This window comes from Primulina eburnea, chromosome 7, assembly GCF_022965805.1.
Source record: "Primulina eburnea isolate SZY01 chromosome 7, ASM2296580v1, whole genome shotgun sequence".
Lineage (NCBI taxonomy): Eukaryota > Viridiplantae > Streptophyta > Magnoliopsida > Lamiales > Gesneriaceae > Primulina > Primulina eburnea.
In genome coordinates, this window is record NC_133107.1 from 26,555,219 (window position 1) to 26,627,307 (window position 72,089).

The following is a 72,089-nucleotide window of genomic DNA, read 5'->3' on the forward strand; positions in this document are numbered from 1 at the left end:
TATACGTACTGCATAGACGCACTAAGTGAAAAGTAACGGCACGGACCCCGTGCTCAGGTCCGTGTCCGGGTCCGTGTGGCCACTGTACGTCGAAACCTGCGAGAAATCTTATACACTGTCTACACACCCAAGTTGACACTTGAATATAATGGTTCAACACTTTAAGACCCTTCTTAGGACACTATAACATTGCATCAAACTTATACAAACACCTCAAAAATACGACGCCCACTATACAACACAATGCAACACCAATTATGCAATTGACATCAATCGATTTCCTACGACTTTAAACCGATTCAAACGCCTAACGACGTCCAACGAAAACCATGAAAAATACAACAAACCTCAATACTAACATACTTATACGCAGCAACGATCGCCCGTCGATTTCCAACGAAGCCTGCAACATAAAACTTCAAAAATACAATGATACCAAACTTTTCTTAAAATTACAGTTTGAGCAGTCACACGAAAAATATCATAACTCTCTCATTTTTCGTCCAAAAATCTCGTACTTTATATCAAATCGAAGGTATCGAAAAGTTCTACGTTTTTGCCGTTGAAAGTTTTCCCAAAATATGAACAGAAAATTCGCAGTATTTGAAAAGACAGCAAAAACGAGTTTTAGATCTAAAATTTTACCCTCGAAATTGATCCGATCTATAATCCGCTCAAACTACTAACATGATACATAACTTTTACGCATAAAAATCAACGCAACACATAATATGACTTGATCGATACAGCAAGAACAGAATATACGTGCCTTATGATATCAAACGTTACCGAAACGGCGTCACCGAAGCGGAGATAGAGAGGGGCTTGATCCGGGACGAACGTGGCACCGTTTTCTTGCAATAATATTGACCGAAATCTGCTGGAATTTGAGGGGGAAGGGGGCGGCTGCTCTAGGCTAAGAACCCTAGGTTTTCTTTCTCTCAAAATAATGAAACTTGAGTTGAGACTTGTGTGTGTGTTTTGTGCGCTACAGGTGTGTGTAAAAGTGTGTAATTTGTGTGTGTAGCGTGTGTTTTAAAATATTAGGAGACTAACTTTTGTTTAATTAAAATAATAGTCTACTAATCCAAAACACTAACTCACACTTAACTTTTAAATAAAGCTCTTTAGTTAAAATTTCACACACCATACTAGACTTTAAAAGTTTAAAAATCACTAATTAAATGTTTAGGCTCAAAATACTAAAACTCACTAAATTATTTAAAATACCCCCAAACTCAACTAAAAATAAAATACCACTTTTAAAATTGCCAAAAATCGTCCCCGGGTCTTTTCCTCAATCCCGCCTCGAATAATCGCCTGAAACATGAAACTCGAAAAATATATTTTAACGTGCATTGCATAAACGTAATTAAATTAAAAATAATGCATTTAAATAATATGCATGACTAAACTTCTTTAAAATTAATTAAATGCTTTAATAATTTAAATAAATGCATGGGTTATACGTGTACTGAAATCGGGTTCTACACACACACACACCACACATTTTCAAGGGAAAATTACGTGAATTTGAAGGGAATTCAGCAAGGTCCTCCCTATATGAATAGATTGAGATATGGCTTACAGGCAGGGTGGATAGCTACCGAGTGTGCTTTACGTCAAAGAGTACTACACCACGAGCTAACAAAGCACGCTCAGTCACTAATCTAGAACTTTCAAGTGATCTTGATTCATAAGGATAGGTTAACTCATAGCTACCTTTAACTCCATTACCTCATAGCTCATAAAGAAGACACTGTACTCTTCACTTCGTCGACGTTCTTCGCATATCAACTCTTTTTTTGTGCGTAATAAACGCAAAGGCACGTCTTAATCTTCTTTCAAACATCTTTCACACCATGTTATGTATATTTGATTAACCTTGCATGAAAAATATGATGCAGAAGTTTTATTTTCGTTTTTATGGTCATGCCTACAACTTGTGATTTTATGACCCCAAACTCTAAGGATACCTAGAGGGGCTGCCATGCTAGGGACACCAAAGAGCTGAATTTCATAGGGTCTAGAAGGATTGAGTGAGGCTGCACAAGGGCTGGATGTGAGGGGTTAAGGGTTGCACGACAATAAGAATCCTTGTGGCTAGGGTTTTCGGCCAGGATTCCTTGAAGGCCACGGCTTCCAGCAGCCGTTAGTGCATGACCAGGAGGCATAAGGGGATGTTTGATGGTCCTAGGGTGGCTGAGCGATGGTTTATCCGATGGCTAGGGTGATCGTGAGAGCTTGGGTTCGTGCATGGCTTTGGGGGTTGCGGTTTTGGAGGCTGGGCATGTTAGGGCTGCTAGGTTTGAGCCACTGGATTGCTATGGGCACGGTCATGGTCCTAAGAGGGTGGTCCATGGTCTGTCATTGAGGAGATGGGCTAGGGTTGAAGGTGGCAAGGGTAGAAGGCTAGGGTTTTTGAAAATTGGAGCAAAGGTTCAGTAGATGATCTAAGCTGGTTCGAAGGTCTTAATGGGCTTGAATTGGGTTGTATATAGTTTAGTTATGTGTTATTCGGCTTTGGTTAAGTTTTGAAATTACAATACTTTTTAACTTTAAATTCTATAAAAAAAAATTAGCCATTAATTCAAAAACCCACAAACATTTCCATAAATCAAAATAATTTAACAATTTAAATCTTAAGTGCATAAAATTCCTAAAATCGTCAATTACCAAAATTCAACTTCTACCTTTAACATGATCAAAGTTAACTTCAAAATAAAGCATAAAATATCTAATAAAATCATTAACAAAAATCTTCAAACTTTTCCTATCAATCTAGAGCAGAAATAAATGTCTCTCGAGAGTGTACTGCGGTACTCAATCCACTCAAGCGTCAGTGTCTCTCTCAATATCATCATCACCTGCAGCATTCAAACCTAGTGAGTCTAATGAATCAGCACGTCCTAAACTTGAGTAACAAATAATACGTACACAAGCACATGCATTAAATCATACTTTTATTTAAAATAATTTTAAGCATAAATAAATCATGAATCGTAAAATCATTGTAGTAGCCCGAATTCCAAATTGGGTAATTAACGGATTAATGGTGATTAAGAAGGTTTAATGTGTAATTTTGACCGTGGTCATGATCGGACGGACCGAAGATGGTTCGGTAGCACCGAAGAGTTCGGACGATCCGAAGTGGGTTCGGTGGATCCGATCATGAGGTGTCAAGAGTTGATCGACACGTCAGTTTACATGCAAGTTCGGATGCTCCGAAGTGTAGGTTCGGTGGATCCGATCATGAGGTGTCAAGAGCCGATGGACACGTAGGAGTTCGGACGTTCCGAAGTGGGTTCGGTGGATCCGAACATAGCCTATAAATAGTGCTCGGATTTCCTCATTTTGCATTGCAAATTCTTGAGTTGTGTCTCATATTTGAGAGGTTTGGAAGGTTTCTAGGGTTAGTTGTCGGTCGAGCGATAGCCAAGAGCTGCCAGGATTGGGAGCGTAGCGACGCCTGAGTTACGAGGCAATCGACATCAAAGGGCTGTCGACGGACGAAGGTAAACCCTAAACCTTTGGTAGTACTGGTTTTGCTAGTCGAGCATGGTAGTATTGTTCATTGGGTATGCTTTTGATGCGTAGGCTTGTTCTAGACCTGATTAGCGGTGTTGCGTAAGGCTAGGCTTGCTGTGATAGAGGTACGAAAGTACTATCCGAGATATCCTGGTCGAGTATACATCCTTATATGTGTTGCATGATTATGTGGTGCATTGATATATGTCATATGATGCATGCTATTATGTCACGTTTTATGATGCATGTTGCATTTCATGTTGAGCCGTATCTCCTTCGAGATAGCCTTTACTGTTAAGCTGTATCTCTTTCGAGATAAGCTATATCTTGTGGGGCCGCTCAGCCCTGTCTTGTCTTGTGGACGCATGGACACCGAGAGTACACAGTGGCCGACGGGTCCGGAGGGCTTCGGTGATCCGGGACATTTTAGGTCCACGTCTGTTCTTGTAGTGGATGCAGTGACCCAGAGGAGTACCGCGCGGCACTATCCACTTGGCGCCTCTAGACTGAGCATTTTGAGATCCTTTGTTACTCCTGTTTCTTGACTACCCTGGTATCATATCATAGCATGTGCATTTCATATAAGCTTGTATACTCATGCTTTTGTACTGGGCGTTCTTATCGCTCACGTCCTCGGTTTTGTTTATCTTGGACACCCCATTCCCACGGGGCAGGCCTCAGGTTGGATGGCTCAGGTAGAGCAGGAGGAGGACAGTGAGTAGCTGGTTGGTTTAGTTTTCAGTACTATTCTATTCGATATGGTTGTACCGAATATATTTTGAGTTGTTCTGATTTCGATTGGGTTGTATAACTATTGTCGTTGGCCATATTTCCGCTGTTATCTCTGATTATTATTAATTAAGTTAATTGCATGCTTAGTTCTTGATTAGTAGGTGATTCTGGAACGGGTCACTACAATCATTTAATCATAAAGCTTTGCATCTTTTAACATTTTGGGTGAATTTTGATCCTTGGAAGTGACTAGCCTTTTATCCTCTGATCGACTGATCAGTATTAGCTCACCATTGCGCATGGGGACGGGCACTAGGCACCGCCGTAAAATATGGAAATAGGATCGTCGGGCTCCCTCTAGGGCCTTGTTGTTAGAGTAGGTGCACGTCGAGCCAAGTGTTGTCCGAGTGTTCACAATGAAACTCTATGTATAAACAAACTTTATTTCAATAATATTTGAATTTATCATTTTTGCATTTCTTTATCTGTATACCCATACTAGTTGCATAGATAAAGCCCTTGAATATACAAATAGTAGAAAGAATATGAGATGATCATATGATGAGTATCATAAAACTTATATTTATAATACTCTATATTCTAAACGGTTCCTAGTCGATTCATCCGCCACTAAGAAGGATATAGGCCGCTCGAGTTCGAGACTAGTATCTGCGATGTGAGTACCATGTTTCATTGGTAGGGGACATTGTGATGTCCGAGCATGCAGATAGGTTCTCCTGGTAGGACTTTCCAAGTGGTTCTCACTTATCGAGTGGAAAAGTCCTAGTTTATGGTTGTACACCATTAGTCCTTATGACCTGGGACAACATTGAGATTCTATGTGCTAGAATTACACTTTGACTTGTTTACCGACTCTCATGGGGTCATCAGGTGGCAAGGTTAGGTGTTTTGTCGAAACATATAGGAGTCGATGCATTGTAGTCGGGGATTCACTGCTTACCTTCGGGTATGGATATCCTATATGTTCTCATGTGTATGTAGGTTGAAATCTCTGATCGGAGTATTGTGGTAATTATGAAAGGGGTTTCATAGATTACACCATCGATGCAACTACGACATGACACATAGTATCGATTCATTGACAACTCTCGATAAACCAATGGTTGTCGAATCGGTAGGGATATATGAGTTGAAGGGACCGTACTGTACGCTAACCGTAATTGAATGGTTCTTGCAGGCACTATCATTTGATACCTAGGGAATCATGTAAGTGATGCTGCTAGGCGTTTAACATGATTGGTTGAGTACTATCAGACTTGAGTTCTGACATTCTTGTAATCAAGAAGTTGATAAGTAAGAATGGAGCAATTGGGGTATGCTCATATAAGGACATGTTTAGTCCGAATCACATGGAGATGTGAACCCATGGCTAGTTGTATCAATGAACCATTGAGGGTCACACAAGTGCTAACTTTCTAGATCCCGTTGAGAAGTTAAAATAGTTCAATGTGTTGAACGGCTTATAAATGAGTTTATATGCGTAAGAAAAAATAGAAGTATGACTTCTATGAATGAAATGTAACTTTTAATTTATAAATATGCTCCTAAATTAAAAAGAGGCCAAGTGAATAATGTATTTGAAAATCGTGATTTTCATAAACATTATTATGGACTAAATTAAATTAATTCAAGTGTTGAATTAATTAAACACTAGTGGGCCTAGTAGAGTTCAAATAATTAAATTAATTTAAGTGTTGAATTAATTAAATAACATTGAACCTTGTAGGGCCCAATTGAAAATAATTATTTAACTAGTGGGCTTGAGTAAAATCAAGTAAAGTTTAATTGGGCTCAAATATGTTTGAGACAATTAAATTAAAAATTCCATGGGCCCTTTGTAAATGTTACAAGCCCACTAGGTTTTGCATGCTTGGGAGGTGAAGAGTTGTCGATTACTTTTTGATTAAAAAATTGCATGGCATGCAAAAAGGTGTATCTAATTTTCCCACAACCTAGACAACTCATCACTCTTCCACTCCATCCTAGCTTGCCCGAAAATTTTGAAAAGTTTCTCTCTCCATTTTTTCTTCATTTTGGTTGAGGAAATCTTGCACTTCTCTTTGAAAAATCCTCATATTTTTCTAGTGCAAAATATGAGGGAATCTACCTAGTCGGTGGTGGACTTTATTTTAGAGCAAAGAGTGCTCTTTGGAAGCTTGTAGATTAACTCATCCATTCAAGAGCTAAGGTGTTTACACCTTATTTGGTGTAAGGCCCGAGAATTTGATACTGTAATCTGATATTAATCTGCAATAATTATGGATTAGTTGATGTGATTACAGACAGAAGGGATTAGACCAGAAAAGATGGGAAATGACGCAAAACACATGTGCGAGGGTGTGCATTTGCGCACATGCGCGAAGTAGGCAGAATCTTTCGCGCACATGCGCGGCGTGTAAGCGCGCACATGCGCGGAATGTCCAGAACCTTGGGCGCATATGCACAGAGATGGGCGCGCATATGCGCGAGAGGGTGTGTGCACGAGACAGTAAGTCTCGTGCATATGCGCGACGTTGGGGCGCGCATATGCGCGAGCACTCCAATAGAAAATTCCGGATAAAGATTCCGGCGCATATGCGCGGGCCTTGGGAGCTCATATGCGCGCGGCATGCAGAACGAAATATCAGCACTTGTCATGCCATGCGTATGTGATATATATATATATATATATATATATATATATATATATATATACATGCAAATTTCTTCAGAAGAAAGAAAAAGGAAACGAAGGAATCGAGAAAAGTTTTAGTAAGGTTGTAGATCACATGTACGTACGTATGTCCAAGTTATTATGCAAGTTCAAGCTTCAAGTTATGTATGTCTTATTTTAAAGTGCATGCGATTTTATTACGTTGTATTCGTTATTCCAGTTTTTACGTGTTGAGTCTTTAGACTCACTAGACTTGATCGATGCCGGTGAGTATGTTGATGAGGAGACAGGAGGTGGCGACCAAGAGGCAGGCTTGGACTGAGCGAGAGGATAACCCGAGGACCGCAATGTTTATGTTTTTATGAAAAAATTAATTTACTCTGATTTTATGTTTTGAGGGAAACAATTTGAGCAAATCTTTTGTGAGCAATTTTATTGTGGTTATTTTGAACAACCATGCCTTATGGGGGACTTGGTTGAGATATTTTATGACAACCTTGAATGTTATTGTATGTTTAAGAAAATTTTTAAAATTTTTCCGCAAATTTTGAGTATGAAAATTACGGTACGTTACAACTTGTCATGCCATGCGTATGTGATATATATATATATATATATATATATATATATATGTATATATATATATATATGTATATATATATATATATATATATAAACATGCAAATTTCTTCAGAAGAAAGAAAAAGGAAACGAAGGAATCGAGAAAAGTTTTATCAGTATTGAGCTCTTATCAACGCAGGCTACAATTGGACGTAAGTTTTGTTACTTTTAGATACGATTTGAAATTATGATATTGTCAGAATCGAATATGAATCATATATGGTGTTTCTGATACAGTAGATATCGTATATTTGAAGTCAGATTGAAGAACAGACTGTTTATGTAATTATTATGATTTTTGAAGTTGGTTTGACTGGGATACGATATCAGATTTGTATTGTGAATGAGATTATTAATTGTACTGATACTTATTATGAGTTCTGGTATTATATCTGTGATGTTGAGATTGACGGGGTTATCAAGACTGTATTGTTATGACCGTCGAAACATCCGTAAATTGATATTGATCAGATTATGTTTCGACTTGAGTATTGATCAGAACAGGTTCTGAATTGAGTTATATATTGATAATGTGTCTGTTCGGTATTGTTATTACCAGATTGAGAATGGACAGAGTTGAATCCAGGACTTCGTCTTCGTCAGAGCGAGAAGATAAAAGTATAAATTAATGTTGAGTTGGGATTGCACAACTCGAGTGAGGTTTGACTCGAGTTTCCCTAAATCACATACTTTATTTTATTGCATTGTTATTTGCAATTGAATACGATTGATATTTTTGGTCTATGGATTTATAGACAATGTATGTCTTGAGTCATAGGCGGATATGCTTAGTCGTAGACATTTGATCTTGTGATAGAAGGGCCGGATAGTGAGGACTCGTCACTGGCCCATTGCACTCTGTCACAGGACAGGATATTGGTGATAGGACCACAGTCCATGATGGTTAGGTCAGAACACTGGATGTTTGGTTATATCGACGTGGATAGAACTGAAGTCTTTTCTATTACTGTTGGTCGATATAGGAATACCACATCTGGAAACCGGGATCCCTAGGCTAGGATTGAGTCTAGTCTAAAATGTGGAGTCACGAGTCTAATTGACAGTTTATATTGATATATTTTTGATATGTTCCTGAATATGGTACATGACGATTTATGTTCCTGATGATGGTACATGTTTAGAATAGGAATTATTCTTGATATGAATTTATGTTCTGATTTGAATACAGGTTATGAATGTTTGTTATATACGTTTATATTGATTATATGATTGCATGTATATATTGTTTATATTGAGAATGTAATTCTCACCGGAGTTATCCGGCTGTTGTCTTGTTTGTATGTGTGCATGGCAACAGGTGGGATAGGATCAGGGTCAAGAAGAGAACGAGGCTGGACTAGATAGCGTGGAGATCCGGGCTTCAAAGCAACTTAGGATTCAGCACCGATATATATAGTTGAACCTAGTTGAATTCTTGTAGATAACACAAGATTTGTATGTTTATGTTCAGTATGTAATTTGAAGTAAATTACATTACGTTTCCGCTTTGTATTTAAAAAAAAAAATTTAGACCCTGTTTATTATAATTGATTAATTAGTCCCAATTAGGATTATAAAAATATGATTAGCGTCCGGGTCCCCACAACAGGTGGTATCAGAGCATTAGGTTCTAGAACTGTAGGTTCTTGGACTGAAATAGAAGCTAGTGAGCGGGGTAAAAGGAGTTTCTTTCCTTGCATGTGATCGCTAGCATGTGATTTATTATAATGTGAAATTACATTGTGTATGCTAGCATGACGTTATGTTTTATTGCCTGAAGTTACATGGCATATGATGGAATATAATGTTGAAATTACATTGTATATGCTATTGTTTAGAAAGTTACATATTACCTGAATATCTGAGTTGATTTGGTAATATTATTATTTGAAACGGGATCAGAACCAATTCTTGATCAGAGGTAAGCTTATCCGGATTGGGATTGAGACGGATTTGTCTCCTGTTGCTACTAATGCTTGTGATTATCAGATATTCCTCCTAGAAGAATTCCAGAACGAGGTAGTACTTCGACTGATCCGATGGATGTATCAGAAACTTTGATGGAAAAATAGTTGATGACATTTCAGTCATTTCAACCGCCGGTTCTGAGGGGTATTGAGGCGCCAGACGATTGTGAGAATTGGCTGGAGGATTTAGAAATGTTATTTGAATTTCTTGGTTTTACAGATGATTGTAGAGTTAAACTGGTTGGAAATCAACTACGTGAAGTCGCTAGGAGTTGGTGGTTGGTAACCAGGGAAGCCATAGCACAGCGTGGCTCAATGATTACATGGACAATTTTTAAAGTTGAATCTTATCAAAGATTTGTACCTCTATCATACCGAGAGGATAAAAGTGCAGAGTTTACCAATCTAAGATAGGGTCAGTTGAATGTCGATGAGTATTTGGCCCAGTTTTTCACCTTGTTACATTTTGCTCCTCAAGTGGCTAGAAATGATACAGCTGTATCTGATCAGTTTATCCAGGGATTGAATCCGGAGATACGCACATTGGTGAATGTGAAACAACCTAGTAATTTTGCTGATACTCTGAATCGAGCCAGAAGAGCAGAAACCGTTTTGATGAGACAAAAGGAAGCTTCATATGTTCTTCCAACACCGTTACCACAACAATTGCCTTCTAGAATCGAGATTGGCAGCAGTAGTGGTGGGAAGAAAGAGCAGTTGAAAGTTCAAAAGAAGCAGTTCAAGAAGTTAGGAAGCGGTTCATCTAGCTCCAGCGGTTCTAGTTCGAGTTATACGGGAATTTATTGCAGAACTTGCGGAGGGAGACATCTCACGGAGCAATGTCATGGAGTGACTAGTAGATGCAATTTCTGTAAACAGCAAGGACATTTTGCTAGAACTTGTCCACAGAAAGGCTCCCGGAGATCTCATGGAGCTGAATCATCGGGGTGTAAGGACCAAGAGACACACCCAGGACACAGGCGATGACATAGTGGCAGGTACTGTTCTTTTATGATTATATACATATGCAATACTAATGCATTACCTATGATTATTTTCGACTGAGTTGCCTTGATATATGTTATACCTGTTGAGTCTGTATTACTGTAGTATAGATCTTTTTACCTTTTGGGGAAAGGAATTGATATCAGTGAATTCTGTGATATATTGTGTACTACAGTAAAAAGGGAATGAGATTGAATTAGATTGTGTTGTACTTTTATGGTCTGATTCTGACTACATTACTGAGATTGATATGCTAACAAGTACAGAACTATTATAGATTCTTTGCATGAGATGGTGAGATTCGGATCTGAAATGATCGAAGAATGAACGATGCACGGTAATGATTCTCGATTTTGAATTCTTTGATATCCGTATTATTTATGACTCGATGATTATCGAAAAGAATGGAGTAATTCCTTATATATTCAGTGATTGCTGAAGTTGAGCTTACCATAGACTGATTTATTAGTAGTAGGAGAGTTGCTATAGTTTTTCAGATGAGATTTCAGGCTTGTCTTATATCAGGGGGGTGATTTCAGCCTTGATTCGATACCAGGTACTGGTTTCATTTTAAAATTCTGTATAGAATGATATTGATTGAATTGAAAGAACTGAATGTCAGTCAGAAGATTTACTGCCCGAGAGTTAGAGTTACATCGGATTATGTGTTTCTCTGGGAAATACTTCAGTTCTGTGCATAATCTTGTATTCAAAAGTGTGCTAATGACTTTATGCTCGTTGTATCTATGATTTTTGATATATTCGCAGCGTATGATTGAATTGAATCAAACAGTTGAAATTTGTATTGAATATTCTGGGAACTGAGATTTTTGTATACAATATGGTTCGGATATGAATCTTGATTGCAACAGATTGTATTCAGAGTCTGTTATATCTGAAGATAGTATACTGATTGATTGTAGCACAGTTGAGACCGTGATCAGTGGCTGAAAATGACATTGAAAATGGCAGGACTTCAGAAATGTCAGAAAGTGCGTTTTATGAGTTTACTAAATCAGTATAAATGATTGGTGTTTTGAATCCGATCCGATATTGCTGTTATTCTGAATCCGTAATTGATACCGATTGTTATGAACCGTTGAGATTATATACAGTTCAAGCCGACTCAGAGCTGATTTCGAAAATTACAGCAGTTCAGAAGTTTGATCAGACTGTTCAGAACTTGATTTCAATAGTCAGAACAGTGTGTTGATCAGAATACAGGTAGGTAATGCTTTATTTTATATAATTAGCTGAGTTGTTTGTGCCAGATATTTCGAATTTGAAATGACAGGTATTGTCAGATGCACACAGTAGTAGATTCAGTATTATTCTGGTAACAGGAAATGTGTGATAATTCGAATGGATAGTTTTGATGTAAACAAATGAAATCAATTATGTCAGAATTTGTATTGAAATGTCTAAATTGTTGACAGATGAAGACAGGAAGACAGAAACCAGGAGATTGGTTATATAGACTATCGATTCTTGAATAGAAATGGGAGTACATTTCTATGAATTGTGTGATGACACTACTGAAATCTAGATACGAATGTGCTAAGATGTAATTATGATTGACAGATTGCTTGAATCTGCCTATATGTTATATTGTACAGGATGATGTACAAATATGACCAGGCAACTGAGATATATGTCAGAAAAGGGGGTCAGATTGTATTGAATGCCAGAGTTGATTATATCATACCGTGATTTCTGGTTGATTTTTGTACATGTGGCAGAATGTATAGCATGATTTTCATCTATGGTTTATAGATTGAAGGATAGTTGGAGTGAACTATCTAGATACTGTAGGATATCCAGGAATTGTAGTGCTGGATTTTAGCACTAGTGACTTGATGTCTTGTCACTTTACGAATTATTGTACAATAATAGCTATTAGATGAGTATCGAAATAGCTTTAGTCAAGGAATTGTACAGTAGAACTGCGGATTTCCTTCGTAAGAGGATAATACTGCGGTGATGCTTGAGATTGAATTCGATAGGATCAGAGATCTGATAAAGAAAATGAACTGATTTAGAAGCAAATGAAGATAGCTCTAGAATTAATATTAAATATGCCAACGTCGGACGATGACTGTTGATATTTGAGGCCGAGATTGAGTTGTTAGGAGCTATTGATTGGTATATACGGATGTGGTATGGCCAGTATTTGCAATTGATTTGATCATTGCAATTTATTTTAACAGAATAATCTTAAATAGTATGATGACATTATACTTCTTGAATTCTTCTTTAGATTGAAATCAGGGATGCGTGAAAGAATGAAAAATTCAGAATGAAGACTATTTTACTGTTGAAAATACAGTAAAGTTGGCAAGGCATTAAAAGAAGCTACCTAAGAGACAGAATCTGATATGAGATTGATATTTCAGAAGTGCTACATTGCAATGAGTTTTCTGAATAACCTCTATCATACATTTCTTTCTTTATCTAATATGATTGCCTATGATTTCGAGGACGAAATCGAATTTTAGGGGGGTGGAAATGTAAGGCCAGAGAATTTGATACTGTAATATGAGATTAATCTGCGATAAGTATGGATTAATTGATGTGATTATAGACGGAAGGGATTAGACCAGAAAAGATGGGAAATGATGCGAAACACATGTGCGAGGGTGTGCATTCGCGCAGATGCGCGACGTGGACGGGCGCAGATGCGCGAAGTAGGCAGAATCTTTCGCGCACATGCGCGGCGTGTAAGCGCGCACATGCGCGGAATGTCCAGAACCTTGGGCGCATATGCGCCGAGATGGGCGCGCATATGCGCGAGTGGGTGTGTGCACGAGACAGTAAGTCTCGCGCATATGCGTGACGATGGGGCGCGCATATGAGCGAGCACTCCAGTAGCAATTTCCGGATAAAGCTTCCGGCGCATATGCGTGGGCCTTGGGCGCGCATTTGCGCGCGGCATGCAGAACAAAATATCAGCACTTGTGTAGTGCCCAAATTCAGTACACGTGTAACCCATGCATTTATTTAATTAGTAAATCATTTAATAAATTTTAAAATGAGTTTTAAGCCATGCATGATTTATTTGAATGCATTGTTTTAAATTATGTATGTTTATGTGATGCACGTTAAAATGTTTTTTCGAGTTTCATGTTTCAGGCGTTCATTCGAGGTGGGATCGAGGAGAAGACCGGGGACGATTCTTGGAAAATTAAAATGTGGTATTTTTATTTTATAAGTTAGGAAGGGTCATTTTAAATAATTTATTAAGTTTAGCAGTTTAAAACTTTATTTATGTGTTTAGTGATTTAAGAGGTTAAAACTTTTAAAATTAGCATTTTTGGTGTGCGGTATTTTAATTGAGCGATTTTATTTAAATTTAAAGAGTGTTAGTATTTTAGTTAGTTGTTAATTATTTAATTAAGCATAATTTACTCCCTAATTACTAAAGCACACGCACACACACCTGTACACGACTAAACACACACACTCACTTCACATTTATTTTTTAGAGAGGAAACCTAGGGTTCTTATTCCCTCAAGCAGCCGCCCCCTTCCCTTATTTTCCATCATGTTTTTGGTGGATTTTATTGCAAGAAAATCGTTGCACGATCGTCCCGGATCAACCTCGCTTCTATCTCCGCTTCGGTGACGTCGTTCGGTAATGTTTATTATCTAAAGGCACGTATATTCTGTTCTCTCTGCATCGATCTTGTCATATTATGTGCTATGTCATTTTTATGCGTAAAAATTCATTTGTGACATTCGTCGTTTGAGCAGAAAATGGTTTGAATGCGTTTTGAAATACTTTTTAGATCTGAAATCTTGTAACTTACTGTTCTGTTAAAAATTGCGATTTTTCCGTCGGGATTTTGAGAAACCTTTCAACTAAAAAATTGTAGAACTTTTCGATGCCTTCGATTTGATATAAAATTAGAGATTTTTGGACTAGAATTGAGTGAGTTATGATGATTTTTGTGGAACTGATCAAACTGCGACTTTTACGAAAATTGTGTTCTTGAAGTTTTTGTGTTGGAGGCTTCGTTGGAAATCAACGGGTGATCACTGCTGCGTATAGGTACTTGTTTATGATGTTGGGATGGTTATTAACGTGTGGATTCGCGTCGGTAGGCACCAAGTTGAATTAAGCGTCGTATGAAGAAAGTTGGTGTCGAAATCCGAATCGTGTTGTCGGTTGTGGATTGTTACTCTTGGGGTTATTTTTAATGTTCACTTGGGTTTGACGTAATGCCTTAGCATTCTAAGAAGTGTCTCGTGGTGTCTGTTCGTAGTCCGTACGATTGAGTTAGGTGTTAAGCATATCAGGTTCAGAATTTTCACGTGTTGGCACGTTCCGCAGGTACACGGACCAGGGGACGGACCCTGACACGGGGTCCGTGCCTTTGTTCTTCCGAATTGTCTTTTTACAAAGTCTAGACGGACCCTCAGACGGACCTGACACGGGGTCCGTGTCCACCTGTCCTTTCGAGTCTTCTCACCCGAGTCTACACGGACCCCTACCGGAGGTAGGCACGGGGTCCGTGTCTTGCATAATTTGGGGAAAAGATTTTAGCATGCTTTGAGGTTCGATGTCATGGTTTAGTGCAAGGGTTATCAAGGTCGTGTCATGGGAAATTATGGAATGTCCTAAGAAATGATTGAGCTTGAGAGTAAGTATGATATTTACGTCTAAGCTTTTCAAGTTAAGCCTTTGCATCCATGTTAGTATGTTGCAGCAATGACCCGATCGACGTCAAACGAATCCCTAAACGCCAAGTAAGTATGTTTGACGTGCAAGAAAATATTTTAAGTTTTGAGGTATGGTAAATGTCTTGTGACCAAATTGAATGGTTTTGGAAGTCGGTGAACGTGGCCGAGGACCTCTCCACCCCGTTAAATTATGAACGGGTTAGATCGTTGTAATGCCCGAGATTTAATCATTTTAATCAGACGTTGATTAATTGACGTAATGGAAGTCATAGGAACTCAAATGACGAAGCCGGGCGTTGGTTTATGTTAAGCCAAGATGTTGAACCGAACATCTCAAGATGTTAGGCCGAACATCTCGCGCCCGAGCGGCAGAAAAGCACCGCCCGAGCGCGCATGTATAATTTGTGAGGGCCGAGAGTTCTTCGCCCTAGCGAGCAACTTTTGACCGCCCGAGCGACAGGAGATATTCAGCCGAGGATCTCGACCGAAACTGACTCGCCCTAGCGGTAGGTTTTGACCGCCCTAGCGAGAAACGTGCGGAACATGCACAATGCCACTTGCCCTTGGGTTATGAAACGTGTATGTATATATGTAAATATATATATATATATATATATCAGCCTATTCCTTCAGAGGGAAAAGACGAGAGCTTCAAGGGAAAAGCTTTAAGGGTTCTTCGATATTTATTTTGGAATTTGCGAAAATCCGTCTGTCTGTTTTCAAATCCGACTTCAGTACTGTGTTTCTATCAACGCAGGCTTCATTTGGACGTAAGTTTTGTTACGTTTTGAGATGTTTTGAAAATATGATATTGCTAGAATTGAATGTGATTCAGATATGATGTTTCTGCTACTGTAGACATTATAGAATTGAAGTCAGATTAAAGAACAGATTGTTCCTGTAATTGTTATGATTTTTGAAAGATATTGACTGAGATTTTATATCAGAATTGTGTTAATATTCAGAGTATGAATTATGTGGGCACAGATTATGAGTTCAGTATTATATTTGTGATATTCAGATTGACGGGGTTATTCAGACTTGTATTATTATACCGTCGAAACATCAGTTGATTGATATTGATCAGATTCAGTATTGATTGAGATTGATCAGACTCTGTAATTATTCAGATTGTATTGTAATGTCGATGACATGAATTAGATTGTATCTTGTTCAGATATTGATCAGATTGTATACTGATTTGAGTATTGGTCAGAACAGATTATGTATTGAGTTATTCATTGATACAGAGTATTCGATATTGTCATTTCAGATTCGAGATGGATAGAGTTGGATACAGGTCATCGTCTTCGTCAGACCGGGACGACAAATGTATAATTCATGTGATATTCGGGAAGCATAACTCAAATAAGATTAATTTGAGTTTCCCAATAAAATCACATACTAGATTATTGTTTATATTGTTACCTGATTATGCTTTGATTATAGAATTGTATTCAAGCATGTAAGTGATATTCAGTTATGAATATGATTATGCTTTGTTTACAGATTGTTATTCATTGCATTTAGGATAGGAAAGTCTTGACAGTCATTGTCAGACTTCTAGACGTTCGGTGTATCTCAACTTAGGAGCAGGTATTACTCCTATTGCCAGCCGTTGATACAGCTCGGACCGAAGTCTAGGAATAAGACGTACGGTTACCACGATCGGTTGAGTAGGTAACAGGCAGTGACATCTTATTCATCACGGGATCCCTAGAGTTATAGTTGAGTCGAGTCTAGACATGATTTGACTAGAACTGCATGCTTATATGAATGGGATTCATAGATTATGGAACCCATTGTTATTGCCTTCAGTTATGATAGCATGTTTTATGATTTAGACTGTGTATGTGCATGTTTATCTGATTTGAGATGCATGTTTAGTTAGATTAGATTTCATAGATCATGAAATCTATTACTATTGTTTTAATTTCTTCATGACAGCATGTTTCATGAATTATTATGTGTATATGCATGTTTACCATGTTTTATACTGGGATTTATTCTCACCGGAGTTATCCGGCTGTTGTCTTGTTTTGTATGTGTGCATGACAACAGGTGGGGCTGGATCAGGGTCGAGATGACGATGAGAGAAGACGAGTTAGCGTGGTGATTCCGGACTTGTAGCAGACTTGGTTTATTACTTGAATTTAGTAATTGAACCTTAGACTTAGGTTGTACAGTATTGTACTTTTCTACTGAATTGTAGTTTTATACAGATATGTATATTATTTAGATGCCATTACCTTCCGCACTTGTATTTTAAAAAAAGAAAAATTTTTAGACCCTGTTTATCAGAACTGATAATTAAATCCCAACGATGATTAAGAAGATGATTAGCGTCCGGGTCCCCACAACAGGTGGTATCAGAGCGATAGATCCTTTAGATTGAGATAGTCAGAACTGATAGATCCTTTAGATTGAGATAGTCAGAACTGATAGATTCTTTAGACTGAGATATCAGAGAATGAGCGGGGTAGATTGAATTTTCTTCCTTGCATGTGATTGCTAGCATGAGACTTATATCAATGTTGAATTGCATGATGTGTGCTAGCATGATTTATTGCTTTCCCTATTACATGTTGTTTGTATCTGAGTTGATTGCAGCATGTAATTGTTAAGCCTGAATCAGAACCGAGTCTGGATCAGAGGTATATGATCAGAGGAGGGCTGAGACAGATTGTATAGAGTATGTACTAACTGGTTTGATTATCAGATATACCGCCTCGAAGAATTTCAGAAAAGGGCAGTACTTCGTCTGAACAGATAGATGCATCAGAAACTCAGATAGAAGTAAAGTTGGCAGAACTTCAGTTATTTCAGCCGCCGAGTTTGAGTGGTACAGAGACATCTGAAGATTGTCAGAACTGGTTGGATGACATAGAAATACTATTTGATTTAATTGCTTGTACAGAGGAACAAAAAGTTAAATTGGTATTTCTCCAGTTACGAGAGACTGCCAGAAGTTGGTGGGTTACCATGAAAGGAGTATTAACACAACGTGGTACTGTTATCACGTGGGAAGTCTTCAGAGCTGAATTCTACCAAAGGTTTTTCTCCGTTTCGTACCGGGAGGACAAAAGAGCAGAATTCGAGAATTTAAGACAAAGCCAACTGAATATTGACGACTATGCTGCTAAATTCTCTACGTTACTGCGTTTTGCTCCTCATGTAGCTGGGAATGATGAAGCTGTAGTGAATCAGTTCATCAGAGGATTGAATTCAGAGGTAGTTGCACTGATGAATTTGCAACGACCTTACCATTTTGCTGATATCTTGGGTAGAGCAAAGAGAGCTGAAGCAAGTCTGGTTAGACAGCTAGGGAGGTTGTGTGTGAAGCCATCCCAGACCCAGCAATCCCCTCTTCGATTTGTTCGAGGCAGTACGAGTGGAAAGCAAGATTTGCTGAAAGCTCGAAAGAAGTCATTCAAGAAGATGGGAAGTGGTTCCTCGAGTTCCAGTGGTTCTAGTCCGAGCTATACTGGAGTCTATTGCAGTACTTGCGGAGGGAGGCATTCCTCAGAGCGATGCCGAGGAGTACTTGGCAGATGCAATAATTGTGGACAGCCGGGACACTTTGCGAAAGTTTGTCCCCAGAAGCGTTCCTGAAGATTTTAAGGAACAGAGTTGAAAAGAGGGACCGACCCAGATTTCATAACAGGTACTATTCTTTATGATTATATCGCATATGTAGTGATACATACTAATGCATTCTTTACAAGTATCTGTGATGGAGCTGCATGGAGATATGCTGTATTTGTTGGATCTGTTTATACTGTAGTATAGATTCCTTGCTTGTTGGATAAATGTTGATATCAGAGATTTCTGTGACATGTTATATACTACAGTAGAATGAACCGGGATTGGGCTAGATTATGATGTACTTGTGTTATATGATTTCGATCTCATTATTGACGTGTAATGCTACACAAGTACAGAGATATTGTAGAGATTGTCCCAGAAATGGTAAGATTCAGACCAGATCTGGCTGATAAACGGAGATTTTCCGATAAGGATTTTAGATTCAGAATTCCTTTAATAACTGTATTGTATAGGACTCGATTAGTACAGAAAGGAGCAGATTGCATCCTTATGTATTCAGTAGACCCACTGAAATCGAGCCTAGCATTGGCAGATTCGCCAATGATATATGTGGTGACTGATATTTGCCTAGATAAGATTTCAGATGTGTTGATATCAGAAAGGTAGATTTCAGAATTGAATCGATACCAGGTAATGGTTATATATTAGAATTCAGTACAGAATGATATTGAAGAGTAATAGAAGGGTACAGATTGCTAACTCTTATGTTCGGAGATATTCTGATGATTTTATGCTTGTTATCTTTTACTATTTATTAAAGCTAAGCCTATTAGAGTAACTGTCTTGGTTTGGTCTGTTTTTTAAACTCCCTAAAATACCCTCACTCCACCTCTCCACCTTTTTTCTACCTCTTCACGTTTTTCCAGATTTCTAACCTTATCAGACTATCTTCTTCTCTCCCAAATCCCAAACGAAGAGGCGCCTAAAACTCCCCTCCCCTTTCTTCGTTATTCAGTTAAATCTGTATCTCAATTATAAAAATTCTACTAACATTTCAATTGTCGTGCAGATCGGATATATTCATCCCAATTTCTCGATCAACTCCCCTCCGCCTCCGGCTCTTCCCTTCGAAAAAACCTTCATTTTCTCCCAACCGCCGCTGCAACTCCCTACGGTATTTTCATTTTTTTAAATTATTCTGTGAAAAACTATCTAAGCCTCAACGGTGGGACGCCGGTAGTTGCTTGGATTGAGTATGATTCGAGGACGTATAATTTCTGATCTTCTCGGTGAGCATATATTTCCCCTTCTCACACTTCTATATTATGTTCGATTTGGTGTGATTTGTTTGTATTTTTTGTTTGTTTTTAATGCAGTATGCTTCAAATGGTTGTCCTTCTTCCAACCATTTGATTTCTTGCCTCTGAAACACGTGAATTCGATAGTTTGTTTTTAATGATTGATTATGTGTGTTAAACTATTTGTTTCTTTGATATGTCTGAAATATTTAAATCCGGTATGCAGTTTTTGTTTGGTTATTTTTATAGCTTTATTCCAATTACATCCGTTATGTTTCTTTACATTCTCGGCTCATTCTATATTAAATTACATATCTTTCATCATATTTCTGTATCCAGATTTACTGAATTATTCTCTTCCTTTGCGGTAGTATTGAGTGAGAAATCTCCATTTTTATCTATTAAAAACCTCAGCTTCCTCTTTTTTCTTCTCAGTTGGATCTTTCTCCAATTCTTGAAGGTTTGCTAGCAAGTTCCAATTATCTATTGGGTTGGAGCTTCAAAATAAACGGGGAAGCAAAAAATTTGGATTAGGCTTCTCTCCATTCGCTTCCAGCAACCAAAAAGAAACCAATAGGCCGAATTGTAGCATTCGCCACGGTCGCAGCTGCCATTCTTTTACTGTCTTCAATCTTTAAGGGTAATTTCTTACTGGTAAATAATTTTTTTCTTTCATCCTTCGCAAATCATATTTACTCTTTCTCCTCCTGTGCTTGACTGCAATCATTTGTTTCATTTTTCGTGTTTTTTGACTTTTTTAATTTCATCGTCCATGGAGGATTAAAGCCGAAGAAACAACAGTTCACTGGCCTCTTTCTCACCACATGGTAATTTCTTCTTCAAAATTGTGCATTTTGTTTACTTCACACAAATAAATATCATCTCTCGCTTGATAGAATATGTTTGGATATTTGATTGCTACTGAAACACCAATTGATAAATAGACACGGTTTTTGTGCAGCTGTTTGTCTTTGTCCTACTTCTTAAACACATCACTCCAATTTAATCATTTTAATATCTATTAGTGGACCAATGTCAAATAGATCAGCATGCCATCAAGGAAAATTGTCAATCTCTTGGGAATAAAGATGGTGTGATGGGATCTATGCATTAGTGTTCAAATGTTTACGAAAGAAACAAATTGTTCTGCTGTTCAAACTACTGCGTCTGTATGTATAAAAGTATTTAGTGGAATACTGTAGTTTTTGTTATTTTAAGCAATTCAGTGGATTGTATGTCGAGAGTTTGGGTTTGGGTCATTATCATTCAAGGGAATATGAACATCCTGTTGGGCCATTCAATGAAAGAATAACTACTGCACACTCAATCAAATACTGTAGATGTATTCATATTAATCATATACAGCATCTGGACATACTGGCACCGGACTTCTTTTAATTAATTTTCTCTGTTTTACATGCCATCTATTAATTAATTTTTTCTGTAACCTCAAAGAGTGAAAGTCGCGAGCCCGCTAATAGAGGAAGGTAAATGCCTGCTTTTACGTTTTTCCCATTTTCATTATTATTATAAAATATGATTATTAATAATTTAATGTTGGCATTGAGAAAATAATTTTATTTTCAAGATTTTGTTTTGTTCCATTTTTTCAGTAATTTAAAACCAATTAAAAAAAATTGGACAGTGTATTTTTATAGATATTATATCGCTGCAAAAAAATTGAAATATTATATCAATACTAAATAAAATATGTTATGAAATTCCTTACTTTTACAATGGAACAACATACAAAACATACTATAAAACTTGATAAATTAAATTATTATTCCAATGTGATTGGAATAATAATCTACTGAAAAAAATTTTAGGTTACAAACTATGCAAGCAACATTACAAGTAATCTACTCGCATAACTAAATCCCCTATTTATGTTCAAATTCACATTCTCTTATGCTTCATTTTAATCTTCTACTATTTATTAAAGTTGAGTAGGCTAGCGTAACTACATTGCTCTGTTTTTTAAAACAACTAAAATACCTTCACCCCCACTACATCACTCCACGTTCTTGAACACGTCACTTAGATTTTCTCATGTTCAACTTCCCACCCAGAGTGACGCTCTTCTCTTCTCTGAAAATTTACGCTTCTCAGAATTTGACCGATCTTGAACCTCCTTCAAACCCATCAAATTTTAAAAGGTTTGATTTTTATCTCTATATCTATTCTGTGTTATTTTTACACATTATGATCTTTTTCCAATTTTTTTACTTATCAATTGAATTATAGAATCTTGAAAAAGTATGCACGTTCTGAATGTTAGTTTGAATTTCCCCCTCTTATGAATGTTAGTTTTGGTTTTCCCCTTATGAATGTTCTCCAACTTTTTATTCTAGATCACGGTTTTATATTTTTGAATCACCGTGGAACATGAACTTTAGATTCATACGTCTTCTGATTTTATATTTTTGTGCTGGAATTGGGATTATATAATGATTGGTTGAAGCATCTTAATCTGGCTCTTCATCGTTTTGTGATTTCAAATAAAACAAACTATTTGCAAAATTAATCGTTGCCCTTAAATAATCTGGTGGTGTATTTTAATGAATTTATTGTAGAAATAAGAGTAAGTGAAAGAGTGATCAACACTGAAACTCAACAATTTGATTGATATATTCATATCAGGTTTGCATATTACTGAAAAATCTCATTATTAAATTCTCCTTCATGTACTGTTGATTTTAATTTTATATTTTTTTGTTAATCCATATTAAATTACATGATAACACATTAATTCTTTTCAAATTTCATATTAAATGTTTATTCCATTCATTGGTGAAGCGAAAAGTTATCAACTTCAGATTTTATTACTATCTCTTTCGTTATAAAATAGTATCATAAAATCAGCATTATGTAATTTGATCCCTATGTAATAATTATCATAATGTCATATGAATCTTTTTTCAAGGACATGTAAAAACATAAAATTATATCTTCGTCTCTCTTTTACTATTGGGCAAGACTAATCTTTTACTATTTTTTATCCCTTTCATATGTATTTCACATTTTTTTCCAAAAAAAAATTTGACATTAGTCTTCTGCTTCTCAAACTGTTTGTTTACTAATGCTTCTTCACAACTTGCAATAAATTTATCATATTTTGAGTCATGATTTTCGAAATTCTTTAAATATTTTAGCCATTGGGTTTTTAATTTAGTATTTTAGGTCATGCTTTAGCTCGAATTTGATGGAATGAGAATACATTTCTCTTGCAGATATCTGCACATTGAAAAATGGAAGCCACGAGTTCGGGAGAACATACACCAAACAACAATGACGTCACAAATCAACAACAAAGGTCTACGCAGGACATGACAAATTCTACCTCCAGCTCTTACATCATCGAAAGACGACAAATGCTAACGGATAACGAACGTGAAAGGATACATTCTATGACCCAACATCGCCGACAATCTTACCTTGCTCGACGTCGATCAAATTACCAAATTAGAAGAATGGAATTTACTTCATCCATTTCTACTTCAAACCAGCATGGTATGAATAATACGTACTTCAAAAAATATTTACATGGTCTGTAAGTGATACTTTTCATGTGTGCTAGATGCAAAAAAAAAATTACAAAATGAATATATTGTTCAACAGATCAACAAATAAATTGGAGATTGACTCGACGTACCAGACAACGATCAACAAATGAAGATGCAAGGAACATGGAATTGGCTCGCCGTCGTACAAATTATCGAAGGAGACAAGATAATGAAAGATCATCAATTCCAGATGAGTCTAATCTTGGTAGTAATGATTCTGTTGCACCAAATACAATGATTCAAGAATCAACTCATAACATCGGTGAAAATCGTAAGTATCTTTTAAAATATTTGGAATTAAATCCACAATGTAATGTTAAACAATATTTTCTTGGCAAAACAATCATTTATTTACTTTGAAGTATTGTACAAAATATTCCAAATAGTTCTCATTCTCAAATACTACTGCGAAGTTTAAAAAAACTCCACATCTATTGTTCATGACAGTTGTTGATGTGACTACAGTGCGACAAACATGTCGCTCAGAGCCAATATCTTTTCATACTTTAACATCAAATTACGAGCGTGGAAGTTCTAGCACACGTCTACCAAGGCCAAATTCAGTTCAACAAGGTATTCTACTATATCCAAATAAATAATCGATTGAGTATATATGTTTTACACCTTTATCCATTAGAAAATGGTTCAAATAAAAATAAATAATTTAATCAAAATATGTTGACCTAATTTGTTTTAAATTGCTAAATAATTGTTTCACCAAATTTTTATATTTTTTACATAAATATGTTTTTTTTTATAAAAAACATTTTATTGCTTCTGCCACCAATTTCCTCTCTCCCTTTATACATGTAATATTTAATGACTTCAATGAGAGTCCATCAACTAGGTGATTGATTTATATTTTTTGTTTAAAATGTCAACATTTTTTGCGTAACTATTTAATCATTTGAATGTGTGGTAGATGAAAAAAAAACTGTTACAAAATGAATATATTGTTCAACAGATCAACAAATTAATTGGAGATTGACTCGACGTACCAGACAACAATCAATAAATGAGGATGCAAGGAACATGGAATTGGCTCGCCATCGTACAAATTATCGAAGGAGACAAGATAATGAAAGATCATCAATTCCAGATGAGTCTAATCTTGGTAGTAATGATTCTGTTGCACCAAATACAATGATTCAAGAATCAACTCATAACATCGGTGAAAATCGTAAGTATCTTTTAAAATATTTGGAATTAAATCCACAATGTAATGTTAAACAATATTTTCTTGGCAAAACAATCATTTATTTACTTTGAAGTATTGTACAAAATATTCCAAATAGTTCTCATTCTCAAATACTACTGCGAAGTTTAAAAAAACTCCACATCTATTGTTCATGACAGTTGTTGATGTGACTACAGTGCGACAAACATGTCGCTCAGAGCCAATATCTTTTCGTACTTTGACATCAAATTACGAGCGTGAAAGTTCTAGCACACGTCTACCAAGGCCAAATTCAGTTCATCAAGGTATTCTACTATATCCAAATAAATAATCGATTGAATATATATGTTTTACACCTTTATCCATTAGAAAATGGTTCAAATAACAATAAATAATTTAAACAAAATATGTTGACCTAATTTGTTTTAAATTGCTAAATAATTGTTTCACCCAATTTTTATATTTGTGACATAAATATGTTTTTTTTAATAAAAAACATTTTATTGCTTCTGCCAGCAATTTCCTCTCTCACGTTATACATGTAATATTTAATGACTTCAATAAGAGTCCATCAACTAGGTGATTGATTTATATTTTTTGTTTTAAATGCCAACATTTTTTGCATAAATATTTAATCATTTGAATGTTTCAGAATTTGATTTAAAAATTAAATTGGAAGCATCCTACATTAAATATACGATTAAACATGTAAAATTAAATTTAAACACATTGTATATTTTTAAATGTCCTATTTCATAGTTGTGTACAAAAAAAAATAATTTATTTAAATTGATTACTCATATTTTTCAAAAACTCATATAACTAATAAAAATATTATTTCAAAATATGGTATATTTTTTTAACATAGAATATGAAATATTTGACTTTTTTATTAGAGCTTATATGCATTTCATAATTTCAATTAACATACAGGAGAAAAAAAAATACATTTTGAAATTTTTTCAATATATAGTATACATCATAATTTATTTGAAAAATAGGTTACTTTTAAAAACCAGAGTTTACAAATAATTTATAATAATAAATTTCCACTACATAATTTGTTGGTTCACTCTTCCAGCAACAACTCTTTTTAAAATTATTAGTTTGAAGATTAATTTGAAAATTTTTGCTGGAAACATTTTCAATGAAAACAATGTCATTACTAACATACAACGCTATCCACGTCCACGTCGATATCATAACCTAGCAAGAAATTTCGGTGAAAATGAGATAAATTACCGGTGGCAATTGTCTGACCCAAGAATTTGTATACATTGCCAAGCTGTACTGTTTCATGGTGAAACATCACAATTCTGCTGTAGAAATGGAAACACAAATTTGGATCATATCCCTTCTCCAATTGAATTGCAAGAGTTGTACGCTGCGGATAACGAGGAAGGCAGACATTTTCGGCGGTTCATAAGGGCATACAATCATGTTTTCTCTTTCACATCAATGGGAGTCAATATAGATGAGTCCTTAACAACTGGTACACATGGAATTTACACATTTCGTGCCCAGGGATCAATATATCACTCGATTGGAAGTCTTCTACCAAATGAGAATTGTAGGCCACGGTACATGCAGATGTGGATTGTAGACACAGATCATGATATAGACAATAGACTTCATGAAAATCCAGAACTAAGGCGAGAATTGCTGCTTAAGATACAAAACATTCTTGATCAACACAATCCTTCTGTGCACGTGTTTCGACAAATTGGCAAATGTGAAGACATACCTAACTGTAGGCTCATCATCAGGCAACAAAAACCTAATGAACATCAATATAGTTTACCAACAACATCTCAAGTTGCAGCCGTCATTGTTGACAACGAGTGTCAAGAAACTTTGAACAGTCGAGATATTACTATACAAGGAATCGGTGGAAATCTTATCAGCATTCAAGATGTAGTTGGCTATTATGATCCTTTACAATATCCACTCCTTTTGCCATATGGTACATATGGTTGGGACTTAAATAGCCGGAATATCAATGGTACCCGATTAACATGCTTAAATTACTATGCGTATATGCTACAGGTTAGTGAATAAACATTGTACTTTATGCACTATCTTTTTATTTAAAAAAAAAAAACCAAACTTATATTTACAACAATTCTCATTTAATGTAAATTATCTTCATAATCAGATACGAGTAAATTCACCATCTTTGATTCTTAGAGGAGGTCGTCTACTTCAACAGTATGTGGTTGACAATTACGTAAAGATTGAAACACAAAGACTACGATGGATACGTTCAAATCAACGTGATATACGTTCAGAACTTTACCAGAGATTGCAAGATTGCTTACATGGAGGTGAAAATAATGCAGGTACGATAACTTACTGATTTTAATAATATACGATAACTTTATGAATTTAAATATTATTTTTCACACTATATGTTACAACTAACATCTTATACATATCTACCATATACATTACACAGGAAATGTTGGTACCAGAATCGTTTTGCCATCGTCTTTCGGTGGTAGCCCACGTGATATGTACCAACAATATCAAGATGCCATGACCTTGGTACAAACATATGGAAAACCAGATATAATGCTTACAATGACATGCAATCCGAATTGGGATGAGATAAAAAATCAACTACTTCCTGGGCAATCACCTCAAGACCGTCCAGATTTGATTACAAGGATATTCCGGTCAAAATTTGAGGAATTTAAGAAAGACATTGTGGATAGAGGGGTTTTAGGCAAGGTGCGCTCTTATTCGTACGTCATTGAGTATCAGAAAAGAGGGCTTCCTCATGTTCATATGTTGGTCATATTTGAAAATAATGACAAGTTGTGTACTCCCGACCACTTTGACTCAATTGTGCGTGCTGAAATACCTTTACAAACAGAAGAACCCAACTTACACAAAGCAGTTGTCCACCATATGATACATGGGCCATGTGGATCGATGAATCCTAATTGTCCGTGCATGGTAAATGGTAAATGCAAGAAGAACTTTCCAAAGCCATTTGTGGAATACACATCTCGAGGAAATGATTCATACCCTTTGTATCGAAGACGTGAAGGTGGCCAAGTATCAATTCCCAACAATGACGATGTTTTCATTGATAATGGTTGGGTTGTCCCGTACAATCCATGGCTTTTATTAAAATATGATTGTCATATTAATGTTGAAGTATGTGGAGGGATTAAGTGTGTCAAGTACATATACAAGTACATCCATAAAGGTCCTGATCGGGTCGCACTAGAGTTACGAAATGGACAAAATTGTGATGAAATCCAACAGTACGTGGATGGCAGGTGGATTTGTGCGCCTGAAGCATTGTGGCGAATTTTCTCATTTGAGTTCAGTAGGATGTATCCTTCAGTCATTAGGTTACAACTACATACACCAAACCAACATTTGATTTATTTTGATCCCCAACAACACGTAAGTGATCTACTTGCAGATGATGACAACGCGAAGACTATGCTTACAGAATTTTTCAAAATAAATAGTTCTCCTGAATTGAAAGGAAAATATTTATATCGAGAATTTCCACAATATTACACATGGATAAAATCTGGAAAAAAATGGATTCGTCGAAGAAGCAACAATAAAGTGGTTGGAAGATTATATGTTGTGTCGCCATCTGAAGGTGAGAGGTTTTATCTTCGTATCCTTTTAAATCATGTCAGGGGCCCGACATCTTTTGAAGATCTGATGACTGTGAATGAGATAAAATATTCAACATTTAAGGAGTCTGCTCAAATGAGAGGACTTCTCAAACAGGATGATTATGTAATACAATGTCTGCAAGAAGCACGCTCTGTTAGAATGCCATCTTCATTGAGAAGGTTATTTGTATCCATACTGGTGTTCTGTCAAGCAACAATAGTTCGAGAACTTTGGGATGAGTTCCATCCTAGCATGTGCGAAGATTATGGCAGAGAAATTTCATCAAGTAACTTAATCATCAATAAGTTATTGCTTGAGATACGAAGGTTGTTACATCAGTACAAAATGAAACTTGGTGATTTTGATTTGCCATCAATAAGTGCCGAGTTTTTAGAAGACGAACCACTACCAAGATTAATTGAGGATGAGCTTTCTTATCATATTTCTGATGATGATTTGAGATCTATTGAACGTTTGAATGCTCAACAGAGGATTGCTTTTGACACCATCATCGAAAGTATTATGCATAATCAATCAAAACTTTTCTTCATTGATGGTCCTGGAGGCACTGGTAAGACTTTTTTATACCGCTCAATGTTGGCACATTTAAGAAAAATTGGTAAAATAGTAATTGCGGTAGCAACATCTGGAATAGCTGCGACATTGTTGCCAGGTGGAAGAACTGCACATTCACGTTTTCAAATTCCACTTAGACCAACAGCATCAACACTTTGCAAAATAAAAAAACAGACAGAACTTGCAGATCTAATAAGACGTGCATCAGCTATAGTATGGGACGAGGCTCCAATGGCAAATCGCTATGCTTTTGAATCTGTCAGTAAGAGTTTCCAAGATATTATGGAAAATCAAATGGCATTTGGAGGGAAGACAATGATTTTTGGTGGTGATTTTCGACAAGTGTTACCGGTTGTTAAACGAGGATCAAAGGCAGAACAAATTGCTGCAAGTATTTCAAGGTCAACGTTCTGGAGTAGCGTAAAGATAATACACCTTCAACAGAATATGAGATCTGCTCAAGATATTGAGTTCTCACAATTTCTCTTGTGCGTAGGTGATGGAGTGCAAAATACTATAAATCGTGATTTCATAAATTTACCAGATTCAATGATCATACCATGGGAAGGTGAACAATCAATTCAGATGTTGATTGATTCTGTTTTTCCTAATATGATAACTCATGTTAACGATGAAAACTATATGGTCGATAGAGCAATCATCACACCAAAAAATGTTGATGTGGACAATATTAATCAGATGCTCATTCTCAAGTTTCCTGGAGATGAAAAAGAGTATACCTCTTGGGATAGTGTAGAAGACGACAATCACAACCTTTTTCAAGAAGAATTTTTGAATTCCCTTAGTCCAAGTGGTTTGCCACCGCATAAAATCAAATTGAAAGTAGGAAGTCCTGTCATGCTCTTGAGAAATGTTGCGCCTGAACTTGTTCTATGCAATGGAACAAGATTAATATGTCGCAGTCTTTGTAAAAATTTTATAGATGCTGAGATCATAACAGGTCCTCACAAGGGTACCAGATTTTTTCTACATAGAATGCCCTTGAAAAGTGAAGATAATTCTGGACTACCATTTGAGTTGACACGTCGACAGTTTCCCATAAGGCTTAGTTTTGCTTTGACAATAAACAAAGCACAAGGTCAAACAATCCCAAATATTGGCATATTTTTGCGCAACCATGTGTTCAGCCACGGTCAGCTATATGTGGCACTTTCGAGAGGAGTCTCACAAAATTCTACAAAAGTTTTGGTAAAAGACGGGAATTTAGAGCGTCGACATGGTGTATTCACAAGAAACGTGGTTTTCAAAGAGGTGTTGCTACCTAATAGAGAATGATGAAGTGTAAGTAAGTCAATTCTCTTTATTGTAAATATTTTAAAAATACATTATGTACAAATATCTTTCACATATCGTTAAATACATGATATATGTTTCAATGTTAGAATTTGGGAGATGGTAATAAATTCAATTTATCTCTATCCATGTTTACTATCCATGCTTTTATCTCTATCCATGTTTATCTATTTCTCATCCTCTATCTTATCATGTCTCCCAAATAAATTTTTTTACAATTTCTATATTTATTGAATCCATTTTAAAAAGTACTTGGTTCGTGTCTAAAGTAAGTATATTGTATTCCGATTTCTGAATACATACAGCTGTATTTTTTATTTTTACAATAACCATGTATCTTTTTTTGTCTCTCAATAGCGAATCGGACATCTTACATTGGTTATTTGTCTACATTGGAAGTTGTATGAATCATTTGAATTGATTGCTCGCAATTATCGACTTACTTTATTTTTCTTCTAGAAATGATAACAGTTGCCCATCTGTTGATTTAATGTTTCAAACTGGTGAAAACGCGTCCAACCATAGGGTAAGTGTGTACTTATCTTTCGTTGACTTTTATATATTGCACTTTATGTCCACTGAGAAATATATGTTTTGCAACATGGGCGGCAGTGAAGAAGGACCAGATTCTTGCCAAACAAGACTTGCCATGGGAATGAAGTTGACATTATACACTTCTCGGTAGGCAATGCAATACCTGGAAGACTCTATGACAGCAATCCATTGGACAAAATAGAAAGATATGGGGGTGATAGGTGATGTGGATGTATGAAATATTATCATGGTGATATTTACTTTGTGAGTTGAATAAAGTAACATTCTTTACATTTGTAGCCCACCTGAAGGACATATTATCCTTCTACAGTTAAAATTGTGGTTTCTTAATTCCAATTTTTTCACAAATTTTTTAGGCTATTCTAAACTGTAACTCTATTGGTGGAATGATTAACAATTAGCTTGGAAACCATATTTTGTTGGTTTGGGAGCAAAGACAATGTTTGTGCACAAATGGAGATCATTTTCCTTAGGTCATCACTACAGCTCAACAAATTGATTTATTTATTCACATCAGGTTTGCATATTGTCAAGCAATCTCATTATTACATTCTCCTTTATGTACTAATTCTTTCATTTTTTTTCTTTCTTTATCAATCCATATTAACTTACACAGTAACACATAAATATTCTTTTGGATTTTTACATGGAATTTTTTGTCCATTCATTGGTGAAGCTGAAAGAGATCAACTTCAGATTTTATTATGAGTTCTTTCGTTATAAATCCTCATTATTTATTCTGATCCCTATGGAATAGTGACCATAATTTTATCTCTATCCATGTTTAACAATTTTTCATCCTCTATCTTATCGTGTCTACCAGATAACCATTTTTGGCATGTATATTAGAATTTCTATATCTATTGAATCAATTTTAAAAAGTACTTGGTCAGTGTCTAATGGGTAAATATATTATTTAATATTTTTAAAAATAGCAATTTTTTATAGCTCGCTTTAATAGATTGCTCTATTTCTTTTGTACATTTAGGTTGTATACTTTGGGTATGATTCGATAAAATTAATATTTTTTTTATTAATACGCTATAACATAGATTGTTTAACTTATACATACATTGTATAAGGATGAATACAATTTTAATTGTTTTCGTTCAATTCATTGGCTGAATTTAAGAGACAAATTTGATGTTTTCATATTCAATAAATTTTAGTTCAACTATATTGAGATATTTTTTGGAAAATCATTTGACAAATTGTTTACTTCTTTTACGTTGAAATTTATCGTTATTTCACATGAGATGATATTGCGACTTCTAAATAAATTTTATTTTTTTATATCAAAACATATATCATGTAAAGTAACAGATTGAGTTTGGCAGATTTATTTAAACGTTGGAATCCATTGCCTTCCAAAATGTTTCGGTGTCATGATGTTTTAATTTCATGAATATTTAATATATTAGCTCAATATATTCATGACACACGCAACGCGTGTGCCTCGGTGGCTAGTATCTATGATATTTGATATGTTAGCAACATCTGATTGATTAAATGGAATAGTTGAAGATTTTATTGAATATTCAGAGAACAGTGATTATTGTATACAGACATTAATCAGGTATGAATCATAATTGAAACAGATTTTATTCAGAATATGTGACATCTGCAGTTTGTATACTGAGTTATGTGCACAGTTGAGACAGAAATCAGCGACTGTAAACGACACAGATGAGGTATGACAGTTGATCTGGGCGCTGTGAAGATTGATCAGTAGTCAGAATTATCAGTATTGCCAGAACTTGCTGTTTTATGAGTTTTCTTAAACTCACTAGATTGTATAGGTTGTTTTTTTTTTTATTTCGAATCTGATTTGATATTACTGCTGTTTGGGTCAGTGTTTGATACAGATTCGTGTAAACAGTTCAGAAATGTGATCAGACTATTCAGACTTGTATTTTGACAAGATAATCAGAACAGAGTAACGCCTACAGTAACAGATATGTGATTTGGTGGTTGTATCAGATTAATTCTATTGTGGTATCAGAATGTTTCAGAATTTTGTAACAGAATTGATATCTATAGTCAGAGCCGAATACCAGGTAGGTATTTCTCCCTTAATTTATGTTATTAACTGATTGGTTGGTACCGAATAGTTTGAATCAGCTATCACAAGTAGTGTCAGACATGCACAGTGATTGATTCAGTTTTCGTGCGGATAACAGACAGTGTTGCTATAGACAGATTAAATCAGTTATAACAGAATAGGTACGGAAATGTTGGCAGAAATTGTACTGATATGTCTGAATTACTAACAGAATAGGCAGAAAGATAGGAATCAGAAGATTTATTACAGAATTGTATATTTCTGAATAGGAATGGGAGTGCATTTCTATGGCTCTCGTAATGACATTACTGCCATTTTCTACAGATTGTGATATGATATGATTAAGATTGACAGATTGTTCAATCTATATCTATCAGTTTGTACCAGATTACGTACAAACAGAACTAGATGACATAGATCGATGTCAAAGAAAGGTTCAGATGGAACATAAAATTTAAGTAGATTATATCAGATTGTGATTTTGCTTGAAATTGTATTCGTGATAGAGTATATCATGAATTCTCTCTTAGATTGTTTCACAGATTGACAGGCAGTCAGAATGTGTTATCCAGAGATTGGAAGATTTTTGTACAGCTTTAGTGCTGGATGTTAGCACTAATTGATATAATTCAGTATTACTGTGTGACAATAGCTATCAGCTTATCAGAAGAGTAATGAGATAGTATAGACAAGACAGTATACGATGAGTACTACAGATTTCTTTTGAAGACAGTTCGAAGGAAAATGCAGATAGTTCAGAATAGACAGATTTAAGAAACCAACGTCGGATGATGACGATTGGTAGTTGAAGCTAAAGATTGTTTATGTCTTTGTTTGAGGTAAACAGATTTGTTAACAGCTGATGATACTGATAGGTGATAAGCTATAGATTGGTTTATACGGATGTTGTATAGCCAGTATGATGAGATTGATTTTGTCAGAACTAGTTTGAGGGGTATTATGACATTATACTTCGTGAATTCTTATTCCAGACTGGAATCAGATATTTGAGTTTTGGTTTAAACTCTGTACACATTTATTCTAATATATCTGAATTGATTGTTTGTGAGTTCGAGGACGAACTCAGATCTAAGAGGGGAGAAATGTAATGCCCGAGATTTAATCATTTTAATCAGACGTTGATTAATTGACGTAATGGAAGTCATAGGAACTCAAATGACGAAGCCGGGCGTTGGTTTATGTTAAGCCAAGATGTTGAACCGAACATCTCAAGATGTTAGGCCGAACATCTCGCGCCCGAGCGGCAGAAAAGCACCGCCCGAGCGCGCATGTATAATTTGTGAGGGCCGAGAGTTCTTCGCCCTAGCGAGCAACTTTTGACCGCCCGAGCGACAGGAGATATTCAGCCGAGGATCTCGACCGAAACTGACTCGCCCTAGCGGTAGGTTTTGACCGCCCTAGCGAGAAACGTGCGGAACATGCACAATGCCACTTGCCCTTGGGTTATGAAACGTGTATGTATATATGTAAATATATATATATCAGCCTATTCCTTCAGAGGGAAAAGACGAGAGCTTCAAGGGAAAAGCTTTAAGGGTTCTTCGATATTTATTTTGGAATTTGCGAAAATCCGTCTGTCTGTTTTCAAATCCGACTTCAGTACTGTGTTTCTATCAATGCAGGCTTCATTTGGACGTAAGTTTTGTTACGTTTTGAGATGTTTTGAAAATATGATGTTGCTAGAATTGAATGTGATTCAGATATGATGTTTCTGCTACCGTAGACATTATAGAATTGAAGTCAGATTAAAGAACAGATTGTTCCTGTAATTGTTATGATTTTTGAAAGATATTGACTGAGATTTTATATCAGAATTGTGTTAATATTCAGAGTATGAATTATGTGGGCACAGATTATGAGTTCAGTATTATATTTGTGATGTTCAGATTGACGGGGTTATTCAGACTTGTATTATTATACCGTCGAAACATCAGTTGATTGATATTGATCAGATTCAGTATTGATTGAGATTGATCAGACTCTGTAATTATTCAGATTGTATTGTAATGTCGATGACATGAATTAGATTGTATCTTGTTCAGATATTGATCAGATTGTATACTGATTTGAGTATTGGTCAGAACAGATTATGTATTGAGTTATTCATTGATACAGAGTATTCGATATTGTCATTTCAGATTCGAGATGGACAGAGTTGGATACAGGTCATCGTCTTCGTCAGACCGGGACGACAAAGGTATAATTCATGTGATATTCGGGAAGCATAACTCAAATAAGATTAATTTGAGTTTCCCAATAAAATCACATACTAGATTATTGTTTATATTGTTACCTGATTATGCTTTGATTATAGAATTGTATTCAAGCATGTAAGTGATATTCAGTTATGAATATGATTATGCTTTGTTTACAGATTGTTATTCATTGCATTTAGGATAGGAAAGTCTTGACAGTCATTGTCAGACTTCTAGACGTTCGGTGTATCTCAACTTAGGAGCAGGTATTACTCCTATTGCCAGCCATTGATACAGCTCGGACTGAAGTCTAGGAATAAGACGTACGGTTACCATGATCGTTTGAGTAGGTAACAGGCAGTGACGTCTTATTCATCACGGGATCCCTAGAGTTATAGTTGAGTCGAGTCTAGACATGATTTGACTAGAACTGCATGCTTATATGAATGGGATTCATAGATTATGGAACCCATTGTTATTGCCTTCAGTTATGATAGCATGTTTTATGATTTAGACTGTGTATGTGCATGTTTATCTGATTTGAGATGCATGTTTAGTTAGATTAGATTTCATAGATCATGAAATCTATTACTATTGTTTTAATTTCTTCATGACAGCATGTTTCATGAATTATTATGTGTATATGCATGTTTACCATGTTTTATACTGGGATTTATTCTCACCGGAGTTATCCGGCTGTTGTCTTGTTTTGTATGTGTGCATGACAACAGGTGGGGCTGGATCAGGGTCGAGATGACGATGAGAGAAGACGAGTTAGCGTGGTGATTCCGGACTTGTAGCAGACTTGGTTTATTACTTGAATTTATTAATTGAACCTTAGACTTAGGTTGTACAGTATTGTACTTTTCTACTGAATTGTAGTTTTATACAGATATGTATATTATTTAGATGCCATTACCTTCCGCACTTGTATTTTAAAAAAAGAAAAATTTTTAGACCCTGTTTATCAGAACTGATAATTAAATCCCAACGATGATTAAGAAGATGATTAGCGTCCGGGTCCCCACAACAGGTGGTATCAGAGCGATAGATCCTTTAGATTGAGATAGTCAGAACTGATAGATCCTTTAGATTGAGATAGTCAGAACTGATAGATCCTTTAGACTGAGATATCAGAGAATGAGCGGGGTAGATTGAATTTTCTTCCTTGCATGTGATTGCTAGCATGAGACTTATATCAATGTTGAATTGCATGATGTGTGCTAGCATGATTTATTGCTTTCCCTATTACATGTTGTTTGTATCTGAGTTGATTGCAGCATGTAATTGTTAAGCCTGAATCAGAACCGAGTCTGGATCAGAGGTATATGATCAGAGGAGGGCTGAGACAGATTGTATAGAGTATGTATTAACTGGTTTGATTATCAGATATACCGCCTCGAAGAATTTCAGAAAAGGGCAGTACTTCGTCTGAACAGATAGATGCATCAGAAACTCAGATAGAAGTAAAGTTGGCAGAACTTCAGTTATTTCAGCCGCCGAGTTTGAGTGGTACAGAGACATCTGAAGATTGTCAGAACTGGTTGGATGACATAGAAATACTATTTGATTTAATTGCTTGTACAGAGGAACAAAAAGTTAAATTGGTATTTCTCCAGTTACGAGAGACTGCCAGAAGTTGGTGGGTTACCATGAAAGGAGTATTAACACAACGTGGTACTGTTATCACGTGGGAAGTCTTCAGAGCTGAATTCTACCAAAGGTTTTTCTCCGTTTCGTACCGGGAGGACAAAAGAGCAGAATTCGAGAATTTAAGACAAAGCCAACTGAATATTGACGACTATGCTGCTAAATTCTCTACGTTACTGTGTTTTGCTCCTCATGTAGCTGGGAATGATGAAGCTGTAGTGAATCAGTTCATCAGAGGATTGAATTCAGAGGTAGTTGCACTGATGAATTTGCAACGACCTTACCATTTTGCTGATATCTTGGGTAGAGCAAAGAGAGCTGAAGCAAGTCTGGTTAGACAGCTAGGGAGGTTGTGTGTGAAGCCATCCCAGACCCAGCAATCCCCTCTTCGATTTGATCGAGGCAGTACGAGTGGAAAGCAAGATTTGCTGAAAGCTCGAAAGAAGTCATTCAAGAAGATAGGAAGTGGTTCCTCGAGTTCCAGTGGTTCTAGTCCGAGCTATACTGGAGTCTATTGCAGTACTTGCGGAGGGAGGCATTCCTCAGAGCGATGCCGAGGAGTACTTGGCAGATGCAATAATTGTGGACAGCCGGGACACTTTGCGAAAGTTTGTCCCCAGAAGCGTTCCTGAAGATTTTAAGGAACAGAGTTGAAAAGAGGGACCGACCCAGATTTCATAACAGGTACTATTCTTTATGATTATATCGCATATGTAGTGATACATACTAATGCATTCCTTACAAGTATCTGTGATGGAGCTGCATGGAGATATGCTGTATTTGTTGGATCTGTTTATACTGTAGTATAGATTCCTTGCTTGTTGGATAAATGTTGATATCAGAGATTTCTGTGACATGTTATATACTACAGTAGAATGAACCGGGATTGGGCTAGATTATGATGTACTTGTGTTATATGATTTCGATCTCATTATTGACGTGTAATGCTACACAAGTACAGAGATATTGTAGAGATTGTCCGAGAAATGGTAAGATTCAGACCAGATCTGGCTGATAAACGGAGATTTTCCGATAAGGATTTTAGATTCAGAATTCCTTTAATAACTGTATTGTATAGGACTCGATTAGTACAGAAAGGAGCAGATTGCATCCTTATGTATTCAGTAGACCCACTGAAATCGAGCCTAGCATTGGCAGATTCGCCAATGATATATGTGGTGACTGATATTTGCCTAGATAAGATTTCAGATGTGTTGATATCAGAAAGGTAGATTTCAGAATTGAATCGATACCAGGTAATGGTTATATATTAGAATTCAGTACAGAATGATATTGAAGAGTAATAGAAGGGTACAGATTGCTAACTCTTATGTTCGGAGATATTCTGATGATTTTATGCTTGTTATATCTATGATATTTGATATGTTAGCAACATCTGATTGATTAAATGGAATAGTTGAAGATTTTATTGAATATTCAAAGAACAGTGATTATTGTATACAGACATTAATCAGGTATGAATCATAATTGAAACAGATTTTATTCAGAATATGTGACATCTGCAGTTTGTATACTGAGTTATGTGCACAGTTGAGACAGAAATTGTAGTGACCCGTTCCAGAATCACCTACTAATCAGAACTTAAGCATGCAAAATTAACATTTAAAACTGAATCAGGTAAACAGCGGAAAAACAGTAATACAACCCAATCGAATCTGTAAGTACAAAATACTTAAACAACCAGATCAAACTAAATACCAAGAACAAATACCAACAACTACAGGTCAACCTCTGCCAGCTCCCTGACCACTCCCTCCTGGACCATCCAACCTGAGACCTGCCCCATCGAATAGGGTGTCCAAAACAGAGATAAACCGAGGACGTGAGCATAAAACGCTCAGCACCGAAAGCATGAGTATACAAGACTATGACATGCATGTATGCAAAATGTACTGGATACCAGGATCTGGGTATAACGAAAGACTGCTCAGGTAAATGACGTCAAGGTATGTAGCACTCTGCGCCGTCGCACCAGGAGGTGGCTCCCATACCAAAATAAACCTGTGGATATACCGGTGACCTGACCACCGTCGGCCAACGGGGTCCAACCATCCACAATAAACGAGGGCTGAGCACCCTCTCAACAGGCTATCTCAAAAATAGTCAGGCTCAACATGATTATGCAAATGCCGCATAATAAACCATGCATCATATGACAGATAATAATGCAACATATAAACATGCAACACATAGTAAAGCATACTCAATCCTGCTATCTCGGATAGTACTTTCGTACCTCAAACCAGTAGATCCTAGAAATCAGCCCTAGAATCAAGCCTGCGTCTGTAGTCAGCCCACTGATGCCGCTAGCTCCCAACTAGAGCACAGCTCCGCTACAAAACCAGTAGCTCCCTGCTAGTGCCTAAACCTCGGGAAAAGACTAGAAACCCATCAGAAACGACTAAAACGCTCTGGAACACTCGGAATTGGCGAGTAAAAAGTGAAGCCTCGCGCCTCTATTTATAGACAACGATCGGAAGATCCGATCCACTTCGGAAGATCCGATCCACTTCGGAAGATCCGATCCGGTACACTTCGGATGATCCGAACCCAAATCGGACGATCCGAACCCTGCATGTCTTCCACGTGTCCAGCCACCTGTCTCGGACGATCCGAACCCTGATCGGACGATCCGAACTCTGCATGTCTTCCACGTGTCCAGCCACCTGTCTTCGGACGATCCGAACCCTGATCGGACGATCCGAACCCTGTTCGGTCCTTCCGATCTCACTGAAATATAATTAATCCAATAATTAACTCAAATTAGGCATCGGGATACTACATTCTCCCCCTCTAAAAAGGATTTCGTCCGCGAAATCGAGTCTGAAGAATGACAATTCTGAACAATAATACATTCAACTTAAGAATGAATTACAACTGAAAGTACAACCGAAATTACAATCATAACTGAAAATACTACAACTAGAACAACTCTGGATGCTCTGACCGCATGCGACTCTCTAGTTCCCAAGTAGCTTCTTCAGTACCTCGGCGCTGCCACTGCACTAAGACAAGAGGAATAGTCTTATTCCGCAGTACCTTATCCTTCCGGTCTAAGATCGAAACCGGTCTTTCCAAAAAAGACAAATCCGGATTCAGCTGAACTTCTGTCGGATGCAAAACATGAGACTCATCCGCTACGTATCGTCTCAACAAGGACACATGAAACACATTGTGAACACTAGACAGATACGGTGGCAAAGCTAATCTGTAGGCCAAATCTCCCACACATTCTAAGATCTCAAAAGGACCAATGAATCTCGGAGATAGCTTACCCTTGAGTCCAAATCTCAGAATCCTCCGAAAAGGTGATACCTTGAGAAACACTTTCTCGCCTGCATCAAAATGAAGAGGTCTGCGCTTGGTGTTCGCATAACTCGCTTGCCGATTCCGAGCAGTCTTAATCCGCTGTTTGATCACAAGAACTTTGTCCATGGCCTGCTGAATCAATTCTGGACCCTAGACCTGTCGTTCTCCGACTTCCTCCCAGAACAGAGGAGTACGACAACGTCGACCATACAATGCTTCAAATGGAGACATACCAATACTCCTATGAAAACTGTTGTTGTATGCAAACTCTATCAGTGGCAGATGATCCTGCCAAGCTGGCCCGAAATCCATCACACAAGATCTCAACATATCCTCAAGAGTACGAATAGTCCTCTCTGACTGACCGTCAGTCTCTGAGGATATGCAGTACTAAAACTCAAGGTAGTGCCCTAAGCTTGCTGAAAGCTGCCCCAAAATCTAGATGTAAATCGAGGATCTCTGTCACTAACGATACTCACGGGCACACCATGAAACCGTACAATCTCCTGAATGTACAACCGTGCCATCCGATCGAAAGTGAAATCTCTGTTATACGGAAGAAAATGGGCAGACTTAGTAAGCCGATCCACTACCACCCAGATAGCATCTCTATTCCCCACAGACATAGGCAAGTGAGTCACGAAGTCTATCGTGATATGCTCCCACTTCCACTCCGGAATAGGAAGATTCTGCAAAAAACCTCCAAGTCGTCGATACTCAGCCTTCACCTGCTGACAGACTAGGCACTTGGAGACATACTGATAAACATTACGTTTCATACCTTTCCACCAAAATCGAGTCCTCAAATCCTTATACATCTTGTTGCTCCTCGGATGAACACTCAACTTGCTACGATGAGCTTGGGACAAAATCTCCTCCCTCAAAGTGTCATCTTCCGGTACAACAACACGACCAGATAAGCACAAAAGACCCTCGGACTGATAGTGGAATCCAGAAGTATTATCTCCATCAGCCAACCGAGCTAATTTCTGAACCTTAGAATCAGACATCTGAGCATCTCTAATCCGAGAATACAAAACTGGCTCAGACAAAATAGTAGCTACACGGATACTCTCTGTTCCCTTCCGATGCTTACAATTGAATCCCATCGAACAGAAATCCTGAATAATCCCAGATACAGCACAAGTCTGAAGAGCAGACAATCTCACCTTGCGACTAAGAGCATCGGCCGTGAGATTCGCAGATCCTGGATGATACTTGATCTCACAATCATAATCCTTGAGTAGATCCATCCAACGACGCTGACGCATGTTCAACTCAGCCTGAGTGAACAGATACTTCAAACTCTTATGATCAGTGAAAATCTCAAATCGCTCACCATACAGATAATGGCGCCAGATTTTCAAAGCAAAAACGATCGCTGCTAATTCCAGATCATGAACAGGATAGTTTTCCTCATGAGGCTTCAACTGTCTCGACGCATAAGCAATCACATGCTCATTCTGCATCAGAACACACCCTAGTCCCTGTAAAGAGGCATCGGTGTAAACACTGAAACCACCAGATCCAGACGGTAAAGCCAAAACAGGCGCAGATGTCAAACGTCTGCGAAGTTCCAAGAAACTCTCTTCGCACTCTGATGTCCACTCAAATGAAACATCTTTCCGAGTGAGCTGAGTGAGTGGCTTAGCAATCTGAGAGAAGTTGACAATGAAACGGCGATAATACCCAGCCAATCCCAGAAAACTGCGGATCTCGGCTACTGTCGTCGGACGCGACCAGTTCAATACCGCTTCCACCTTGCTCGGGTCAACTGAAACTCCCTTGCTAGAAATGACATGACCAAGGAATACAACCCTGTCAATCCAAAACTCACATTTACTCAACTTCGCATAAAGCTGATTCTCGCGAAGTGTCTGTAAAATAATCCTTAAGTGTTGTGCGTGTTCTTGCTGATCATGCGAATAGATTAAGATATCATCTATAAACACCACAACAAACTTATCCAAGAAATCCCGAAATACCCGATTCATCAGATCCATAAAAACTGCTGGTGCATTCGTCACCCCAAAAGGCATAACCAGAAACTCATAATGCCCATACCGGGTCCTGAATGCAGTCTTCGATATATCTCCCTGATGAACTCGAAGCTGATGATAACCAGACCTTAAATCAATCTTGGAATACACAGAGGTACCTTGCAGTTGATCAAATAAATCATCAATCCGTGGCAACGGATACTTATTCTTTATCGTACCACGATTCAACTGCCGATAATCTATGCAGAGCCGCATAGAACCATCCTTCTTTTTGACAAAAAGAACTGGTGCTCCCCACGGGGACACACTGGGTCGAATATACCCCTAGTCAAGAAGATCCTGCAACTGCTGTTTCAATTCTTGCATCTCCGATGGAGCTAATCGATAAGGAGCTCTAGAGATTGGTGCCGTGCCTGGCACTAAATCAATGCCGAAATCCACTTCCCGAACGGGAGGAAAACCAGGAGTCTCCTCGGGAAAAACATCCGGAAAATCGCAAACCACTGGAATGTCACTGATACCGACACTATCTGCGGACGAATCAATAGCATAGATAAGGTAGCCTTCCCCGCCCGACTCTAAAGCACGACAGGCTTTCAGAGCAGAAACCACGGGCATCGGGGGTCGCGCTCCCTCTCCATAGAAAAACCAACTGTCGCCCTCAACTGGACGAAACTGCACAAACTTCTGATAACAGTCCACAGTAGCTCTAAACACAGTCAGCACATCTATTCCCAGAATGCAATCAAAATCTTCCATCGCAAAAATCATCAAATTAGCAGTTAAAACATTACCCTCAAACTCTAGAGGACAACCCAAAACTAGACGTTTAGCTAGCACCGAATGACCCATCGGTGTGGAAACAGATACCACAACGTCCAAAGAAGTGAAGGGTAACGCATGACGCTTAGCAAATCTCGCAGATAATAATGAATGTGATGCACCAGTATCAATGAGAACGTAAGCAGGTAATCCACATAATAAAAAAAGCACCTGCGATAACTCTCTCGTTCTCCTCAGCAGCCTGATCCTGGTTAAGAGCAAAGACCTGCCCTTGAGTACGCGGTCGGAGGTTAGAACCCTGAGTAGACTGTCCCTGCTGTGGCCTTTGATGAACTGAAGCCTGAGAACCATATCCTGATCCTCCGCCCGTCTGTGGACAATCTCTCTTCATGTGGCCCATCTCACCGCACTTGTAACAAGCACCCGCAACCTTGCGACAACGCTCCTTCGGATGATCCTTCCCGCAAGGCTGACACGGGCCCTTCTTCCCAAAAATGTAGTGACCTCCACCACTTACGCGCACCACCCTCCAGCAAGAAATCAAGGGTATCAATCTGCTGCTCCGCCGAGCACTGAAAAGCCTTGAAACAGCTCTCCATCCTCTCAAGCCAGTTCTCTGCAACATCCGGAGTCTCACCGCCCGAAAGAGGTTTCGGCCCCATCTGCAAGAACCGATGCATACTAAGACTCCAAGGCTCATCACGACGGTGTTGACGACGTTCTCGATGCTCTCGACGACGCTCCCGATCGTCGCGGTCTCCCTAGCGTCCAATGCTGCCATGACTACTAGCATCGTCGTCAAAACCAGACATCTCTAACTACAAAAGTTACCAGAGATTAAACCCAAAAGAACAGTTCCAAATCCCAAAATCTTAATGCATGCTCTGATACCATAAATGTAGTGACCCGTTCCAGAATCACCTACTAATCAGAACTTAAGCATGCAAAATTAACATTTAAAACTGAATCAGGTAAACAGCGGAAAAACAGTAATACAACCCAATCGAATCTGTAAGTACAAAATACTTAAACAACCAGATCAAACTAAATACCAAGAACAAATACCAACAACTACAGGTCAACCTCTGCCAGCTCCCTGACCACTCCCTCCTGGACCATCCAACCTGAGACCTGCCCCATCGAATAGGGTGTCCAAAACAGAGATAAACCGAGGACGTGAGCATAAAACGCTCAGCACCGAAAGCATGAGTATACAAGACTATGACATGCATGTATGCAAAATGTACTGGATACCAGGATCTGGGTATAACGAAAGACTGCTCAGGTAAATGACGTCAAGGTATGTAGCACTCTGCGCCGTCGCACCAGGAGGTGGCTCCCATACCAAAATAAACCTTGTGGATATACCGGTGACCTGACCACCGTCGGCCAACGGGGTCCAACCATCCACAATAAACGAGGGCTGAGCACCCTCTCAACAGGCTATCTCAAAAATAGTCAGGCTCAACATGATTATGCAAATGCCGCATAATAAACCATGCATCATATGACAGATAATAATGCAACATATAAACATGCAACACATAGTAAAGCATACTCAATCCTGCTATCTCGGATAGTACTTTCGTACCTCAAACCAGTAGATCCTAGAAATCAGCCCTAGAATCAAGCCTGCGTCCGTAGTCAGCCCACTGATGCCGCTAGCTCCCAACTAGAGCACAGCTCCGCTACAAAACCAGTAGCTCCCTGCTAGTGCCTAAACCTCGGGAAAAGACTAGAAACCCATCAGAAACGACTAAAACGCTCTGGAACACTCGGAATTGGCGAGTAAAAAGTGAAGCCTCGCGCCTCTATTTATAGACAACGATCGGAAGATCCGATCCACTTCGGAAGATCCGATCCGGTACACTTCGGACGATCCGAACCCAAATCGGACGATCCGAACCCTGCATGTCTTCCACGTGTCCAGCCACCTGTCTCGGACGATCCGAACCCTGATCGGACGATCCGAACTCTGCATGTCTTCCACGTGTCCAGCCACCTGTCTTCGGACGATCCGAACCCTGATCGGACGATCCGAACCCTGATCGGACGATCCGAACCCTATTCGGTCCTTCCGATCTCACTGAAATATAATTAATCCAATAATTAACTCAAATTAGGCATCGGGATACTACAGAAATCAGCGACTGTAAACGACACAGATGAGGTATGACAGTTGATCTGGGCGCTGTGAAGATTGATCAGTAGTCAGAATTATCAGTATTGCCAGAACTTGCTGTTTTATGAGTTTTCTTAAACTCACTAGATTGTATAGGTTGTTTTTTTTTTATTTCGAATCTGATTTGATATTACTGCTGTTTGGGTCAGTGTTTGATACAGATTCGTGTAAACAGTTCAGAAATGTGATCAGACTATTCAGACTTGTATTTTGACAAGATAATCAGAACAGAGTAACGCCTACAGTAACAGATATGTGATTTGGTGGTTGTATCAGATTAATTCTATTGTGGTATCAGAATGTTTCAGAATTTTGTAACAGAATTGATATCTATAGTCAGAGCCGAATACCAGGTAGGTATTTCTCCCTTAATTTATGTTATTAACTGATTGGTTGGTACCGAATAGTTTGAATCAGCTATCACAAGTAGTGTCAGACATGCACAGTGATTGATTCAGTTTTCGTGCGGATAACAGACAGTGTTGCTATAGACAGATTAAATCAGTTATAACAGAATAGGTACGGAAATGTTGGCAGAAATTGTACTGATATGTCATAATTACTAACAGAATAGGCAGAAAGATAGGAATCAGAAGATTTATTACAGAATTGTATATTTCTGAATAGGAATGGGAGTGCATTTCTATGGCTCTCGTAATGACATTACTGCCATTTTCTACAGATTGTGATATGTTATGATTAAGATTGACAGATTGTTCAATCTATATCTATCAGTTTGTACCAGATTACGTACAAACAGAACTAGATGACATAGATCGATGTCAAAGAAAGGTTCAGATGGAACATAAAATTTAAGTAGATTATATCAGATTGTGATTTTGCTTGAAATTGTATTCGTGATAGAGTATATCATGAATTCTCTCTTAGATTGTTTCATAGATTGACAGGCAGTCAGAATGTGTTATCCAGAGATTGGAAGATTTTTGTACAGCTTTAGTGCTGGATGTTAGCACTAATTGATATAATTCAGTATTACTGTGTGACAATAGCTATCAGCTTATCAGAAGAGTAATGAGATAGTATAGACAAGACAGTATACGATGAGTACTACAGATTTCTTTTGAAGACAATTCGAAGGAAAATGCAGATAGTTCAGAATAGACAGATTTAAGAAACCAACGTCGGATGATGACGATTGGTAGTTGAAGCTAAAGATTGTTTATGTCTTTGTTTGAGGTAAACAGATTTGTTAACAGCTGATGATACTGATAGGTGATAAGCTATAGATTGGTTTATACGGATGTTGTATAGCCAGTATGATGAGATTGATTTTGTCAGAACTAGTTTGAGGGGTATTATGACATTATACTTCGTGAATTCTTATTCCAGACTGGAATCAGATATTTGAGTTTTATTTTAAACTCTGTACACATTTCTTCTAATATATCTGAATTGATTGTTTGTGAGTTCGAGGACGAACTCAGATCTAAGAGGGGGAGAAATGTAATGCCCGAGATTTAATCATTTTAATCAGACGTTGATTAATTGACGTAATGGAAGTCATAGGAATTCAAATGACGAAGCCGGGCGTTGGTTTATGTTAAGCCAAGATGTTGAACCGAACATCTCAAGATGTTAGGCCGAACATCTCGCGCCCGAGCGGCAGAAAAGCACCGCCCGAGCGCGCATGTATAATTTGTGAGGGCCGAGAGTTCTTCGCCCTAGCGAGCAACATTTGACCGCCCGAGCGACAGGAGATATTCAGCCGAGGATCTCGACCGAAACTGACTCGCCCTAGCGGTAGGTTTTGACCGCCCTAGCGAGAAACGTGCGGAACATGCACAATGCCACTTGCCCTTGGGTTATGAAACGTGTATGTATATATGTAAATATATATATATCAGCCTATTCCTTCAGAGGGAAAAGACGAGAGCTTCAAGGGAAAAGCTTTAAGGGTTCTTCGATATTTATTTTGGAATTTGCGAAAATCCGTCTGTCTGTTTTCAAATCCGACTTCAGTACTGTGTTTCTATCAACGCAGGCTTCATTTGGACGTAAGTTTTGTTACGTTTTGAGATGTTTTGAAAATATGATGTTGCTAGAATTGAATGTGATTCAGATATGATGTTTCTGCTACCGTAGACATTATAGAATTGAAGTCAGATTAAAGAACAGATTGTTCCTGTAATTGTTATGATTTTTGAAAGATATTGACTGAGATTTTATATCAGAATTGTGTTAATATTCAGAGTTTGAATTATGTGGGCACAGATTATGAGTTCAGTATTATATTTGTGATGTTCAGATTGACGGGGTTATTCAGACTTGTATTATTATACCGTCGAAACATCAGTTGATTGATATTGATCAGATTCAGTATTGATTGAGATTGATCAGACTCTGTAATTATTCAGATTGTATTGTAATGTCGATGACATGAATTAGATTGTATCTTGTTCAGATATTGATCAGATTGTATACTGATTTGAGTATTGGTCAGAACAGATTATGTATTGAGTTATTCATTGATACAGAGTATTCGATATTGTCATTTCAGATTCGAGATGGACAGAGTTGGATACAGGTCATCGTCTTCGTCAGACCGGGACGACAAAGGTATAATTCATGTGATATTCGGGAAGCATAACTGAAATAAGATTAATTTGAGTTTCCCAATAAAATCACATACTAGATTATTGTTTATATTGTTACCTGATTATGCTTTGATTATAGAATTGTATTCAAGCATGTAAGTGATATTCAGTTATGAATATGATTATGCTTTGTTTACAGATTGTTATTCATTGCATTTAGGATAGGAAAGTCTTGACAGTCATTGTCAGACTTCTAGACGTTCGGTGTATCTCAACTTAGGAGCAGGTATTACTCCTATTGCCAGCCGTTGATATAGCTCGGACCGAAGTCTAGGAATAAGACGTACGGTTACCACGATCGGTTGAGTAGGTAACAGGCAGTGACGTCTTATTCATCACGGGATCCCTAGAGTTATAGTTGAGTCGAGTCTAGACATGATTTGACTAGAACTGCATGCTTATATGAATGGGATTCATAGATTATGGAACCCATTGTTATTGCCTTCAGTTATGATAGCATGTTTTATGATTTAGACTGTGTATGTGCATGTTTATCTGATTTGAGATGCATGTTTAGTTAGATTAGATTTCATAGATCATGAAATCTATTACTATTGTTTTAATTTCTTCATGACAGCATGTTTCATGAATTATTATGTGTATATGCATGTTTACCATGTTTTATACTGGGATTTATTCTCACCGGAGTTATCCGGCTGTTGTCTTGTTTTGTATGTGTGCATGACAACAGGTGGGGCTGGATCAGGGTCGAGATGACGATGAGAGAAGACGAGTTAGCGTGGTGATTCCGGACTTGTAGCAGACTTGGTTTATTACTTGAATTTAGTAATTGAACCTTAGACTTAGGTTGTACAGTATTGTACTTTTCTACTGAATTGTAGTTTTATACAGATATGTATATTATTTAGATGCCATTACCTTCCGCACTTGTATTTTAAAAAAAGACAAATTTTTAGACCCTGTTTATCAGAACTGATAATTAAATCCCAACGATGATTAAGAAGATGATTAGCGTCTGGGTCCCCACAATCGTGGTTGGAAAGCGTTAAATTATGAACGGGGACCAACCAGCCCGTTAAATTATAACGTGGATCTCATGTATGTGGCAGTGGATACGTCCCTATCAGCCCAGTACTGTGGTTTGTCTGATCAGGCGTTTATTATGTATGGGTCACCTGCTTTGAAACATGCCTCTACGCAAAATGATGAAGTTATGTATGTCCAAGTATGCAGTATGTTTATGAAAGTTTATATTGATGGCACGTCTAGTTAAGTACGTACGTATGTCCAAGTTATTATGCAAGTTCAAGTTTCAAGTTATGTATGTCCTATTTTAAAGTGCATGCGATTTTATTACGTAGTATTCGTTATTCCAGTTTATACGTGTTGAGTCTTTAGACTCACTAGACTTGATCGATGTAGGTGAGTATGTTGATGAGGAGACAGGAGGTGGCGACCAAGGGGCAGGTTTGGACTGAGCGAGAGGCTAACTCGAGGACCGCAATGTTTATGTTTTTATGAAAAAATTAATTTACTCTGATTTTATGTTTTGAGGGAAACAATTTGAGCAAATCTTTTGTGAGCAATTTTATTGTGGTTATTTTGAACAACCATGTCTTATGGGGAACTTGGTTGAGATATTTTATGGCAACCTTGAATGTTATTGTATATTTAAGAAAATTTTTAAAATTTTTCCGCAAATTTTGAGTATGAAAATTACGGTACGTTACTGTTGGTATCAGAGCGGTGTTCTTGTAAAGGGTTACGCCTACCGCCAGCCGCAAGAAGCTCACAAAGTCACACCTCAAGTCTGTAAGTCTTTAAAGTTCCAAACTTTATGCTATGTAATATGATTTATGCCATGATTTCAGCATTTCATGTTTAAGTTCAAATTTCGTGCATCGTATGTCATTTATATTATAATCATGCATAGTGGGTTTACGTGTTGGGTAATTTATTGGAACAAAATGCCTCCTAGACGTGTAGTTGACCGGGAAGCTAGGATTGAGGACAGGGAGCATCAAGGTGAGGAGAGGGCTAATCCTCCACCTCCACCCCCACCTCCGGACATGCAGGCTCAGATGCTTGCTGGTATGACGCAGTTCTTCGCGCAGTTTGCCGGGAGCCAGGCTGCAGTGAATTCAGGGGCAAGGCCTAGACCAGAGGCAGTGTATGAGAGGTTTCATAGGATGAACCCTAAGGAGATTTCGGGATCTACTGACCCGATGGTGGCAGAGGGATGGATTAAATCCATCGAAGTGATCTTTGACTTCATGGAGCTACAAGATGCAGACCGAGTCCGTTGTGCCATATTCCTTTTACCAGGAGATGCCAGACGTTGGTGGGAAAGTGCGTCGGTGGCAATTAATCTGCCGACTTTGTCTTGGACTGGATTCAAGGAAGCGTTCTTCGCCAAGTACTTCACTGAAGAAGTACGATCACGTCTTATCAGAGAGTTCATGTCGCTACGATAGGGAGACAGCAGCGTAGCAGACTTCGTCAGGAAGTTTGAGAGGGGTTGTTACTTTGTGCCCAACATAGCTAATGATGCCCAGAGTAAGCTGATGAACTTTATGGATGGGTTGCGGCCGATCTTGCGCCCTGACGTTTGAGTTGCTGGTCCTACAACTTACGCAGTTGCTGTGTCAAGATCATTGGCAGCAGAGCAAGATCTGAGGGATATAGAGGCTGATAGGCAGGGAAAGAGGCCCTATCAGGCACCACCACAACATCCGTAGCAGCAGCATCAGAAGTCCCAGTTTAAGAGGCCGTTTCAGGGGCCGCCAGGGAAGAAACCCTATCAGGGACCGCCGAAAGGCAAGGGTCCTATCCAGCAGCAAGGGGCGCCTCAGAAGCCCGGTAACTTTCCAGTGTGCCAGAAGTGCAATCGCCAGCATCCCGGACAGTGCCTATGGGGATCCGGGAAATGTTTTAAATGTGGAGCTACGGACCACATGTTGAAAGAGTGCCCACACTGGAAGCAGTCCACCCAAGGGAGATTATTCGCCATGCATGCACATGAGGCGAATCCAGACACGACTTTGCTGACCGGTAAACTTTCCTACCAAAGTTCAATATTATTTTGCCTTGCATGTGGATTTTTATTTGGGATTATTAGTGTGCTAGTAGTATTTTTGAATAACTCGAGATATTGGGTTCTTCTATGCTTAAGGTTTATGTTAGTAATTTTGGGGTATAAGTTAGTTTGTTGTGCTAACGTCTCTCAGGAAATATTTTCATAAAGAGAATAGCTACTCAGGCCCTGATAGATTCAGGAGCCACCCATTCTTTTATCTCGGAAACATTCGCCAATCACTTGGATATCAAGACCATTGAACTCGACGTGAATTATTCAGTAACCGTCCTATCAGGGGAAGAGCTGTCAGCTACTAGTGTGGTTAGAGATATTGATCTAGAATTGCACGGCCACCTGGTGTATGCTGATTTGATCGTCTTGCCGATGCCAGAGTTCGGCATTATTTTGGGAATGGACTGGCTGACAAAGAACAGAGTTCTGATTGATTTTCAGAAGAGGTCAGTATTGGTTAGACCGTTGGGCATGAATCAGTTTCTTTTTGAGCCAGCGAGATGGAGGAGCTTCCCCCGCATGGTTTCGTGCATGCAGGCGAGGAGGCTGATTTCCAAGGGGTGTCAGGCCTTCTTGGCCAGTATTATTTCATCGCCTGATGTGCCCACTCCATCTTTATCTGAAGTGCCAGTAGTCAGTGAATTTCCAGACGTCTTCCCAGACAATGTTTCAGGTCTTCCACCAGAGAGAGAGAGAGGTGGAGTTTGCTATTGATCTCATACCAGGCACAGTGCCAATCTCTAAGGCACCGTACCGATTAGCTCCAGCTTAAATGTTAGAACTCAAGCACCAGATTCAGGAGCTCTTAGACAAGGAGTTTATCCGCCCGAGTTTCTCACCGTGGGGTGCACCAGTGCTCTTTGTGAAAAAGAAAGACGGAAGCATGAGGCTGTGCATCGATTACCGTGATTTGAACAAGGTAACGATAAAGAATAAGTACCCGTTGCCTAGAATCGAAGACTGGTTCGATCAGTTGCAGGGAGCTACCGTGTTCTCTAAGATAGATCTTCGATCAGGGTACCATCAGCTGAAAGTGCAGGATACATATGTCCACAAGACAGCTTTCAAGACCAGATATGGGCATTACGAGTTCTTAGTGATGCCGTTTGGATTGACGAATGCTCCAGCAATTTTCATGGATCTCATGAACCGAGTATTTCAGCCATTCCTCGATCAATTTGTCATAGTATTCATTGACGACATCCTTCTATACTCGAAGAGCCATAAGGAGCACAACCAGCACTTGAGGACAGTTTTGCAGATTTTGCAGAGTCGCAAGTTATTTGCGAAGTTTAGTAAGTGCGAGTTTTGGTTGCAGAAAGTCGCATTTTTGGGGCATATAGTATCTAGCAGTGGAATCGAGGTGGATCCAGCGAAAGTAGCAGCTGTCAAGGAATGGGTTGAGCCGAAGAATGCATCAGAAATCCGCAACTTTTTGGGTTTAGCTGGTTACTACCGTAAGTTTATTAAGGGATTTTCATCCATAGCAGTGCCACTCACTTCACTAACCAAGAAAAATGCCAAATTTGTGTGGAGTGATGACTGTCAGAAGAGCTTCGATACGTTGAAGCAAGCTCTCATTTCGGCGCCAGTGCTAGCCATGCCGACGGGACAAGGTGATTTTGTGCTATACACCGATGCATCTAAGCTCGGGTTAGGTGCAGTATTGATGCAGCAAGGTTGGGTCATAGCTTATGCTTCCAGGCAGTTGAAAGTGCACGAGAAGAACTACCCGACGCACGATCTTAAGTTAGCCGTCGTTGTCTTCGCACTAAAAATTTGGAGACACTACCTATACGGCGAGAAATGCCAGATTTTCACCGATCATAAGAGTCTCAAATATTTCTTAACGCAGAAAGAGTTGAACATGAGACAGAGACGGTGGTTGGAACTTGTGAAAGATTACGACTGTGAAATTAGCTACCATCCGGGAAAGGCTAATGTTGTCGCAGACGCGTTGAGCAGAAAAGTTGCCGTCATAGCTCAGTTATCAGCACATAGACCTCTTCAATCTGAGATTCAGAAGTTTGGTCTAGAGATTTATCGTGAAGGCAGAGCCCCTAGGCTGTCTAATCTAACAGTCAAATCTGATTTGCTAGGCCATATCCGAGCAGGGCAGTCTTCAGATGAGCAGTTACAGAAATGGAGACTGAAAGATGAAGCTAAGGGCAGTGCTTTGTACACAGTTTCAGACGGCATTGTGAGATACAGAGGTAGAATGTGGGTGCCTAGTGGTGGTTCGATCAGACAGGATATTTTGACAGAGGCACACGCATCTCCGTATTCTATCCACCCAGGAGGTACCAAGATGTATAAGGACCTACAGATTCTTTATTGGTGGCCAGGGATGAAGAGAGACATCCGCAGGTTTGTGTCTGAATGCCTCACTTGTCAGCAAGTGAAAGCAGAACATCAGATGCCAGCGGGATTGGTTAAGCCACTCCCCATCCCAGAGTGGAAATGGGAGAACATCACGATGGACTTCGTCATTGGACTGCCTAGATCAGTCAGGGGTTTTAATGCCATTTGGGTTATAGTGGACCGACTCACCAAGTCAGCGCATTTTCTACCAGTGAAGACGACCTTCTCCTTGACACAGTATGCGGAGCTTTGTATCCGGGAGATAGTCCCTTTGCATAGGTTCCCAGTTTCGATTGTGTCCGACAGGGACCCGAGGTTTATGTCGTCCTTCTGGAAGAGCTTACACGCAGCCATGGGAACGAAGTTGCTTTTCAGTACAGCTTTTCACCCGCAGACAGATGTCAGTCTGAGCGAGTGATTCAGATTTTAGAGGATTTGCTGAGAGCCTGCATGATTGATTTTCAAGAAACTTGGGAGTCTAGACTACCTCTAGTGGAGTTCACATACAACAACAGCTTCCAAACATCCATTGGTATGGCTCCCTATGAGGCGTTGTATGGAAGGAAGTGCAGGTCACCAGTTCATTGGGATGAATTTGGGAAGAGAGCAGAACTTGGTCCAGAAATAGTTCAGCAGACTGCAGACGTGGTGGTCAAGATTCGTGACAGAATGAAGACTGCCCAAAGCCGCCAAAAGAGTTATGCTAATAAGAGAAGGAGAGATCTCGAGTTTGCCGTTGGTGATCACGTTTTTGTGAAGATAGCACCCATGAAGGGTGTTATGAGATTTGGGAAGAGAGGCAAGCTCAGTCCGAGGTTTATTGGACCCTTCGAGATTCTTGACAGAGTTGGGATACTAGCTTATCGTGTAGCCCTTCCGTCGAATCTGGCCGGGGTACACAACGTGTTCCATGTCTCAATGATGAGGAAATATCTAGATAACCCTTCGCATGTTCTGAACTACGAGCCGTTGCAGTTGGCTCCAGACCTGTCTTCTGAGGAAAGACCCGTCCAAATCCTAGATAGATAGGAGCGGAGACTTCGGAACAAAGTAACCAAGTTGGTCAAAGTCCGGTGGCTAAATCAATCAGTGGAGGAAGCCACTTGGGAAGCCGAAGCAGATATGAGACTTCGCTACCCGGAGTTATTCGGCAAGATTTAATTTCGAGGACGAAATTTTTATAAGTGGGGGAGGAACTGTAGTGCCCAAATTCAGTACACGTGTAACCCATGCATTTATTTAATTAGTAAATCATTTAATAAATTTTAAAATGAGTTTTAAGCCATGCATGATTTATTTGAATGCATTGTTTTAAATTATGTATGTTTAAGTGATGCACGTTAAAATGTTTTTTCGAGTTTCATGTTTCAGGCGTTCATTCGAGGTGGGATCGAGGAGAAGACCGGGGACGATTCTTGGAAAATTAAAATGTGGTATTTTTATTTTATAAGTTAGGAAGGGGCATTTTAAATAATTTATTAAGTTTAGCAGTTTAAAACTTTATTTATGTGTTTAGTGATTTAAGAGGTTAAAACTTTTAAAATTAGCATTTTTGGTGTGCGTTATTTTAATTGAGTGATTTTATTTAAATTTAAAGAGTGTTAGTATTTTAGTTAGTTGTTAATTATTTAATTAAGCATAATTTACTCCCTAATTATTAAAGCACACGCACACACATACTTTTACACACACCTGTACACGACTAAACATACACACTCACTTCACATTCAGATTTTATTTATTTTTGAGAGAGAAAACCTAGGGTTCTTACTCCCTCAAGCAGCCCCCCCCCCCCCTTATTTTCCATCAAGCTTTTGGTGGATTTTATTGCAAGAAAATCGTTGCACTATCGTCCCAGATCAACCTCGCTTCTATCTCCGCTTCAGTGACGTCGTTCGGTAACGTTTATTATCTAAAGGCATGTATATTCTGTATTTTCTGCATCGATCTTGTCATATTATGTGTTATGTCATTTTTATGCGTAAAAATTCATATGTGACATTCGTCGTTTGAGAGAAAATGGTTTGAATGCGTTTTGAAATACTTTTTAGATCTGAAATATTGTAACTTACTGTTCTGTTAAAAACTGCGATATTTCCGTCGGGATTTTGAGAAAACTTTCAACTAGAAAATTGTAGAACTTTTCGATGCTTTCGATTTGATATAAAATTCGAGATTTTTGGACGATAATTGAGTAAGTTATGGTGATTTTTGTGGAACTGCTCAAACTGCGACTTTTACGAAAATTGTGTTCTTGAAGTTTTTGTGTTGGAGGCTTCGTTGGAAATCAACGGGTGATCGCTGCTACGTATAGGTACTTTTTTTATGATGTTGGGATGGTTATTAACGTGTGGGTTCGCGTCATTAGGCACCAAGTTGAATTAAGCGTCGTAGGAAGAAAGTTGGTGTCGAAATCCGAATCGTGTTGTCGGTTGTGGATTGTTACTCTTGGGGTTATTTTTAATGTTCACTTGGGTTTGACGTAATGCCTTAGCGTTCTAAGAAGAGTCTCGTGGTGTCTGTTCGTAGTCCGTACGATTGAGTTAGGTGTTAAGCATATCAGGTTCAGAATTTTCACGTGTGGGCACGTCCCGCAGGTACACGGAGCCGGGGACGGACCTTGACACGGGGTCCGTGCCTTTGTTCTTCCGTAGTGTCTTTTTACAGAGTCTAGACGGACCCTTACACGGGGTCCGTGTCCACCTTTCCTTTCGAATCTTCTCACCCGAGTCTACACGAACCCCTACACGGAGGTAGGCACGGGGTCCGTGTCTTGCATAATTTGGGGAAAAGATTTTAGCATGCTATGAAGTTCGATGTCATGGTTTAGTGCAAGGGTTATCAAGGTCGTGTCATGGGAAATTATGGAATGTCCTAAGAAATGATTGAGCTTGAGAGTAAGTATGATATTTACGTCTAAGCTTTACAAGTTAAGCCTTTGAATCCATGTTAGTATGTTGCAGCAATGACCCTATCGACGTCAAACAAATCCCTCAACGCCAAGTAAGTATGTTTGACGTGCAAGAAAATATTTTAAGTTTTGAGGTATGCTAAATGTATTGTGACCAAATTGAATGGGTTTGGAAGTCGGTGAACGTGGCCGAGGACCTCTCCACCCCGTTAAATTATGAACGGGTTAGATCGTGGTTGAAAAGCGTTAAATTATGAACGGGGACCAACCAGCCCGTTAAATTATGAACGGGGATCTCATGTATGTGGCAGTGGATACGTCCCTGTCAGCCCAGTACTGTGGTTTGTCTCATCAGGCGTTTATTATGTATGGGTCACCTGCTTTGAAACATGCCTCTACGCAAAATGATGAAGTTATGTATATCCAAATATGCAGTATGTTTATGAAAGTTTATGTTGATGGCACGTCTAGTTATGTACGTACGTATGTCCAAGTTATTATTCAAGTTCAAGTTTCAAGTTATGTATGTCCTATTTTAAAGTGCATGCGAATTTATTACGTAGTATTCTTTATTCCAGTTTATACGTGTTGAGTCTTTAGACTCACTAGACTTGATCGATGCAGGTGAGTATGTTGATGAGGAGACAGGAGGTGGCGACCAAGGGGCAGGCATGGACTGAGCGAGAGGCTAACCCGAGGACGGCAATGTTTATGTTTTTATGAAAAATTAATTTACTCTGATTTTATGTTTTGAGGGAAACAATTTGAGCAAATCTTTTGTGAGCAATTTTATTGTGGTTATTTTGAACAACCATGTCTTATGGGGGACTTGGTTGAGATATTTTATGGCAACCTTGAATGTTATTGTATGTTTAAGTAAATTTTTAAAATTTTTCCACAAATTTTGAGTATGAAAATTACGGTACGTTACAACTTGTCATGCCATGCGTATGTGATATATATATATATATATATATATATATATATATATATATATATATATATACGTATATTTGAAGTCAGATTGAAGAACAGACTGTTTATGTAATTATTATGATTTTTGAAGTTGGTTTGACTGGGATTCGATATCAGATTTGTATTGTGATTGAGATTATAAATTGTACTAATACTGATTATGAGTTCTGGTATTATATCTGTGATGTTGAGATTGACGGGGTTATCAAGAATGTATTGTTATGACCGTCGAAACATCCGTAAATTGATAGATCAGATTATGTTTTGACTTGAGTATTGATCAGAACATGTTCTGAATTGAGTTATATTTTGATAATTTGTCTGTTCGGTATTGTTATTACCAGATTGAGAATGGACAGAGTTGAATCCAGGACTTCGTCTTCGTCAGAGCGAGAAGATAAAAGTATAAATTAATGTTGAGTTGGGATTGCACAACTCGAGTGAGGTTTGACTCGAGTTTCCCTAAATCACATACTTTATTTTATTGCATTGTTATTTGCAATTGAATACGATTGATATTTTTGGTCTATGGATTTATAGACAATGTATGTCTTGAGTCATAGGCGGATATGCTTAGTCGTAGACATTTGATCTTGTGATAGAAGGGCCGGATAGTGAGGACTCGTCACTGGCCCATTGCACTCTGTCACAGGACAGGATATTGGTGATAGGACCACAGTCCATGACGGTTAGGTCAGGACACTGGATGTTTGGTTATATCGACGTGGATAGAACTGAAGTCTTTTCTATTACTGTTGGTCGATATAGGAATACCACATCTGGAAACCGGGATCCCTAGGCTAGGATTGAGTCTAGTCTAAAATGTGGAGTCACGAGTCTAATTGACAGTTTATATTGATATATTTTTTATATGTTCCTGAATATGGTACATGTCGATTTATGTTCCTGATGATGGTACATGTTTAGAATAGGAATTATTCTTGATATGAATTTATGTTCTGATTTGAATACAGGTTATGAATGTTTGTTATATACATTTATATTGATTATATGATTGCATGTATACATGGTTTATACTGAGAATGTAATTTTCACCGGAGTTATCCGGCTGTTGTCTTGTTTGTATGTGTGCATGGCAACAGGTGGGATAGGATCAGGGTCAAGAAGAAAACGAGGCTGGACTAGATAGCGTGGAGATCCGGGCTTCAAAGCAACTTAGGATTCAGCACCGATAGATATAGTTGAACCTAGTTGAATTCTTGTAGATAACACAAGATTTGTATGTTTATGTTTAGTATGTAATTTGAAGTAAATTACATTACGTTTCCGCTTTGTATTTAAAAAAAAAAAAATTAGACCCTGTTTATTATAATTGATTAATTAGTCCCAATGAGGATTATAAAAATATGACGCTCGTCCGAGTCCCCACAGTTGGAGCCATCATCAATCCTTGTGATTGATAGGGTATGATTTCTTTACACCCTATGAATGTCATAGTTGTTTTTTTTGTATATGCTACAACACTAGTACATAGGTGGCCAAAATTTTCTTGTTGAAAATTAATTTTTGAACTTATGTTGTGCTTCCGGGCACCTAAAAATCGATTCCTTTCAAGTGGTATCATGAGCTAAGGGTACTAGTTTTTGTGTAGCATATACATAATATTATATTGAGGGCAATTTCTAACCGATTGAGATGAAAATTTGCAACAAAAATCAAGGCAATGCAAGGGATTTTTGGGTAAAAGAATAAAAAAAAAATTTGGCATGTTGGCCGAAATCCGGCGACGGTGCTCCGGCGATGGCGATGACGACTAGGGTTTTCAAAAGGTGTTTTGAAATATCAAAGTGTCATGGGACTTGAGTTGTTAGGCCATTGGATGGCTAACATATTTGTGAATTTTAAATGGGCCAAATTGTTTTAGGTGAAAAATGAGTTTTTTTTGGGCCCTTAAGTTTAAAATCACAAAAGTTGCAAATTTTCTCATAAAATAAATAATTGAAGTTGGACTTTAATTATTTATAGTAAATTATGATTTACAAGAAATTCGGTTATAAATAAATTAATTGGAAAGTAGACAAAGGTGTTTGTATACTTTGTTAATTTAGTCTATAATCGTGGTGGTTAGTGATTGGTTCAAGATATATAATATTGGATCAATTAAATATTGTGATAATTAATTGATGGTGTATGATATATGATATTATGCATGAAGAATGATCAAAAGCCCAAGCCCAATTTGCTAGGTGTATGCTAGAATATTTTGTGTTGAATGATTGTAATAATTATCAATTTATAAAGTGGGCTTAGTTTATGGCCCGTTCCCACCCCCATGAGATGTATCCCTATTTGTCATGGATATTTATTTGTAAATATTAGTATAGTGGATGATCAAGATTGGAAGATGGTGGCCATTATGATTATGAAGATCGAAGACATGTAAATATTGGAAGCATATGTAATAGTTGCATTTGCATCCCTTGCATTTCCCTAGAATTGGACCTATGCCCGTGTTTAGCTCACACAGTGTAATGCCTGGAAATTTAATCCTAATAATCTGTAATTATTGATTTATAATTTGATATGATTATAGGAGGATTAATAGGGACAGAAAATAAGATTACATGTGAAAAGTTTTGTGCGAGGACAGTACCATTTGTGCACATGCGCGACCAGACGGGCGCACATGCGCGAAAGGGGCAGAGAGTCTCGCGCATATGCGCAACTTGAGGACGCGCATTTGCGCGACCTGTGCAAGCCGAGTCCAGAGAACCTCGCGCATATGCGCGAAAGTGAGGCGCGCATATGCACGAGTGGACGAGTCTCGACGAGTAATCTTGTGACAGAAGTGCCTGATAGTGGCGGGATCGCCACAGGCACATTGCAAGATGTCACAAGATAGTATAGGAATCTTGGGACAGATGTAAGGCTCGAAGAATTAGTTATCATAATCAGATGGATTTGTTGATAATTAAGATGATTGTAGATGTATTTTATTGGACTAGAAAAGAAAGGAAAATGTATAATAAAGATGTGAAAGATAGTCAAAAGAATATTTAAGGTCGAAATTAATGCGCACATATGCATGGGAATTCCAGTAGCCTTGGCGCACATGCGCAAAGAAAGGCGCGCACATGCGCGAGCAGGCCAGTAGCTTTGGCGCATATGCGCGAGAATGGTGGCGCATATGCGCGGAGCTTCCAGTAAGATTGGCGCACATGCGCGGCAGGAAATGGCGCACATGCGCGGCACCTCCAGTAGCTGTGGCGCATATGCGCGAGATTAGTGGCGCATATGCGCGAGTACTAAATCTGCCGAGACAGTAGGTTCGGCGCATATGCGCGAGTGGTGTCCGCGCATATGCGCGAGACGTGTATTGCAAAGAACAAGCCATGTGTTCGGAACATGCAAAGTATATATATAGATTGGCCTCGAAATTCTCTTCATTTCAGCAACAAAAATCGATAGTTTCAGAGGAGGAAAGCTTCCAACTTCTTTTCCATTTTCAAATTGTGATTTTGCAAGATTTACTCATCCAAATTCAAATCCGACTTCGGTTTTGAGATCCTCTCGTTACTAGCTACAAAGTGATGTAAGTTTTATGTAATTTCAACAGGTTTCGAAATTCAGATGTTTGGGAAATTAGAATATGATAGTTATATTGTGTTCTTGACATATTGAGCATGATATAATTGTAAACGGATCAAAGAAATGATATCATATGCATTTCCTATGAATTTCAGTATGGATTGTGAATTGTTGGGATAGAATTATTGTGTATTGGATTATGATTGAGAATAAGATAGTGTTGATATCTGTGGAGAATTTGATTGACCGGTATCGAGAATTACGTTATTATGCCGTCGAAATGTATTGAGATCACGTAGTGACTTGGATATATGTTGATTTAGATTAGAAATTGATAGAGTGCGTATCCACATTTCCATTTCAGATTCGTATTGGCGACCGTGACAACGATTCTACGACGAAAGGTATAAGTCTTGTTTTGTTTGGGGAGATGTAACTCAAATAAGATATTATTTGAGTTTCCCAACCAAAATCACATACTAGTATTATTAGATATATTGTAACATGTTTATGAATTGTGTATAGCATTATATTCAATCTTTTAACATGTTTATGCTTTGATTTCAGAATTGTATTCAAGCATGTATGATCAGTGTGATATTAAGAAATGAATATGATTATACTTTGTTTACATATTGATATTCATTGCATCTAAGATAGGAGAGTCTTTGACAGGCATTGTCAAATAGCTAGATGTTTCGGTGTATCTCAGCATAGGAGTAGGTATTACTCTTATTGCCGCCGTTGATACAGCTCAGACCGAAGTCTAGGAATGAGACATACATTACCCCGATTGGAGGGTAGGTAGTGACGTCTTATTCACACTGGGATCCCTAGAGTTATAGTCGAGTCGAGTCCAGACATGATTTGATTCGCATTACATGTGCATATGTACATTATTCATAATAGCATGTTTTATATGTTATGATTGGTTATATGCATGTATACATGTTTATACTGGGATTTGTTCTCACCGGTTTTCCGGCTGTTGTTATGTCTGTATGTGTGCATAACAACAGGTGGGGCAGGATCTGGGTCACGCAGAGGATGAGAGATGGACATAGGGTGGTGATCTCGGGCATAGCAGAAGAACTAGTAGTTGTACTCTTGCCATGTACTGTATTTAATTACTAGTTGTCAAATATGGTTTGGAACCAGACATATTTGTATCTTATGTTTGTATATTATGTTGTTGAATAACATAGAGACCTCTTACGTTAGCTTTCATTTGAGTTAATGTAAAAGCAAAAATTTGACCCACTTTTTATATTTAATGATCCGTTTTAATCCCAAAGAAAAGAATTAGAGCCCGGGTCCCCACAATAGGTGGTATCAGAGCCATAGGTTCTATAGATTGAGATAGAATAGAATGAGCGGGGTAGATCGAGTCTTCTTCTTTACTCTATGATGTGCTAGCATGTTTATTTCTTTCCTTGTTACATGTTGTTCGTTATTTGACTGATTACAGCATGTATTGGTTAAGACTGAATCAGAACCGATTCTAGATCCGAGGTAACAGACTAGAGGAGGGCTGAGATAGTTGTATATCCTGTATTCTAATCAGTTGGATTATTAGATACATGCCTCCTAGAAGAGCAGCCGTTCCTTTACGACCACCAGCGCCAGAGCAGGGTAGCACATCCGGAGATACGATGGACATCACTGCTACGCCCATGGAGATTCTATTAAAACGATTCCAGTCATTCTGACCCTCGAATTTAAAGGGTACAGAAAATGCAATTGAATGTGAAAGCTGGTTGGAGGATATCGAGATGTTATTCGAGTCTCAGGAATATAGTGACGAGAAACGAGTGAAACTCATTGGCCATCAACTGCAAGATGTGGCTAAGTATTGGTGGGTGAATATAAGGAGAACACTAGAACAGCGTGGCACCGAGGTTACATGGAAAGCATTCAAGACGGAGTTCTATCAGCGATTCTTTCCTATATCCTACCGTAAAGATAAAGGCGCTGAATTTGCAAACCTAAGGCAAGGGCAATTGAACATTGAGGAGTACGTTGCTAAATTTTCTTCTTTGCTTCGCTTTGCACCTCACGTTTCAGGTAGTGATGAGGCCATGGCAGATCAGTTTATAAATGGCCTGAATCCAGATATCTTTACGTTGGTAAATACGGGGAGACCCAACAACTTCTCGGATGCATTGAATCGGGCCAAAGGAGCTGAAGCAGGGTTGCTGAGACAACGGAGTGTTCCGTATATGGCTCCGAGTCCAAGACCGCCATTACCTCCAGTACAACCTCCTCCTCGATTCGAAAGTGGTGGTAGCAGCAGCGGACGCAAAGATCAATTGAAAGCAAAGGGTAAACAGTTTAAGAGGGCAGGGAGCAGTTCTTCGAGCTCCAGCGGGTCAAGACAGAGAGGCTTTGGCCAGAGTCTAGAGGTGGCAAGTGGATATTGCAGTACTTGTGGAGGTAAGCATGCCACAGAACAGTGTCAAGGTGTAGTGGGCAGGTGTAACGTATGCAAGCAACCGGGGCATTATGCCAAGGTCTGTCCTCAGAGAAGTGGTGCATCGAGATTCCAGGCTGCAGGATCGTCTGCCTCCGTGACTCAGCCTGAGAGGCAAGCTTCATCTGTTCACTCATTTCAGCCGCCACCAGCACAGACCCAGCCTCGAGCCAGAGGTGGCCAGCCAGGGAGTCAGCCTCAGAGACAACAGGCTCAGGTGTTTGCCTTGACTGAAGAGCAAGCACAGGATGCCCCAGATGATGTCATTGCAGGTAACTGTTCCCTTTGCGGTTATCCTGCTTATATATTGATAGATACTGGTGCATCGCATACATTCATCTCAGAACGATTTGCATTATTGCATTCACTGCCTGTTGAGTCTTTGTTAGATGTTGTGTCGATTAATTCTCCGTTGGGAAGTGGATTGATATCTGTAACTACGGTTAGACATTGCATTCTACAGTTTGAGGGGCATGAGATTGACCTAGATTGTATAGTGTTGGGTCTAGCTGATTTTGATTGCATAGTCGGTATTGACATACTAACGAAGTACAGAGCTACCGTGGATTGTTTCCATAAGATTGTCAGATTCAGACCCGAGATGACAGACGAGTGGAAATTCTACGGAAAGGGTTCCAGATCTCGGATTCCCTTGATTTCGGCTCTTACTATGAACAGATTGCTACAAAAAGGAGCAGATGGTTTCTTTATTTATGCTGTACATATGCAGAAGTCGAGCCCGGCGTTGGCAGATTTGCCAGTAGTACGGGAATTTCCAGATATTTTTCCAGATGAAATCCCAGGATTACCTCTGGTTCGAGAGGTAGATTTTAGCATTGAACTTGTACCAGGTACCGTTCCTATTTCGAGAGCTCCGTATAGGATGGCACCTATTGAGCTAAAAGAATTGAAAGCACAATTAGAAGATCTTCTAGCCAAGGGATATATCAGACCTAGTGTATTTCCTTGGGGCGCTCCGGTGCTATTTGTGCGAAAGAAAGATGGTTCGATGCGTTTATGTATTGATTACAGGCAATTGAACAAGGCAACGATCAAGAATAAATATCCTTTGCCTAGGATTGATGATTTATTTGATCAGTTGCAGGGATCCTCCGTGTATTCGAAGATTGATTTGCGTTCTGGTTATCATCAGCTCAGAGTTCGAGATGTAGATATACCGAAGACAGCATTTCGAACCAGGTATGGACATTACGAATTTATTGTCATGCCTTTTGGTTTAACCAATGCTCCTGCGGTATTTATGGGCTTGATGAACCAAGTGTTCCAGAAATATTTGGATGAATTTGTCATTGTTTTCATCGATGATATTTTGGTGTATTCGAAGAACAGAAATGAGCATGCAGAGCATCTTAGAATTGTTTTGCAGACGTTGAGAAACGAGCGACTGTATGCTAAATTGTCAAAGTGTGAGTTTTGGTTGAATCGAGTTGTATTCTTGGGGCATATCATTTCGGGAGATGGTATTTCTGTAGATCCAAGTAAGGTGGAAGCCGTGATCAGTTGGTCGAGACCGACTTCTGTGCCAGAAATACGCAGTTTCATGGGCTTAGCCGGATACTACAGAAGATTTATTAAAGATTTCTCCAGTATTGCAAAGCCAATAACTCAATTGACGCAAAAGAATTCACCATTTGTTTGGTCAGAGGAGTGCGAGTCTAGCTTTCTAGAGTTGAAGAAAAGGCTGACCAGTGCTCCAGTACTGACTATACCTTCAGGTACGGCTAATTTTGTTGTGTATTGTGATGCTTCTCATAGAGGTTTGGGATGTGTTCTTATGCAGCGAGGCCATGTGATCGCCTACGCCTCGAGACAATTGAAGCCACATGAAGTGCGATATCCCATTCATGATCTGGAATTGGCGGCTATCGTATTTGCATTAAAGATTTGACGTCATTATCTCTACGGCGAAAATTTTGAGATATTTTCCGATCACAAGAGCTTAAAGTACCTATTTTCTCAATCAGAACTGAATATGAGGCAGCGTAGATGGCTAGATCTTCTGAAAGACTTTGACTGTGAAATCAAATATTATCCAGGAAAGTCAAATGCAGCAGCGGACGCCTTGAGTCGAAAGATTTGTTCCCTATCCTTATCGACGATAGGTGTTAACAAGTTAGTTGAAAATTGCTGTACATCTGGATTAGAATTTGATACAGATAGTAAACCACTACGAATTGCTGCTATTCAAGTTGAGCCAGATTTGATCATGAGGATCAAAGAAGCACAGAGAAGAGATCAGAACGTGCAAAGATTGATTCAAATGGTCAGATCAGGACATATGTCAGAATATCAGGTACGAGATCATGTGTTGTACGTGAATAACCGTCTAGTTGTGCCAGATGTTGCAGATTTGAGACAGCAGATTCTGTCAGAGGCACATTGTAGTCGGTTCAGCATTCATCCTGGTGGCAGGAAGATGTACAATGACTTGAAGACGCAGTTCTGGTGGAAACAAATGAAGTCAGACATTGCCGAATTTGTGGCTAAGTGTTTGAACTGCCAACAGGTGAAAGCTGAGAGGAAAAAGCCTGGTGGATTACTTCAAAGTTTAGCCATTCCAGAATGGAAATGGGATCACATTTCCATGGATTTTGTGACGAAGTTACCTCGATCATCCAGAGGTTGCGATGCGATTTGGGTTATTATTGACAGATTGACCAAATCCGCTTGTTTCATTCCATACAGAATGACGTATAGACAGGATCAGATGGCGGAGATTTATATTCGAGAGGTAGTCAGATTGCATGGAGTGCCGAAGTCTATCGTATCAGATCGTGATCCCCGATTCACTTCACACTTCTGGCACAGTTTACAGCAGGCCTTAGGTACGACATTACACCTGAGTACTGCTTACCATCCTCAGACAGACGGACAGTCAGAACGGACTATCCAGACATTAGAGGATATGTTGAGAGCCGTCGTGCTAGATTTTGGCATTGGTTGGCAAGATTATCTGCCTCTTTGCGAATTCTCTTACAATAATAACTATCAGACGAGTATCGAGATGGCACCGTTTGAAGCATTATATGGTAAGAAGTGCAGATCTCCGCTATACTGGGATGACGTTGCAGAGGTACCAGAACTTGGGCCCGATATGATTCGTGACATGACAGAGAAAGTGAAAGTCATTCAGAAGAGGATGAAAACGGCGCAAGACAGGCAAGCGAAATACGCCAACATCAGACGTAGACCGTTAGTATTCGAGCAAGGAGACAGAGTATTCTTGAAGATTTCTCCTTTTAGAGGCGTTGTAAGATTTGGCAAACGCGGGAAACTATCTCCTCGATACATTGGTCCTTACGAGATTCTTGAGAAGATTGGCGATCGAGCTTATCGACTTGCACTTCCTCCTTCTCTATCTGGGATACATGACGTTTTTCATGTATCAATGTTGCGTAAATACATGCCTGATGTTTCTCATGTCATTCATCCTGAAGAAGCTGAGCTTGATCAAACGTTGAGCTACGTTGAACAACCGATACAGATTCTTGATCAGAAAGAAAAGAAACTCAGAACGAAGAATATTCCTCTAGTGAAAGTCCAATGGAGTCGTCACGTCGCTGAAGAAGCGACATGGGAGACAGAAGCCAACATGCGACAGAAACACCCCGAATTATTTCAATGATGTAAGTATTGATTTAACTTTAATGTTATCATTGTTTATACTTGCATTGATAGGATGATGTGCGATTTCGAGGACGAAATCATTTCTTAGAGGGGGAGAAATGTAAGGCTCGAAGAATTAGTTATCATAATCAGATGGATTTGTTGATAATTAAGATGATTGTAGATGTATTTTATTGGACTAGAAAAGAAAGGAAAATGTATAATAAAGATGTGAAAGATAGTCAAAAGAATAAGTAAGGTCGAAATTAATGCGCACATATGCATGGGAATTCCAGTAGCCTTGGCGCACATGCGCAAAGAAAGGCGCGCACATGCGCGAGCAGGCCAGTAGCTTTGGCGCATATGCGCGAGAATGGTGGCGCATATGCGCGGAGCTTCCAGTAAGATTGGCGCACATGCGCGGCAGGAAATGGCGCACATGCGCGGCACCTCCAGTAGCTGTGGCGCATATGCGCGAGATTAGTGGCGCATATGCGCGAGTACTAAATCTGCCGAGACAGTAGGTTCGGCGCATATGCGCGAGTGGTGTCCGCGCATATGCGCGAGACGTGTATTGCAAAGAACAAGCCATGTGTTCGGAACATGCAAAGTATATATATAGATTGGCCTCGAAATTCTCTTCATTTCAGCAACAAAAATCGATAGTTTCAGAGGAGGAAAGCTTCCAACTTCTTTTCCATTTTCAAATTGTGATTTTGCAAGATTTACTCATCCAAATTCAAATCCGACTTCGGTTTTGAGATCCTCTCGTTACTAGCTACAAAGTGATGTAAGTTTTATGTAATTTCAACAGGTTTCGAAATTCAGATGTTTGGGAAATTAGAATATGATAGTTATATTGTGTTCTTGACATATTGAGCATGATATAATTGTAAACGGATCAAAGAAATGATATCATATGCATTTCCTATGAATTTCAGTATGGATTGTGAATTGTTGGGATAGAATTATTGTGTATTGGATTATGATTGAGAATAAGATAGTGTTGATATCTGTGGAGAAATTGATTGACCGGTATCGAGAATTACGTTATTATGCCGTCGAAATGTATTGAGATCACGTAGTGACTTGGATATATGTTGATTTAGATTAGAAATTGATAGAGTGCGTATCCACATTTCCATTTCAGATTCGTATTGGCGACCGTGACAACGATTCTACGACGAAAGGTATAAGTCATGTTTTGTTTGGGGAGATGTAACTCAAATAAGATATTATTTGAGTTTCCCAACCAAAATCACATACTAGTATTATTAGATATTTTGTAACATGTTTATGAATTGTGTATAGCATTATATTCAATCTTTTAACATGTTTATGCTTTGATTTCAGAATTGTATTCAAGCATGTATGATCAGTGTGATATTCAGAAATGAATATGATTATACTTTGTTTACATATTGATATTCATTGCATCTAAGATAGGAGAGTCTTTGACAGGCATTGTCAAATAGCTAGATGTTTCGGTGTATCTCAGCATAGGAGTAGGTATTACTCTTATTGCCGCCGTTGATACAGCTCAGACCGAAGTCTAGGAATGAGACGTACATTACCCCGATTGGAGGGTAGGTAGTGACGCCTTATTCACACCGGGATCCCTAGAGTTATAGTCGAGTCGAGTCCAGACATGTTTTGATTCGCATTACATGTGCATATGTACATTATTCATAATAGCATGTTTTATATGTTATGATTGGTTATATGCATGTATACATGTTTATACTGGGATTTGTTCTCACCGGTTTTCCGGCTGTTGTTATGTCTGTATGTGTGCATAACAACAGGTGGGGCAGGATCTGGGTCACGCAGAGGATGAGAGATGGACATAGGGTGGTGATCTCGGGCATAGCAGAAGAACTAGTAGTTGTACTCTTGGCATGTACTGTATTTAATTACTAGTTGTCAAATATGGTTTGGAACCAGACATATTTGTATCTTATGTTTGTATATTATGTTGTTGAATAACATAGAGACCTCTTATGTTAGCTTTCATTTGAGTTAATGTAAAAGCAAAAATTTGACCCACTTTTTATATTTAATGATCCGTTTTAATCCCAAAGAAAAGAATTAGAGCCCGGGTCCCCACAACAGATGTGCCTGATAGTGGCGGGATCGCCACGGGCACATTGCACGATGTCAAAAGATAGGATATTGGCGATAGGGCCACAGTCCATGACGGTTAGGTCAGGACACTGGATGTTTGGTTATATCGACGTGGATAGAACTGGAGTCTTTTCTATTACTATTGGTCGATATTGGAATACCCACATCTCGAAACCAGGATCCCTAGACTAGGATTGAGTCTAGTCTGAGTCGTGGAGTCATAAACATTGTCGACAGTTTGATATTGATTATATTTCAGCTTTTGATATATATTGCTGTTATCTATCCATGCTTTTATGTTTATCATATGATTGCATGTTTCGTTGATTTATACTTAGATTATATTCTCACAGGAAGTATCCGGCTGTTATCGTGTTTGTATGTGTGCATGACAACAGGTGGGTTAGGTTCAGGGTCCAGGAGATGAAGAGAGATCGTGATTAGAGTGGAGGCTCCGGACTTGGATTAGAGATAGGGTTTGTACACTTGAGATTAGTTGTTAAACCTTAGTTGAATAAATGTATGTGGTACAGGACTTGTACTTCTATACTGAGATGTATATACGTTTTATTTCACTATGTTCCGCATTTTAAAAAAAAATTTAGACCCTGTTTTATAATTGTTTAATTAGTCCCAATGATGATTATGAACATGATTAGCGTCCGGGTCCCCACAACAAGTGGTATCAGAGCGATAGATCCTTTAGATTGAGATAGAAGCTAGTGAGCGGGGTAGATTGAGTTTTCTTTCCTGCTTTTGATTGCTAGCATGATTTACTGCTTTATAATGCATGTTTATCTGGTTTGATGTGAAAACATGTGTTATTAAGTATGAATCAGAGCCGATTCTGGATCAGCAGTAAGATGATCGGAGGAGGACTGAAACATATTTGTGTATTGGGTTTGCTAACCTTTTTGATTATCAGATATGCCTCCGAGAAGAGTACCTGAACAGGGTAGTACTTCTAATCCTCCAATGGACGTTACAGCCACTCCAATGGAGACACTATTGAAAAGATTTCAGTCATTCCATCCACCGACTTTGAAGGGGACGGAAATTTTTGTGGACTTTGAGAATTGGCTGGATGATATTGAAATGTTGTTTGAGTCCTTGGAATATAAGGATGAGCGGAAAGTAAAGCTGATAGGACACCAGTTACATGACGTTGCAAAGAATTGGTGGATAACGACGAAGACGGCATTGGAACACCGAGGTACGACCATTACCTGGAATGTTTTTAGAACTAAATTCTATCAGAGGTTCTTTCCATTGTCATACAGGAAAGACAAAGGAGCCGAGTTTGCAAACTTGAGACAGGGCCAGCTTAATATTGAGGAATACGTGGCCAAGTTCTCTTCACTGTTGCGATTTGCTCCTCATGTGGCTGAACATGATGAGGCCGTTGCGGACCAGTTCATAAATGGCCTAAATCCGGAAATATTTAAGTCGGTAAATACTGGGAGATCGAACAATTTTACCGACGCCTTGAACAGAGCCAAGGGAGCCGAAGCCGGTCTGATGAGACAGAGAGGAGCTTCGTTTGTGCTTCCAGCACCAGACCACAACAACCACCTCCTCAATTCGAAGGTGGCAGCAGCAGTGGCGGAAAGAAGGATTTCTTGAAGGCTAGAGGGAAGCAGTTCAAGAAGTCCGGAAGCAGTTCTTCTAGCTCTGGGAGTCCTCGACAAAGCCAGAGCTATACTGTGCCTATTTTTAATACTTGTGGAGGGAAGCATTCCACTGAGCAGTGCCGAGGAGTGTTTGGCAGCTGCCGTATCTGCATACAACAAGGACACTTTACCCGAGTGTGTCCACAGAGAAGTGCCCAGGGATCCCAGGCAGCTGAGTCACCTGGATCAGTGGCTCAGACAGGTAGATGACCATCTGTTGTTCATTCTTTCCAGCTAGCACCGTCTACTCAGTCACAGCAGAGGCCAGGAGGAAGCTAGACAGTGATCCAGCCTCCTAGACAGCAAGCCCGAGTTTTTTCTTTGACCGAGGAGCAGGCACATGATGCACCTGATGATGTTGTGGCAAGTAACTGTTTACTGAAGTCGAGCCCATCATTGGCGGACTTGCCAGTGGTGTGTGAGTTTGCTGATGTCTTTCCAGATGAGATTCCTGGATTACCTCCGATTCGAGAGATATACTTCAGCATTGAGTTAATGACAGGAACAGTTCCGATTTCGGGGGCTCCGTACAGGATGGCACTGATCGAATTGAAAGAATTGAATGAACAGCTGGAGGATTTACTTGCCAAGTGATATATCAGACCGAGTGTTTCTCCTTGGGGCGCTCCAATACTGTTCGTGAGAAAGAAAGACGGTCCCATGAGACTTTGTATCGACTACCGGCAACTGAATAAGGCAACGGTAAAAAATAAATATCCATTGCCTTGTATTGATGATCTATTTGATAAGTTGCAGGGTTCTTCGGTGTATGCCAAGATCGTTCTGAGATTTGGATACCATCAACTGATAAGACAGCATTCAGAACCAGTTATGGACACTATGAATTTATTGTCATGCCATTTGGTTTGACGAATGCACCAGCGTTATTTATGGGATTAATGAACCGTGTCTTTCAGAAATATCTCTATGATTTGTGATTATTTTCATCGATGATATTTTGATCTATTCAAAGAATGTGATGGAGCATGCTGAGCATTTAAGAACTGTGTTGAGAATTTTGAGGGCGGAGAAATTATATGCTAAACTGTCGAAATGCGAGTTCTGGTTGAAACAGGTGGCATTTTTGGGGCATATTATATCCGGAGACGGGATATCCGTTGATCCCAGTAAGGTTGAGGCAGTGATTTCTTGTCCGAGACCGACATCTCTACCATAGATACGCAGCTTTATGGGTTTGGCAGGATATTATCGCCGGTTCATTAAAGATTTTTCGAGTATTACCAAACCGATTACACAGTTGACTCAGAAGAATGCTCCATTTGTTTGGTCTGAGGAATGTGAGACCAGTTTTCTCGAATTGAAGAAAATATTGACCAGTGCTCCGGTGTTGACTATCCCGTCAGGTAATGGTGATTTTGTTGTTTATTGTGATACATCTCACCGCGGATTGGATTGTGTTTTGATGCAGTGGGGGCATGTGATTGCTTATGCCTCGAGACAGTTGAAACCCCATGAATCTCGTTATCCAATTCATGATATTGAATTGGCAGCCATCCTCTTTGCATTGAAGATATGGCGACATTACCTGTATGGTGAGAAGTTTGAGATTTATTCTGATCATAAGAGCCTGAAATATCTGTTTTCACAATCAGAATTGAATATCAGGCAAC

At 38.7% G+C, this 72,089-nt stretch overlaps 2 protein-coding genes and 1 long non-coding RNA gene across 10 annotated transcripts; 2 read left to right on the plus strand and 1 right to left on the minus strand.

Annotated features, from left to right (window-relative positions):
• The first annotated feature begins 19,586 nt into the window (after nt 1-19,586).
• On the plus strand, nt 19,587-31,391 carry LOC140837341 (uncharacterized). Of its 8 annotated transcripts, none has more exons than XR_012119309.1 (5): nt 26,253-26,840; nt 26,950-27,133; nt 27,250-30,321; nt 30,789-30,855; nt 30,942-31,284. XR_012119309.1 is itself a non-coding variant. In XM_073203475.1 (4 exons), the coding sequence occupies exons 1-3, from the start codon at nt 26,253-26,255 to the stop codon at nt 30,309-30,311; spliced, it is 3,834 nt and encodes a 1,277-aa protein (XP_073059576.1). In that variant the 3' UTR covers nt 30,312-30,321; nt 30,789-30,863. The 8 variants fall into 8 exon arrangements, 2 of the variants coding, with proteins under 2 accessions (XP_073059576.1, XP_073059575.1); XR_012119308.1 differs by having other exon boundaries at nt 27,250-30,317; nt 30,942-31,283; XR_012119310.1 differs by lacking the exons at nt 26,253-26,840; nt 26,950-27,133; nt 27,250-30,321 and adding exons at nt 19,587-20,042; nt 20,487-20,878 and having other exon boundaries at nt 30,947-31,391.
• On the minus strand, nt 20,659-30,912 carry LOC140837342 (uncharacterized). Its single transcript, XR_012119314.1, has 2 exons — nt 30,773-30,912; nt 20,659-20,861 (listed from the first exon to the last, which is right to left on the minus strand). It is a non-coding gene; the product is annotated as an uncharacterized lncRNA (long non-coding RNA).
• An 18,385-nt stretch (nt 31,392-49,776) lies between the features above and the next one.
• LOC140835815 (uncharacterized) lies at nt 49,777-50,421 on the plus strand. The gene is made up of 3 exons (XM_073201222.1): nt 49,777-50,115; nt 50,158-50,239; nt 50,321-50,421. Exons 1-3 carry the CDS (start codon nt 49,777-49,779, stop codon nt 50,419-50,421), a joined length of 522 nt encoding a protein of 173 aa, XP_073057323.1.
• Nucleotides 50,422-72,089: the final 21,668 nt, after the last annotated feature.

Excerpts from the sequence above, each read along its gene's own strand:
- LOC140837341 (XM_073203475.1), top strand. The coding sequence starts at position 26,253 with ATGGGAGTCAATATAGATGAGTCCTTAACAACTGGTACACATGGAATT. Across the intron at positions 26,841-26,949 it reads ACTATGCGTATATGCTACAG|ATACGAGTAAATTCACCATC; the intron begins GTTAGTGAATAA and ends CTTCATAATCAG. Across the intron at positions 27,134-27,249 it reads TGGAGGTGAAAATAATGCAG|GAAATGTTGGTACCAGAATC; the intron begins GTACGATAACTT and ends TACATTACACAG.
- LOC140835815 (XM_073201222.1), top strand. The coding sequence starts at position 49,777 with ATGACGCAGTTCTTCGCGCAGTTTGCCGGGAGCCAGGCTGCAGTGAAT. Across the intron at positions 50,116-50,157 it reads CCAAGTACTTCACTGAAGAA|GGAGACAGCAGCGTAGCAGA; the intron begins GTACGATCACGT and ends TCGCTACGATAG. Across the intron at positions 50,240-50,320 it reads CATAGCTAATGATGCCCAGA|TTGCTGTGTCAAGATCATTG; the intron begins GTAAGCTGATGA and ends CAACTTACGCAG.